This window comes from Carcharodon carcharias, chromosome 25, assembly GCF_017639515.1.
Source record: "Carcharodon carcharias isolate sCarCar2 chromosome 25, sCarCar2.pri, whole genome shotgun sequence".
NCBI lineage: Eukaryota > Metazoa > Chordata > Chondrichthyes > Lamniformes > Lamnidae > Carcharodon > Carcharodon carcharias.
Genome location: NC_054491.1, coordinates 18,514,638 through 18,586,726, shown reverse-complemented (window position 1 = coordinate 18,586,726; position 72,089 = coordinate 18,514,638). Strand labels below are relative to the sequence as shown.

The following is a 72,089-nucleotide window of genomic DNA, read 5'->3' as shown; positions in this document are numbered from 1 at the left end:
CCCCATCCACAACAATAAATATTCACTCATCACTGACGCACAGTGGCAGCAGTGTGTACCATCTACAAGACGTTTTGCAGCAACTCAGCAAGGCTTCTTTGACAGCACCTTCCAAACCTGTAACCTCCACCTAGAAAGACAAGGGCAGCAGATGCATGGGAACACCACAGATGCAAGTTCACTTCCAAGTCATACTCCATCCCGACTTGGAACTATATTGCTGTTCCTCCACTGTCACTGGGTTAAAATCCTGAAACTCCCTCCCTAACAGCACTGTGGGTGTATCTATAACCACATGGACTGCAGCGGTTCAAGAGGGTGGCTCACTACCACCTTCTCAAAGGCAACTAGAGATAGGCAACAAATGTTGGCCTGGCCACATCCCATGAACAATTTAAAAAAATTAAGTGATCTATACACTATCTTTATTAATGTGATTGATCCTTCATTCTTAATCTCTTATCTTTATCCATATGGATTCTATTTCTGTCTTACTTATGGTTGCATTAGTTTTTTGTAATGCCATTGTTATCCCGAATAAGTACAGATATTCCACCTCCATTTTTCCCACTCTATCATTGCCAGATATGTTAAACCCTGCAATGATTAATTCACTGTCTTGATTCTTCTGTACCCATTTCTCAGTAATCCTGATTCTTTGATGTATTATCACCTCCAGTTGCTCTGTTTAACGACAGACACTGTGTGCGTTGCTGTACAGACACTTTAACTCATTCTTAATAGCATTTCCTCTCACTTTTTTTTTGCAATCTTATTACACTTCTGTTCTATAATTGGATAAATAACTCAAATTATGGCACCCAAACTGCAAGTGGGTTCAAACCATTGTCCATTCCCTGCTTAGCCGCTTGATGTGCTTCTGAAACTTTACCCCAACTTTGGTGTGCAGCTCAACTCTTCAATTCCACCCTCATCACAATCTCCAAAGGTTGCTCTGCACCTTTCCTCCCATTGTCTGGCTGGCTTCTCTTGTTCTTGTAATGTCAGAGAGTAATATGGGAAATATGCCTGCCTTAACAAACTAAGCTGAAGTATGTCTCAAACCTTCTTCGGCATCTTCGCTTCTCTAGCACTCTCTCCTCCTTTAAAATACTGCTTAAAAGGTATCTCTTTAATCAAGCATTTGGTTACCTGTTTTAGCATCTCCTTTGGTTCACGTCAATTTTGGCCTGGATATGGTGCTGTGAAGTGCCTTGGAACATTTTATTGCCTTAAAGAAACCATACAAATGTGAATGGAGTGCTGTGATAGAGCCGTTAACACAACTCAACACTTACAATCTTCATTCTTTAGCTTTCCAAGCTTGGCATCACTTGATGTTGCCTCTTTTTTCCTGCTATCTTCTCTCCCACTCTTTTTTTGACCTTGGTATCTTTCACCATTGGCCTTACTTAACCTTTCACTGAGGTTTCCCAATTTAAAAAAAAAGATCGGCACAGAAAGCTTTGTATCTTATTTGGGTGGTAAACAACACATCTGACATTGACAGTTCTTTCATTATGCACAGCAACCTCTTGAAAATGATCAAAGCAATCAGTGAAAAACAATGTAAGCATTAACATGTAATAATGTATGATGATTAGACAACTAAATGATGTTTGTAAATGTGATTAATGAGGTTGTTGCTTGCCTGTTTAATAAATGTTCAAATTAATCACTGTTCCTCATTACTGAGTCAGACCTTTGTTTTAGTTCTCGGTACAGTTTAATTGATAGCATGTGGTTCACAGTGTAGGTTATGATCAGAAAATACATTGAAAGGAGATAGACAAATTGCACCTATGTTTCTGTGCATTCACTCTCCATCACCACTCTTCCTTCCCATCGGCTTTAAAGGAGCAAGGATGAGATACAGCACACCTACCTCTGTATTCAGCGCTCAGCATTTCTCTGAGTTAAGGTGTAGTTTGAGAATGCCCGGCAGTGACCTTCAAATATACTTCACTTAACATTAATCTCAACTATTCAGTTAAATATCAGTATGACACTTACAGATGTTATTTTAGGTTACGCAGGAGGAAAAATGTATCATTTTGGGCTCCCCAAGGGAGATTGGCCAATTATGTAAAATTGTAGTTGGTCTTGTTACCACTTGAAATAAGATTGAGATCTTTTAAATTCTTTGCAATCAAGTAGATGGAAGGAGGCGTGGAGCATATCAAAAGGACAATTGCTAATGCAATTCCAAAATATAGGTTTCTTTCATGTTCGGTCATATCAATCGAACCTTTATTGTGTTTGCTGTGGCCCTTTATCTTAACTTGTGGAAAAAGTGAGTTAGGGAAATGAGCTCAAAAACACTGCTCAGTTAGTGATGGTGCATTTTTCATCAGTTAACCATTTAATTTCTCCATTTATGCCTCCAATTAATGTTCCAGTGATCCCTTTGGAAATGTAAAATAAGAAACCAGAAAGTTTGAGGTTGTTTGCATTAAAACCTCTCCAAAACAATGTTTTCCAATTGTTTACAGCAGTGTTTGTGCAGAAATAGTGGAGAGGAAAAATCATATTGCGTGCTAGAATTTGGCACTTGAAAGTACAGATACTTGTGTGCACTTAAATACCAAGCAAAAAGTGTTGTAGTTAAGGTGAGTGGAGTAGAAATGGGAAACTAATATATATATTTTATAGTAAAGGCAGTTTTGGAAATTTCAAAGACTGGAGAGTTAGTGAGGACATTTCTAAAATTGTCAAATGAAATTATCTTTGGTATGTACATCAGATATATGGCGGAGAGAATCCACAGCAGTCATTTCTTTCCAAAGCGCATAGCCAAATATACAGTCGCTTGTGAATCTTGTAATGTCATTACTTTGATTCATGGGGATTGTTATATTTGTTCAAAAAGATCACAGTGCCAATGTATCCTGCTACAATTAATATTTCTCTCACAGAACTTAGGAGAGTATGCAGTAATTCTGTTTTTTCCCCCACAGTAGCTATCCCTCATGCTGCGACACAGTAGACAGAGTAAGCAATCATTTGATGTTTTTCTGTTAGATATTAAATGTCAAGAAGTAATTGTGAGGAAGATCACAGTTGGGCATAGCCCTCTCCTTATCCCAATGCATGCTGGTTTTTCACTAGATAAAAATCAAGAGTGAGAATACGAATCTAGTAGCAATGATAATCAATATCACTGCTTCTATTACCACCTAACCAGAGAGCAGTGCCCACACGAGCATTTTAAAATGTTATTCGCCCCACCTCCAAAACACTCAAAAAGGAAACATGACACCCAAACAATGCAGCTTTAAAGCTGCTCACTCAGGTTGCAAGAAATTCACTTCTCTCTTCAATTGTTCCCTCCTTTTTTATAGGAAAGTACCTGGCCTTTGGTTAGCAATTTCCCATATCAGCTCGACTGAGATCATATACTCAATTATATGGGGGATTGTAGGTATGGAGTATTATAGAGGGACAAACAGGTCATTTTCAGTATAGCAGGGTCTAATTAGTGAAATACCATAAGGATCAGTGCCTAGGTCTCAGCTATTTACAATCTTTGTCAATGACTGATGAAGTATCTGAGTGTAATAAATCCAAGTTTGTTGGTAATACAAAGCTTGGGCAAAAGTAAGCTGTGAGGAAGACATAGGATGGGATTTTCCAGCCTGCACACCACTGGGATTGTCCGGTTCCACTGTGAGAACGGATGTTTTTAAAAAATATATTTTGGGAATATTGTATTATTCTGTGAAAAAGGCTGTGTATGAGTGTGTGTCTCTGTGTGTAAATGAGTTAATTAATCTGGGGAAAAGTTATTAAGGACAGGCTGTCCTTCCATCTTCTCAATTGCAAAGAGTTTAAAAGATCTCAATCTTATTAAGACATGAAAGGATTGAGGAGTTAGGTGCGCATTGTAATAAGATATTATCGTGGGTTTGATGTACAAGTAAACAGGTTGGATATAAGATTTGCATTTTTAGATAAGATTTAATTTTTAAAATCCCAGAAGTGTTACTGGACTCCTTGCTGCTAAGATCAGTATGCTTTCTTCTCATTTTCAGAATACAAAAAAAAATTGTATAGCCCATAAGCCAAGTTTCCCTCTGGGGTTTGGTTTACTCAGCAATTAAGATATGCTATGGTCATAACACCGCTGAAAGTCAATGGACTTTTGGTTGGCCCGTTAATCTCCTGCAGCAGATCTCACCACGGAAAACCCTGGCTAAAGAGGCTGCAAAGGTACCAAAATTGGTTAAGTGATTGAGTGAGAAGTTGTCAGTTGGAGTATAATGTGGGGAAATATGAAATTTGCCACTTTGGTAGGAAGAATGAAAAGGCTTTTTTTTTTATAAATGGTGAGAGTAGTAAATAATGTTATTCCGAGTGAATGGGGGCCCTTGTACACAAAATAAAGGCTGGAATTTTCCAGCCCCTCCTGCTGGTGGGACCTTCCGGCCTGCCGAAACCAATGGCTTTTTGGCTGGCTCACCGTGTCTGCCATGGAGGAACCTATTGCAGCAAGGCCAGAAAATCCTGGCCAAAGAAAGTTATCATAAAAGTTCAAGCGATTAGGAAGGTAAATGGTATGCTAGCCTTTATTGCAAGAGGGTTAGAGTATTTAAGTAAGGTAGCCTTTCTGAAATTATAAAGGGCTTTAAAACTATGTCCGAATTACTGTTTCCAGTTTTGGTCTCCTTATTGAAAGGTTGTGGTTGCCTTAGAAGGGGTGCCACAAATGTTCACTAGCTTGATTCCTGGACTGAGAGGGAAGTCCAATGGGGAGAGATTAAGTTGCAAAGGAATTGTCTGGAATTTATAAGAATGAGAGATGATCTCATTGGAACTGCCTGGTTGAGTGCAGCTCCAACAACACACAAGGGGCTTGACTCCATCCAGGGCAAAGCAGCCCACTTGATCGGCACCACTTCCACAAACATTTACTCCCACCACCACCAACGAACAGTAGCAGCGATATGTACCATCTACAAGATGCACTGCAAGAACTCAACAAGGCTCCTTAGGCAGCACCGTCCAAACCCACGACCACTGCCATCTAGAAGGACAAGGGCAGCAGATACATGAGAACACCACCACCTGGAAGTTCCCCTCCAGGTCACTCACCATCCTGACTTGGAAATATATCACCGTTCCTTCACTGTCGCTGGGTCAAATTCTAGAACTCCCTTCCTAACAGCACTGTGGGACTGCACCACAGAGACTGCAACTGTTCAATAAGGCAGCTCACCACCACCTTCTCAGGGTAATTATGGACAGGCAATAAATGCTGGCCTAGCCAGTGACACTCACGCCCCATAAAATAAATTGTTAAAATTAAAATAAAATGCTGAGAAGGCCCAGCAAGGTAGATGCTGAGAAACCAGAGAATCTAGATTTAGGCGACAGTGTTATCTTCAAGATATCCAGTTAAAGGATAATACTGGAGCCAATCTTTACTTGCTTATAGTTATTTAAGCAGTGAACTATTCCAAGTAACGCACTGCTTGAGGGTGTGGTGGAAGCAAATTCAATCAAGGCATTCAAGAGGGAATTAGAAAATCATTTGAAAAGAAACAAATCTGCAGGGTTACTTGGAGAAGGCAGGAGACTGGCACTAGGTCAAATGCTCAGAAAGCCTGTGCAGACAAAATGGGCTGAATGGCCTCCTTCTGCACTGTAATAATTCTATGTATACACCTCCTAACTCAACCACCCCCAGTTTTCAATAAGTATCTTTTTATACTCTTTCTGAACAAAAATAAACTAGTGAACTAATTAAATTGATAGCCCCTCAAAGGGGAACTGTAATAGAAGACAAAACTTTAAAGGTGACTTAACTAATCAAACTAAAATTTCATTTTTGGGGCTGATGTTCCACTCCAGCCCCCACCAGTTGCAGAAGGCTTAAGGCATATAAAGCAAACTTCCTTTTACTGCAAGTAACCATTTAAAAAACGTTTCCCTGTTCTCCATCAGGGAATTGAACCTGAGTCTACCACATTATAGACAGTAATACTAACCACTATACTAATAAGGAGCTACCCAGGTGCCTCTTTATAAAAGGTTTCTCAAATAACTAAAAAGGGAGTGCAGCCTACCACACCCTACGTAAGCATGGTCCACGAACAATTTATGCCTCCCACCTGGTTATAATTGAATACTATTAATATACAATTAACAATAGTCCCCAGATAAAGGTTTGGCCACTTACAACTGGGATATCGTGAAATTTACTCACTTTAAGGATTGAGAGTCTTTGGAATTCTCTAACACAAAGGCTGTGAATGCTCAGTAGTTGAGTATATTCCACAGTTAGATCAATTGATTTTTGGGCACTAAGGGTATAGAGATGAGGTGGGAAATTAAAGTTGATGTAAAAGTTCAGCTAAGAACTTATTGAATGGTGGAGCAGGCTCGAGGCACCAAATGGCCCACTCCCACTCCTATTCCTTTTGTTCTTCTGTCAATTCAGATTTTACTATTCTATGGTAGATTTTTTAATTTTCTATACTATATTGAATTTACTATATTGTGGTAATCAACCAGTGATGGCACCAGAAAAACCCATATGAAAGCTGTCAGCATATTGTTAAAACCCAACTGGCTCATTCAAGCCTTTCTAGGAAGGGAACCAGCCACTCCAACTTGGCCCACAGGGGACTCCAGTCTGTGGTTGCCTGTTAACATCCCGGACAACTAGGGATGGGTGAATATCACCCATATTCCAAAATAAATTTCAAAAAGCACATAAAATAACATAATATATTTAAGGAGAAGCTAGATTAGTGGCTGAGTGAGAAGGAAATGGAAGGTTAGCATTAGAGAAAGAGGATTTGGAGAGGTTCATGTGGAACATAAACAATGGCATAGACCAGTGGGGGAAATTGGCCTGTTTTGGTGTTTTGGTTTTATGTTATTCTCTGTAATTTCCTTTTCCCTTGTTCCGTCAGAGGTTAATTATTCAGTGGTTGTAGCTCTGCCCTCTGAAGTTGTCTTACCATTCTAACAGCACAATTGTGATGAAACATTTTGACCTGGAACACTGGGGGATCTTAACCTAAAAAAGATGAATGAGTGAACAATCCATAGCATGCTCCTCTGTGATTTCTGATCAACCCACTCGCTCTCTGTGCTACACCTTTATAATTATACCACAGCGCTGGAAGATAAGAGAATGGTTCTTTTGTGAGGTGCTCATACATCTACTTCCAATGGTAAATACACAAATTATTTCTGAGCAATGGAGCAGTAAACACAATTTACTAACAAACTTAGAAAAGAATTCTTGAAACGAAGTTTGCTTACCAAATATCAGTTTGGGAGATCCTCACACATCTCACCTGTGATTTGCTCCTGACATAGTCCCCACCTCCCTGTCTGTCTTTAAGACCTTTCTTAAAATCAAGCTCTTTGACCATTTCTTTTTTTGCTGGCCCCTCCTATTATCTCTGGCTTGGTGTCCATTTTGAGCTTGCTGTTCTCTACAAAATGTTTTTCTATGTTAAAGGCCCTATATAAACCCAGTCGTTAGGGTGCATGCTTGATAATTATTACAGCACTACACTGCACTAAGAAAGTAAGAAATAAGAACAGGAGTAGGCCATGTGACCCCTCAAACCTGTTCTGCCTTCCAATAAGATCATGGCTGATCTTCTACCTAAACTCTATCTTCTTGCCTCATACATATATCATGATCTCAAAATACAGCTGAAAGAATGTACTATAAATTAAGCTTTAGCACCAACTGCTTTGTGTTTCAACCAGACTTTAATACCATTTGCACTTCATGGTACTATGGTAGTGAAGTATCCTCAACATTTCACAACCAGAAACTATTCACATTGCTATCAATCTATTTACAGCTAAAGCAACTTGACAGGATTTTATAATCATGAAAACTTAAATTGTACCTTGGAAATGCTATCGAGGCTCATAAAAGTGGTGTATGTGAGCTGTGTAAGTGATTGTGCAACGTTGTTTAACCCAATTATGCTTTGTTGGTCTCTTGCTTATTTCCAGGAGATTTAGTGATGTTCAAACCAAAATTGATCTTCACTGAATTTACTCGAGTTTTTTGGGTTCCAATTTTCCCCCAAGATTCTCCTGGTTTATGATGCTAAAAATAGAAAATGGAAAACACATGAAAAAAAAGCCATCCAGGCTCTTAAAATCAGTGAGAAGGCACTGGTTTTAAAATCATGAAATAGGAATCTCAGTCTGCAATTCACTGCACTGTGAAATCTTGGCTGTAAGAAGGGTATGAAGTACGTTCTGCACAACAAATAGAGAAAGACATAGAAAAATCAGTCCTAACGTTGATTCTGTGATTATTTTCATAAACCTTCTAGGATCAAGTTATAGAATGAATGAGAATGGGGTGGAGGAATGGTTAATTCTGCAGTGCTGGAAGTGATAAACCAAAGATTTGTTGCGATAAAAACCTGCATGCTATTAATAAGTAAATGATTGGACTTCCTGCATTAATGTTCTGAGACACAACTCCCTGTGCAGAGTATTACTCAATGGGGAGTAGGCATTAGAAAGTCATGCACAGGTGCCAGGGTGCCAGAATGCGTCATTTCCAATTTTCTGGTCATCAAAATTAACAAATGGAAATTCAGTGAGCTGACCTGGACACATAATCAATCCACTTCCCCATTGTGAGGCTCTGGACTGGTAGCAGAGTCACAAACAATTTGCCCTGCAATTCAGTGGGATATTGCACACCAAAGGAACTGAGATACAGATAGATTTACAAACACACACACACACATACAGCAACAGCATTGTTTCCATTTAGCAATATCATGCCAACAAGAATACATCCTCTTTAATGACCTCAGCTGGCATCCCAAAGCTCTTTACACCCAACTAACACCGAACTAAGTGCTTTTTAAAGTGATGTAGAGAAAGGCGGCAGCCAATTTGTGCATAGGGTCCCACAAACAGCAACTTAATAATGACCAGATATTCTATTTTACTGTTGTTTAGTGAGGACTACATGGGATAAGTATTGATTAGGACATCAGGTGGAGGTCTCCTGCCCATCCTTGAATGGTGTCAGATTTTGCATCCACCTGAAAAGGCCTCAGTTTTACATCTCATCCAAAAAATAGCACTTCAGGGAGTGCAGCACTTCCTCAATGCAGCAGTGGGAGTGTCTGCCTTGATTATGTGCTCCATGTGGTGCGTAACAATGCCTTCTTTGGATCTATGCACACACAGCTTTCCAGGTTTTTGCACTGTTACCATGTTACTAATCCAATCTGTATGAGTTGTCACTTTCTTGATTACTCCCATCCTTTGAAGCTCCTCCACCCTATTTTTCAGGCTGGACTTGAGGGCAGCTGGAACTCTTCTCAGAAGATGTTGAGTTGGTCTCACACTCTCATTTACTTCAATATGATATTCACCAGGAAGACATCCAAGACCTCTGAAAACATCTTTGTAATGTGTCAGGATCTTTTCAGCAGTCAATGGCTTGGTGCCATGCAAAACACTGCAATTCTCTTCTGGTCTAGGAGGTTTCAGCTGAGATGAGGGGATTTTGCTTTGTGCCTACTATATGGAACTGTAGATCTTTTTTCTTCCCAATTGCATCGAGCTCTCTGGTGGTGAGCATTTTTCCATCCTTTAGCCCCATCTTTACCTTTGTCGAATTCATTTTGGGTCATCACCTTGAGCAACTTCACACAAGTCTGAGGAGCTTATGATGTTGCACATAACTCCAAGTGTCTTTCTGACATTTCGCATTAACTTAACGCTCTCCTTCTCTAGTCATCATTCCAATAGTCACAAGCCATTTTTACCTTGAGACTTGACAGTGCCAACCTGAACTACTATAGAGTGGTTCATCAGAATTATCATCTGACATCTCTCCAGCAACCATCTTTATTCGGCTTGCTTTTCTTCTTTCCGGCAAAACACTTGCGTGAAGAGTGATTCCGTTTCTTGTAGTTAGAGCACTGCTTTCCCCACACTGGACATGCTTCCTTTTCTTTTATGTGGTGTCCTCCACAATGTTCACTTCCAGTACTCTGGCCTTGAACTTTCTGCTGGCCCTTTTATAAATAGTTCTTCCTTTTTGCCATTGTCTTATGTTTGGAAGGCCTGGACTACCTCTCAGCACGGTTCAAAGCCTTGTCAGTTCTCCCATTAATACTCTTCAGCTGATGGTTAACAAGCTCAGAGCTTCTGCACATGTTAATAGCTTTCTTGAGAGTAAGTTTCTCTTCCCTCAGCGGATGTGCTCTCATGGGGGAATCTCTTGTTACAAAGACAATCCTATCACTGATGAGATCATCATTCGGGCACCCCAACTCACAAGATTCAGCTAGCCGTCTCAGTGAAGTCACATACTGATCAGCCTTCTCCCTCTCTTCCCGAGCTCTGGTATTGAACATGCAGCATTCATAAATAACATTAGTAGAGGGTTCAAAGTGGGTCTTCAAGGCCTCAAAACTTTCACAAGATTGGCTTTTCTGCTCCTCAGTGAGGTCTAGGGTGCAATGAAGCTTGTAGCACTCTTTCGCCAGCACTGATAACAGAGTTGTTACTCTTAGTTGTTCAGGTTTCTTGTTTAATTCTATGGCAATTTCATAATTCTGCCATTGAGACTGGAAGGATTTCCAATTCATTTTCAAAATTCCCTTCATCTCCATAGGAGCAGGTACTGGAATATTCAAAACCATACTGACTAACCCAGCAGTCAATGTCCTGAACAAAGTTACAGACTGAAGTTGAAATTACTCTCTGCTGTTTCTCTGTCAAAATCCACTCAAGTTCAGCTGCACACTCCTGACACCATGTTCTATGTGGTGTGTAAAAATGGCTTCTTTGGATTAATCACATCATGTGCTCAAGTCTCTAGAACCGCAATTTGAAAACACAACCTTCTGATTAAGAGGTTCTATCACTGAATTACAGTTATCGCTAAATGAAGTTATGTGGATAATGTCTCACGGTATATCTTTCTTTAAAAGTGATTGACAGAGAGCTGGGGCCAAGTATTAGTTTGATAGAAATACAGCATTGCATAAGGCACCTAATAAAAGAAATTCTAAATGCCCCCAATTTTCTGTGTTATATATATCAGGCTCTTATACCCTAATTAATGCACATCAGTCTCTGGTATACTTTGTAACTGCTTCATAGAGCTAAGGAGCAGACATTGTGAGTAGAGCTTCTCATGTTGTGACCCCTTGATGTTTTGCTCCAACAGCGTTACATATTGATTGTTCCAAATGCTACGGGAGCAGAACTTCATGATCCCACATCCGGAAAAATTTGACACTAAAGTTCTGCTTCCATGTCCCTAACCAACAATTAATAACTAAAGGGAAACAACAGGGGGTGATGAAGAAACATTAGTAAATGAGTCAGCATCTTCTCCTCATGACGTTTAGAATTATGTGGCAGCTCAGAAGATGAAACTTCCTGTCAAGGCATAATGCTTTGAAGAGGCAGTGTTCTGTCATGTGTATTTATAGTTGGAGTCATTTTCCTGGAGCATATGGCAACTAGACATGAAGATCATTGCCTGGCAGTCTGAATATTGTGTTATTCAAATCACTTTTGAATATATGAACTGAAATTACTTCTCAATACAATCCCTTCATTATGAACTTAGTTGGGTAGCCTTAGCTGACCAGGTTTGTAGAAAATAATTGCATTTAACTGAAGGAATTAGACATATAAGGCAGAGTTTTCTGCCTGTCGGGCGGGCGGCCCGAACCAATCTCTGGCGGGCGGGGAGACGATCCCCGCCGGAGAAGCGGGCCCCGCCGCCATTTTATGTGGGCGAGCCAATTAAGGCCCACCCGGCGTGACATCTGGTGGGAAGCGCCATGCGCTCCCTGTGCGGGCGGGGAGGGGGGATTCCCCAAAAGCGAGAGTGCGCTCTTCCGTGCATGCGCACGAAAGAACGCACATCTCCCTGAGGCTAAGTGCAGCCTCAGGGAGATCGCTTCCACATTGAAAAATATTAAAAATAGAAAAAAAAAATTCCCTATCATGTCCCCCTCATGTGTCAAGCCACATGAGCTGGGACATGTTCATAATTTACCTAATAACTTTATTATAATTTTTAAAACCCTGCATGAAACCTCACCCAGCTGATGGATGAGGTTTCATGTTTTCTCTATTTGCCGCCGGAGCTCCTGGCCGACCCGCCAACCTTAAGGTTGGACGGGCAGGTCCTTTAATTATAATGATCCTGACAGTGGCCTCAATTGGCCATTGACAGGTCGGCGGGCGCACAGCTTATTTTAAATGGGGCGGGATGACTTCGGGGGTTCCACCCGTGGTCATCCCCAGTCATTTTATGCGTCGGCGAGCGGGGTCCACCCCCTGCTCACCGATGGCAAAATTCTGCCCATAGAGTTGAGTTTCCTTCGCGTTTAGTGAGTCAAAGCCACACCAGTTTCGAAACCTCAAAGAGAGTTCCCTAAGTCATCAATGATTCACTCATATTATAATAATTGATTTAAAATGGATTTGTAGGTTTCTTGGCTGCAGAGATAGTAGATGCCTTGGTTTTAATATTTCAAAATTCCCTAAGTTCTGAAGGTTCCCAGTGGATTGGAAAATAGCTAAAGTAACACCTTTATTCAAGAAAGGACATAAATGTAACGCAGGAAACTATAGGCCAGTTAGCCTAAAATCTGTCTTAGGGAAATTGCTAGAATCCATTATTAAGGAAATTATAGCAGGATACTTAGAAAAACATATGTGATCAGGCAGAGTCAACATGGCTTTGTGAAAAGGAAATTGTGTTTAACTCATTTTTTAGAGTTTTCTGAGGAAGTAACAAGAAAAGTAGATAAAGGGGAAGATGTGGTGTACTTGAATTTCCAAAAGGCATTTGATAAGGAGCCACATCAAAGATTACTAAGCAAGATGAGAGAACATGCTTTGGGAGTAACATATTAGCATGCATAGAGAATTGGTTAGCTAACAGGAAGCAGAGAGTAGCGATAAATGGGTCTTTTTTGAGTTAGCGAGCTGTAAATAGTGGAGTGCCATAGAGATCAGTGCTGAGGCCTCAGCTGTTTACAATCTACATCAATGATTTGGATGAAAGGACCAAATGCATGGTAGCTAAATTTGCCGATGACACCATGATAGGTAGGAAAGTAAGTTGTCAAGGGAATCTAGCCAGTAATATAAAAGAAGATTGCAAGAGTTTAAACTAGCCAGTAATATCAAAGAAGATTGCAAAAGTTTTTTTAGACATATAAAGGGTAAGAGAGAGGCTAAAGTGGACATTGGGCTGCTGGAAAATGAAGCTGGAGAAGTAGTAGTGGGGAACAAAGAAATGGCAGAGGACCTGAATAGGTACTTTGCATCAGTCTTCATGGTGGAAGACACGAGTAACATCCCTAAAGTTCAAGAGAGTCGGGGAGCAGAGGTGAGTATGGTGGCCATTATCAAGGAGAAGGTGCTGTGAATACTGAAAGGTCTGAAGGTGGATAAATCATCTGGACCAGATGGATTACACCCCAGAGTTCTGAAGGCGATAGCTGAAGAGATAGTGGAGGCATTAGTGGTGATCTTTCAGGAAACACTGGAGTCAGGGAGGGTCCCAGAAGACTGGAAAATCGCTGATGTAACCCCCCTGTTTAAGAAGGGAGTGAGGCAAAAGACGGGAAGTTACAGGCCGATTAGCATGACCTCGGTCGTTGGTAAGATTTTAGAGTCATTATTAAGGATGAGATTTCAGAATACCTGGAAGTACATGGTAAATCGGGCAAAGTCAGCATGGTTTCATCAAGGGGAGGTCATGCCTGACAAATCTGTTAGAATTCTTTGAGGAGGTAACAAGTAGGTTAAACAAGGAGAGCCAATGGATGTTATCTACTTGGACTTCCAGAAGGCCTTTGACAAAGTGCCGCACAGGAGGCTGCTCAGTAAGATAAGAGACAATGGTGTTAGAGGCAAGGTACAAGCATGGGTAGAAGATTAGCTGTCTGGCAGGAGGCAGAGAGTAGGGATAAGGGGGTCCTTCTCAGGATGGAGGCCGGCGACTTGTGGAGTTCCGCAGGGGTCAGCGTTGGGACCACAACTTTTCACTTTATACATTAATGGTCTAGATGAAGGAACAGAGGACATCCTGGCTAAGTTTGCAGATGATACAAAGATAGGTGGAGGGACAGGTAGTATGGAGGAGGTGGGGAGGCTGCAGAAGGATTTGGACAGGTTAGGAGAATGGGAAAAGAAGTGGCAGATGGAATACAATGTGGGGAAGCGTGAGGTCATGCACTTTGGTAGGAAGAATAGAGGCATAGACTATTTTCTAAATGGGGAGAGAATTCAGAAATCTGGAGTGCAAAGGGACTTGGGAGTCCTAGTCCAGGATTCTCTTAAGGTTAACAGGTTGAGTTGGTAGTTAGGAAGGCAAATGCAATGTTGACATTTATTTTGAGAGGACTAGAATATAAAAGCAGGGATGTGCTGCTGAGGCTTTATAAGGCTCTGGTCAGACCACATTTAGAATATTGTGAGCAATTTTGGGTCCCATATCTCAGGAAGGATGTTCTGGCCCTGGAGAGGGTCCAAAGGAGGTTCACGAGAACGATCCTAGGAATGAAAGGTTAACATATGAGGAACTTTTGAGGACTCTGGGTCTATACTCGATGGAGTTTAGAAGGATGAGGTGGGATCTGATTGAAACTTATAGAATACTGAAAGGCCTGGATAGAGTGGATGTAGGGAAGATGTTTCCATTAGTAGGAGAGACTAGGATCCGAGGGCACAGCCTCAGAGTAAAGGGGAGACTTTTAGAACAGATATGAGGAGAAACTTCTTTAGCCAGAGAGTGGCAAACCTATGGAATTCATTTTCAGAAGGCCGTGGAGGCGAGGTCATTAAGTGTATTTAAGACCGAGATAGATACGTTCTTGATTGGTAAGGGGATCAAAGGTTATGGGGAGAAGGCGGGAGAACGGGGTTGAGAAACTTATCAGCCATGATTGAATGGCGGAGCAGACTCGATGGGCCGAATGGCCTAATTTCTGCTCTTATGTCTTATGGTCTTATGAAATAGAGAGTCTGCAAAGGGATATAGACAGGTTAAGTGAGTGGGCAAAAGTTTGGCAGATGGAGTATAACATGGGTAAATGTGAACTTGTCCACTTATCAGGAAGAATTGAAAAGCAGTATACTATTTAAATGGAGAAACATTGCGGAACTTGGTGGTACAGAGGGGTCTGGATGTCCTGGTACATGAATCACAAGAAGTTAGTGTGTAGGTACAGCAAGGAAGGCAAATGGTTTTTTTTATTCTTTCACATGGTGTGGGCATCGCTGGCTAGGCCAGCATTCATTGCCCTTCCCTAATGGTAATGTTGGCGTTTATTGCAAGGAGAATGGAATATAAAAGTAGGAAAGTTTTACTGCCGATATTCACAGCCTTGGTGAGATCACATCTGGATCAGTGTGTAGTTTTGGTTTCTTTATTTGAAGAAGGATATAATTGTGTTAGAAGCAGTTCAGAGGAAGCTCACTCAACTCATTCCTGGTATGAAGGGCTTTACCTAAGAAGGAAAGGTGAATAGATTGGGCCTATACCCATTGGAGTTTAGAAGCTTGAGAGGTGACCTTATTGAATCATATAAGTTCCTGAGGGGACTTGATAGGATGGATATCCGGAAAATTCCACTTTTGGGGGAGACTAGGACTAAGGGACACCGTTTAAGAATAAGAGGTATCCCTTTTAAGATTGAGTTGAGGAGGAATATTTTCTCCAAAAGGGCCATGAGTATATGGAATTCTCTCCCCAGAAAGCAGTGGAAGCTGGGCCATTGAATTTATTCAAGGCAGAGTTAGACAGATTTTTGATAGACAAGGGAGTCAAGGGTTATGGGGGGCAGACAGAAAAGTGGAGTTGAGGCCACAATCAGATCAACCATGATCTTGTCGAAAGGCAGAGCATGCTCGAAGGACTGAACAGCCTGCTCCTAAGTCCTGTGTTCCTTTGTTACTGTTCTGATGCTCACTTTACCTTTTCATGCCAGTTGCAGTTGTTTCCTCAAATCATTTTGCTTTAATGATCTTAATTTCAATGTTTGGAAATCAAAGATCAGATGCTGGACCCAGACAGACAGGTGCTTTTCTCAATCAGGGCTTGGGCAGAGATGATTGTGTATAAGTCCCCTGCTGCCTCATAAGCAATACATAGCACAGGGCCAAGCAGACCAGAAAGCCCAGGTTCAGTTCCAGATCTGTGAAGAATTAGCTGATATTGGCCAAGGCATTAGTTAATTAGCTCCTGAGCTGGCTAGGAGAGATGTTAGCCAGGATTTTCACTTTCAAAGCTTCTGAAGAACAGCTTATGGGTTGAATGCCAGGAAAGAGTGTGGTCAAACTGCCCTCCATTGTCAAACAGCCAACACTTGTTATCAAGGTCTGTATATGAAGAATGGTTACCTACACAAGGTGTCAAAAGGTTGATTATCAGCATCTTCGTGGGAGAAAAATGGAAAATATAGCAAAAAAATAAAAAAAACAAAACTAGGCTAGGCCCTGTTACAAATATCCATTGGTTATTAGTTGCACTGCCATCAGATTTCATTTTAGAGGGAAAAGTGAATACTTGGTCCCCATAGGAACGTGAAAGTAGAAGTCCATTTAGAAAGTGAAATTAGAAAGGGAAAGTAGAAGTCCATTTAGAATCTAATGGCCATCTTCAGGAGGCACAGAACATGTATCCAATCACTGAATGTGCAGCGGCACAGATGGTGCTCCAGATTTCATAAATTTAGGCATTATATGCTTCTGTATGAAGGACCATAGGCTGCAGGCAGAAGAAATAATTCAACATTGTCACATCAGAGGGAGATGTCACTTCTTTTTTTTAAAGATTTCAGTGTGTTCCCTGTTTCACGTATTTCTTGCATTGTAGATAACCAAAGGTGCAGAAAGTTCCTTTATGCAGACAACCCTGCTCACCATCACTTCAGCTGGAGAGGTAGCAAGGCCACACATCACCCTTACAAGAGGCATGAGGTATTTGGTAACAATTGGATGTTGTGAATCTGGATAAAAATGAAATCTGAACAAAAGCATATGCTATAATCCATCCTGCGATTGGATTTGAGTTGAATTTATTTCTGTTTTGCAATTTCTTAATAGAAGTTAATGTGGAGGAATTGCCAATAGTGTTGCTGATGTTTCCTTTCATCTATTCACGAACGTTTGCAACGCTGGCAAGGCCAGCATTTATTGGCTATCCCTAATTGCACTTGAGAAGGTGGTAATGAACTGCCTTCTTGAATACAACTGAGTTCTTTGCTCGGTCATTTCAAGAGCAGTTATGAGTCAACCACAATGCTGTGGGACTGGAGTCACGTATGGGTAAGGACAATTTCCTTCTGGAAAGGGGATCAATGGACCAAATGGATTTTTGATAATCTGGTGGTTTCATAGCCAGCATTTTAATCGTTATTTAATTAATTGAATTTAAATTCCCCATCTGTTATGTTGGTATTTGACTTCATGTCTCCAGATCATTAATCTGGATTACTGGTCCAGTAATATGACCACAGTGCTGCTATATTCCTGAAACCCTTATAGATGTGACCTTCATCCTGAGGTTTGGGTAAGTTTGGATTAATGTCTTAATACAAATTTGAAGGTTTTACAGGAACAGGAGAACGAAAGAAAGTGCAATATACATTTATATATCCATATATGTGCCATGAATATCTTCCCACCCACGTTTTCACCTCCCTCCAACAGATGGATCACCTACTGCAGTGATATTACCCAAGGAAAGCATTAGAAAAATAACCAACAGGGAATACTGTGCAGAACACACAAAGCTGAATTTTGAATTTCATGCTTTGGGCGCAATACATGAGATCTACACATCTTTGTGTGTCAACTGTGGCTCAGTTGGTAGCACACTCACGTCTTGAGGCAGAGGGTTGTCGGTCCAAGTCTCAATCCAGGAAATCAAGGCCAAGATTACGGTGCAGTACTGAGGAGTGCTGCACTGTCAGGGTTGCCATTTCTCAAATGAAATGTTAAACCCGTCTGCCACACCATGTGGATGTAAAAGATCCCATAGCATTATTTTAAAAAAGAGCAGGGGAGTTCACCCTGTGTTCTGGCCGATGTTTAACTCTCATTTAACATCACAAAAAAAGATTATTTCATCATCATCATCACATTGCTGTTTATGGGAGTCTGTTGTCTGCAAATTAGCTGTTGCATTTCCCATATTACAACAGTGACTACTTCATTGGCTGTAAAGTGCTTTGGAATATCTGGTGGTCATGAAAGCTGCTATATAAATGCAATTTTTTTTTTGTACTGAAGGAATTCATTTTTTGTGCAAGAAATATGTGAGACTTATATGTGATACCAAACAAATCAATACCATCTCTTTCTTTCACCAATATTATTTGCCCACAGATAAGAGCTTCATAAACAATATGGCCATTTTTTGCATTGATGAGTCAAACACAAGCTACAAACTACTAACAATGAGTTATAACTGTCAACATTGTCCTCTCTGAATTCTATATTATACTCATGCATTCAGTGATTGATCGGTCCATTTGGTTTATATTTCAATTCAACTTGTGCACAACTCTTAATGTCAGCTGTAGCTCGATTGGTAGCACTCTCGCCTCTGAATCAAAAGGTTGTAGCTCACGTCTTATGCCAGAGACTTGAGCACAAAAATCAAAGCCAACACTCCTGTGCAGTATGGGGAGAGTGCTGCACTGTCAGAGGTGCTGTCTTTTGGGTGAGATATTAAACTGAGGCCCTGTCTACCCTCTCAGGTGGATGTAAAAGATCCCATGGCATTATTTGAAAGAAGAGCAGGGGAGTGATCCCTGGTGTGCTGGCATCACAGAAACAAGTTATCTAGTTATTATCACATGCTATTCGCAAGAGCTTGCTGTGTGAAAATTGACAGCTTTTTTTTCTACATTACAATAGGGATTACACTTTAAAAGTATGCAATTGGCTGTAAACATTTTGGGACATTCCATAGTCATGAAAGACAACATATAAATGCAAGTTTTTCTTTTTTATCTGTATTTTATTTGTGAACAATGTATTCATAAAGGTGAAAAATGCCTGTGCTGGAGAATGAAAGCGGTCTCCACTTCCTGTTTCCAGGGCCAAATTATTCTCAGGCCAAATTCACACCTGATCCAGAATAAAAATTTACCTATTGTGCTCCATTAGAGTCACTTATCCTTAACCAAGCACCAACTGCTGTGTGACAAGTATGGCCTCTGAGGAAGATTGATCAAATGGTACCAGATTTGTTTCCTATGAAGATGTTGTTAATTAACTATTATGCCATGATGCTCACTCTTCTCATCTTTGTGACTGTCTTTGGCAATTTGCTGGTGTCACTAAAAGAGACTATTGGACTGGTCAATAATAATGATGTCTCATGACCCTATAGGCACAAAGTTGTGAGAGAGAAAGCTGTGACCACTGCACGTAAACTAATTGTTATTCACCACAGGTTCCAAGAACAGCTCCTTTGTGGCTTTATCATTTCAGTAGCATTGAAGGAAAAGAGAGGGGGGGGGGGAAATCAATTGTCTTTTTGAGAGAACCAGCCATTTTTCAGCTGCTGTGATTAAACATAATCACATCACATTTTGAAAATGGACCTATTCTCTTCCAAAAGTAAAATCAGAATACTGGAGTGTTACGTTTCTGACTTTGCTTCACCTTCAGCTGGTTGCTTTGCCTTCCTGGTCCACACTGTACTGAATTGACTCTCCCATTTCCATTCCAGGCCACAGGGTGAATCTACTCATCATCTATGGATCCTTTTAGCATGATTATGTTCAATGAGACCTACGAAGGAAACTGGACTGGACTGATCAATGGCACAGAGGCAGAGCAGAAATATCATTACAACTATTATGCCATGCTCCTGACTCTCCTCATCTTTGTGATTGTGTTTGGCAATGTGCTGGTGTGCATAGCAGTATCCAGAGAAAAGGCCCTCCAGACCACCACCAACTATCTCATTGTCAGCTTAGCAGTGGCAGACCTTCTTGTGGCCACATTGGTAATGCCATGGGTTGTCTATGTAGAGGTAAGGTTCTTGCCTTTATCCAAAATTGTTTATTTTTGTGTAGAGATGCAAAAGAAAGGTTTTTCGCAGAAGTCCAAGAGGGTGGATGTCCAACGTCATGGTGCCAGTGGGCAGGAATGCCCAATGATAAATCTCAGAAGTTACTAACCATGCTGCTTCATCTATCACCATTAAGGGATAAGAGAGCATGACTGCATGTACTGTTTCACAAATTCCCAATTTGCCGATGGGTGAGTGTTATGGACTTGATTTTCCAGACAGGTTTCTCATTAAAAACATCAGACTTTATTTACAGGCTACAGTAGCAGTTACATGCTTCCATCAAGCTCCACAACCAGAAGAAGAACTCCCACTCTAAGGTTCCCTGCAATTAGAGCTGATTTGTTCAAACTGTCACGTGATACCATACAACACAAGAAGTCTTAAAACTACAGTCACTATATTCCTCCCCCTTTAAATTTTTTGTACAGTTTGTATTTACAAGAACATCTACCATCATGACATTACAAATATATACACAGGTCATGGAATTATAAGTTCAGTCTCTCAGGTGGTTTCCTGATCCAGGTGGAATGTCATAGCTCTACGACTTTCGAATCTCTTACAGGATCCACAATATCTGGAACCACAGCAACATCAGGGACCACTTTAGGCACAGGCAGTACAGTGATACCTACTCCGACAGAGATATCTGGTATGCCTATCCTTGGTTGAACAATTTCAACAGGGACCATGGGCCCTTCAATGGTTACAGGTGGAACATCATTTTGTTGGGGTATCTCCCTTCTTCTCAAATGATCCATGTGTTTGCAGATGATCCGTCCTCCACTTCTAAGTGATACGACAAGGGTCTGGTCACAAAAGCTATTACGCCAGGTAACCAACTCGATCCACCACCAAAGTTGCATACGTATAATGCTTCACCAACAGTAAATTCTCGCTCACGATTATGCAAATCATGAGTCGCATTTGATTCCCTTGACTTTTTTTCACTTTCCCCTCCAAATTGGGAAGTGTCAGGCTTAACCTTGTTTGGAGGCATTGCTTCAAAAGTAACTCTTGAAGGCGTTGAACCTGTAGTAGTGTGGGGGGTTGTCCATCGTCTTTTCTGAACAATCTCCCATCTTGTCTTCTTCTGTCTACCAGAGAGTTTAGTGTCATCCTTTGCTTTGACTTCACAGTCGGCCAGACTTCTCTCAGGCAAAATCTCAACTTGGTTCTGTTCAGGAATTGAGCTACCCAGGGCCTCATCACCTACTTGCATTTTGGAAAGTTCCACGATTTTTCCTTCTGATGCCTGTTTTGTTTCACTCATCTGATTCTTCAGCTCTTATGCCTCCTCCTTGTATCCGTTGGCTTCCTCCTGGAGCCCTGAACATTGCTGCTTCTTCTCTGCCAACTGGTTCTTCAGTTTCCATTAAAAACAGAAAATGCTGGAAAAACTCAGCAGGTCTAAAAGCATCTGTGGAGAGAAAAACCGAATTAATATTTTGAGTCCGTCCATATGACTCTCCTTCAGAGCTCTCCACAGGTACTATTAGACCTGCTGAGTTTTTCCAGCATTTTCTGTTTTTGTTTCAGATTTCCAAGATCCGCAGTATTTTGCTTTTATCTTTGGTTCTTCAGTTTGTTCAGAGTGATGTTAGATTCAATCTGCTTCTCTTCATAATTTTCCAGAGGTACAAACTTTGACCTGAGGGATCCTTGTCGTGTGTGTGAAGGTCTTTCAACAGGTTTTCCTTTCCTTTGTGAAGCTCACTTGCTTCATCTTGAATCCTATAATTCAGCAAAGTCTCCTTTAGTCTTTTCTGCTGTTCTTCCATGCTGCTGTTTAAGACAATCTTCATTTCTTCAGGTTGCTGAATGGCTACACACTCTTTCGCATCCTCTTAGGGCCCTTTGACTCTTCAGGCTCATTCTGAAGTACCCTGCTTTGTTCCTTTATCAACTCAGGAACTCTTCCTGCCTTATTTTGAAATTACACTGGGCAATCAAGGTTAATTTCCCTTAACCAATTGTGACCTAGAAGGCTTGGTCCTTGGCTTTCTCTGCATATTACCTTACCTTGACTTGAGTTTCTTTATCAGTATTCAAAACACCTGAAGCAATATCTGTAATATAGGCCAGTTCTCTAACGGATATTACTACAGATGGAAGCAAAATGCTGCAGATGCTGGAAATCTGAAATTAAAACAAAAAATGCTGGAAAAACTCAGCAGGTCTAGCAGCATCTGTGGAGAGAGAAACAGAGTTAATGTTTCCAGTCCATATGACTCCTCTTCAGAGCTAAAGAGAAGTAGAAATGCGATCAATTTTATACTGTTTAAGAGGAGGTGGAACAGGTGGAGCAAGGTCAGGGATAGATGGAAGCTAAAGGGAGATTGACAAAGATGTCATAGAAACAAGGCAAAGGGAGCATTAATGGTAGTAGTAAAGACTAAAGAAGTTGCTGATAGTTGCATAAAGATAAGGGCAGAATATGTTAATGGCAGAACAAGGGTCAGTGCTCTGTGAAAGCACAAAATCCCTTCAGATGCCTCCTACTTCTGACCATGAACTCTCTCCTCCATCTTTACCCCTTTTTAAAATCCATTTTTTGCTTTTTTATTTTAATTTAATATTTATTTATTCTTTATTTATCCTTTTTCCCCAAACCCCACCTCCACATGGCCATCTGTCACTGGTTTCTATATTATGCTTTCACAAAGTGCTGACTCTTGTTCTGCTATTAACACATTCTGCTATCTTATGCTATTATTAGCACCTCCTTTAGTCTTTACCACAGCCGGTAACACTCACTTTATCTTGTGTCTATGACACCTTTGTCAATTTCTCCTGAGCACCCACCCATCCCTGACCTTCTATTTTGCTCCACCTGCTCCACCCCCTCTTAAACAGTGTAAAATCCATCACATTTCAACTTCTCTTTAGCCCTGAAGAAGTGTCATCTGGACTTGAAACTTTAACTCCGTTTCTGTCTCCACGCATGCTGCCAGACCTAAGCCTCTTTTCTATTTTTCCTTAGTTCTGTTGAAGAGTCATACGGACTCGAAACGTTAACTGTGTTCCTCTCCGCAGATGCTGTCAGACCTGCTGAGTTTTCCAGGTATTTTTATTTTTGTTTTGGATTTCCAGCATCCGCAGTTTTTTGCTTTTATGCTGCCAGACCTGCTGGGTCTCTCCAGCACTTTTTGTTTTTATTTGTGTTATTACGAGACTGGCACCCGTATTCTTTACATTAAATAATGCTAGTTGATATATGTTCACTCTATGTGTTTTGGACACAAAAGCATTTGTAGGAGTTGATTGCCAATAAATAAAAGTTTGTAAAGTGATAGGTTGCATATGCATCCCCTGGGATCAAGAGCAAAAATCGCCTAGTTTGAAAGTGCCAAGAAAAGTGACTTTGTGTCAAATAAAACTCTACTTGGCTTCTTGGAACTGCATTAGATCTCTCAATTCCCCCAGTTGCCACAGGATTCCCGTTTATAGAATCTGTAGCCGAGGAGGCCATTTGGCCGTGCTGCCTCTTTTGCAAGAGGTGCAAATGACACCCACTCCCCTCCTCCTTCCCAATAGCCCTGCAAATCTTTCCTTTCAAAGTATAAAACCAATTCCCTTTTGAAAGTCACAACTGAACCTACCTTCCACCACGCCAGTTCGCGACCCATTGCATAAAAGAAATTCTCCTCATCTGCCACCAGATTTTTTTTTGCCAATTGCGTTAAATTTGTGCCAGTTTTATAAAAATCAGTTTCCATTCCCTGTCATATAAATTCCCGGTGTTACGTTCAAATTGTAAGTTTAGGGTAATCTTTTGGAAGGCTACACTGATAAAATGAGATGAAGAGGGGTAGCTGGAGGTTCGTGTGGAGCATTTCCAGGACCTGGTGGTTCATGTGGAGCATAAACACCAGCATGGACTAATCTTTGTGCTGGACATTCTGATGGTAATACATTTTTGGGTACAACTGAAGGGAACGCCATGCAGTAAAAGAGCTGGAAAAATGTCTTTTTTGATATTTTCTGTCAAATTGATCTGAACAACATTTAGAAAGAAAGAAAGACTTGCATTTATGTAGCACCTTTCATGACCTCAGGATGGTCCAAAGCACTTTCTTAGCTAATGAAGTACTTTTGATGTTTTGGCACCATTGTAATGTAGGAAACCATTAAGAACAGCATCTAAGAGATAAGTTCATTGAAAAAATTGGAAACTCAAAGCTTCACTGATTCACAGTAGCTGTGTCTATGGCTCATATAGAAACAGAATGCAATGATTTTTTTTACAGTTTAATAAATATTTTGAGTAGGATTTGACTGGCAATATTTGTAAAATATATAGCAAACAAGAGAACATATTTGTCTTAATGATGCTGGTTCAATTCAGCAAAGTCATTAGCGGGTGCCTGCAGTGATAAATCTTCATATACTGCTTTCAATATACATGGGTAGTTGGCTAGATGCATCCCATTACATTCAAGAATGAAATTATGTCTCAGGATTACAAACATTGTTAACTTACTCAACAGTAAATGAGTCATAACACCATCCAGGACACAGTTGCAACTTCTCAGGATTACAAATTACAAGGACATGAGGTCACTTTACTTCCCTCACAGCACAGAGTAGGGTGACTAATGATTGTGTTGAAAACAATTGTAAGTCATCAATGATGAAATTGTATGCATCCATGCTTTGTTGGTGTCTATTCCAGGTATACCCAGGCTGAATCCCTTCGCAAAAGAGTTAAATATCTTAACAAAAGCACAACCAGCAACAACAAACCGCATTTATATAGCACCTTCAACATAGTGAAACATCCCCGGATGTGTACAGGAATGATTATCAAAGAAAATCTGACACCGAGCCACATGAGGTGAAATTTAGATAGGTGAGGCAGGTTTTAAGGAGCATTTTAGAAGAGGTGAGGGAGGCTGCGATTGAAGTTTAGAGAGGGAATTCCAGAACTTAAGTCAGCTGAAAGCTATAGTCAATGGTGGGGTGCAGGAAATCAGGGATGTGCAAGTGGCCATGATTGGAGGAGTCTAGAGATCTCTGGCAGATAGGGGATTTGGAAACGAGGGTGCAAATTCTAAAATCAAATTAAAAGCTCTAATAAAGAGGGAATTATAAAGTCTTGCACTAACGGGGGAATAGAGAGCATGAGGGTGATAGAAATTCACCTTGAATGGCAGTATAAAATGGGCGAGAATTCCGCAGCAGCAGAGTTACACTCTGCCTGCTTTTATTCTTTATTAAAATTCTCAGGATGGGGATTTCAACTTAAATTCTCCTGAAGAATAGTCGTGAATCTGGATTATAGTCCAGAAACAAAACCACCAGACCATCAAATTGTGCCTATAAAGGAGGATTTGTTCTGATGCACCTCCTGATAACTGATGTATGCCAGAACTTGAAAAAATATAACTACCAAGGTCCTGCCACAAACCAAATCCGCCCATTAGTTTAATGGTCAGTTTTCATGATTTACTATCACCTCTTAAATGCAAACAACCATTTTATGTCAGTAAACTTGATTTATCGAGCGTAATGCTTAGAACGTTGCCAGGTTCAGGAAAGGCCCTGCTCACTGGGTTAAGTGGGTTCATAAACTTTCAGCTCACGCAGCCTGATGCAGTTTTTCAATATCAAGTAGGCTCCAGCCTCCCAGCAAACACATCAGCCAGAGAGAAAGGAGCATAGCTGGATGAGGAAGCTCATTGTTTGGGCGTTGAGTGTAATTTGTTCGATGTGTCCTGGGCTGACGTTAGGTGAGCTTGCCTTGAGTGCCCAACTGGCCTCATAAGAACAAGATCACAATCCAGCAACTGACCTCTCAAAAGATGAGGCGAAAGATATAATCGTGCTCACTTTTACTTGCATCTCCTGTTCCTCATAGAACCCATGGGATTTTCATCCCACAACGAGGTGAGAATTAGGCAAGATCAATTGCAACAAAAACTTATATTTGTATGCCGCATGCCATTTTGTTTCAAGGAAGTGCAACAATTTGAATAATTGAAATGGAAACCAAAAGAAACTTATAAAACAAAATCATTATGTTGCTGTATGTGTCTGTCAGATGCTTTATATTTTGTGGGGTCCACACAGGTCGTAGAAGGCCTCAAGCCTCTCCAGGGTCACATGGGCACAGACTAGGTCACAGGGGAGAAGATGTCCTCAGCCTGGACCTGTGAATTGTCATCCTAGCCAGATCTTGAAAAAGAGGCACAGGAACGTTCTCCGACTTACTCAACCCTTTCCACACTGTCCTGCCTTTAAAGGACACGTGTGCATTGACCGTACTAATTAATACTTGTTATTAGTACATTCATCCAACACGGAGCAGAAAGCAGGATAAATAGGTTGAGATTAAACCCAACAAATGATTGTGAAAGTGTTTTTTTATCATTCCAAATGACTTCAACCAGGCAATTTATCTTTAGCTCTGCTTATTTTAATTTCTGTAACAGTGTGCTTCTGAGGGAGAGCTGGCATCTTCAAGATAACCAAACCAGTTGCTCCTGAATTGATAAAACGGCTGAATAGATCATTCTGATAGCAGGAGATGGTGGCTGAGTGTCAGAAAAAAAGCCTGTTACAATAATCACATATCAGGGCCTCTGAATTATTACTTAAATTGTACAGCACTAGACGTGCAGAAAACATTTGACAAAAGAAAAAGGCTCAAAATCTACACTTGAATCACGTTTTTCACAGCATGATGTGGGTAGTGAGCTTACTGTTTCCTGAGTGATGGATCTTTGATCTTTCTACATTCTCACTGGGAAAAATGAGCAGATTTACATCTGACAGTTTCATCAACCACTAATGGATTCAACTGTGTTTCAAAAGACAAGAGTTTCAAACAAGGTTACCTTGGTTTTAACAGATTATGGTGCTTCATCTTGCCGCTTGAATACTTCCTGTCATAAAATGCTATCCCAATTAATAGGTGCAGAGATTGTGTATAAAATTGTTTGATTATTGACTTCACAGATAGATTTTCTCTCTCTCCCTTTCATTCCAATATTTGTTTATAATCTTGTCTGAACATTTATTTCCTATTATAAAGCATAGGAACAGAATGATCCAGGCGGTACCTCACTCTAAGCATTAACCCTTTGTGCGCTGAAAAATTGGCAGCTGGCAAAATAGTTCCTTCTTTTGTACCTTTCCAAAGACAATCAAAATGTGGATGGAAAACAAATGAGAGGTCAAATTTGAAGCAGTCTAAAGTAAAGGGAAACAAAGGACACATGTTTGGTCCAGTTCAGCACCAGTAGGTTTCAATGTGGATGTGCCTGTAACAAAATGGCAGCATAGGTGCTTGATATATTACAGTTCACTCATGGAGGCTGAGCTGCTGTGACAACATGCACGTATTCATGCATGTTGTAGTCTGCAACTATTGACAGTGATGGTAGAGGCTCCAACTTTCTTTCTATCATATGGCTGACCAGGAATCTCTCCCACTCTTATCACATTGGCGTGTTGGAAGGATTTGCAATGTGATACTCAACCTGTTTTGCCATGTTATAAATGCAGCTTCCTTGCTTATCAAGTCCTAGGGTGGAACTTGAACCTGCCTCTGGTTAGAGGCAGGGACACTACCCACTGCACCACCAGGGCCTCCTTCATAAATGCTTTTAGAGAAATAAAATGGCTCTCATGTGCATCATGCAAAATGTTTTCCACCATCATGATCCACAGCGGTCAAAGTCTAAAGCAGGATAAAGCAAAGATTTAAGCAAGAATATATGAGAAAGCTCACACAACTAGGTAAGTGGTGGACTAAGATCTATTGCAATGAGGTCCAGAGATTAGAAGTTCAATGCGAAGTCTGTTCTGAATTAGTTGATCCTCAAAGGGCTTTCTACAATTAACCCTGAAGGACCAGCAAACTCAAAAGAGTCTATTTCCAACTCTGTAATATCACCTGACTCCATCATTGCCTCAGCTCATCCTAGCTTTTGTTTCCTTTAGACTTAACTATTCCAATGCACTCCTGTCCAGCCTCCTGCATTCTACCCTCTGTAAACCTGAGATCATCCAAAACTCTGCTGCCTGTACCCTAACCCTCACCTAGTCCCAGTCACCCATCACCTCTGTGCTCATTGACCTACACTGGCTCCCAATTAAGCAATGTCCTGATATTAAAAAAAATCATCCTTGGTTTTTAAATCCCTTCATGGCCTCACCCATCCCTATCTCTGTAATCTCTGTCAGCTACACAACCATAATATGATGGGATTTTTACATTCAGTTTGAGGGAGAGAGGAGAGGGTCTGAGACTAAGTTTTTAAACTTGAATAAGGATAATCATGAGGGCATGAAAGCTGAGCTGGTGAAAGTGAATTGGCAAATTAGGTTAAGGGATAGGTCAATAGAGATGCAGTGGCTAATATTTAAGGGGATGTTTCAGAATGCACAGAATAGATACACTCCAACAAGTAAGAAAAAGTCCAAGGGAGGGACACACCATCTGTGGTTAACTAGAAAGGTTAAAGATAGTATCAAACTTAAAGAAAAAGCATATAATCATGCAAAGACAGGTGGAAGGCCAGAAGATTGGACAGAATATAAGGAACAGCAAAGAATGACTAAAAAAAAGTAAATTAGAGTGTGAGAGAAAGCTAGCCAAAAATATAAAAACAGATAGTAAGGGTTTTTATAAATACTTAAACAAGAAAACAGTTAACATAGTGAGTGTCTGTCCTATAGAAAGTGAGTCTGGAGAATTGATAATAGAAAACCAGGAGATGGCAGGTGAATTGAACAGTTATTTTGCATCAGTTTTCACTATAGAAGACACAGGTAACAACCTAGAAGCAGCTATACACCAGGAAATGGTAGTGGAGAAGGAAGTCAGGAAAGCAGAGAAGTGGTACTGAGTAAATTGTTGGAGCTATAGGCTGACAAGAGCCCAGGTCCTGATGGACTTCATCCTAGGGTCTTAAAAGTAGTGTCTAGTGAGATCATGGATGCATTGGTTTAAATTGTCCAAAAGTCCCTAGATCCGGGGAAGGTCCCATTAGATTGGAAGATAGCAAAAGTAACTCCATTATTCAAAAAGGAAGGGAGACAGAAAGCAAGAAACTACAGGCCAGTTAGCTTAGCATTTGTCATAGGGAAAATGTTAGAAGCTGCTATTAAAGAAGTTATAGCAGGGTATTTAGATTAGCTCAAGGTCATCAGGCAGAGTCAACATGGTTTTGTGAAAGGGAAATTGTGTCTAATCAACATTTTGCAGTTCTTTGAGGAAGTAACATATACTGTGGATAAAGGGGAGCCAGAAGATGTACTGTACTTAGATTTCCAGAAGGCATTTGGTGAAGTGCCACATCAAAGGTTATTGTGGAAAATAAAAGCTCATGGTATAGGTGGTAACATATTGGCATGGATAGAAGATTGCTTGGCTAATAGGAAGCAAAGAGTAAGCATAAATGGGTCTTTTTCAGGTTGGCAAGATGTAACGAGTGGCGTGCCACAGGGATCAGTGTTGGGACTTCAACTGTTTACAATTTATATAAATGACTTGGATGAAGGGACTGAAGGGATGGTTGCCAAATTTGCTGATGACACAAAGATAGGTAGGAAAGTAAGTTGTGAAGAGGATATAAGGAGGCTACAAACAGATGTAGGTAGGTTAAGTGAGTGGAGAAAGATCTGGCAGATGCAGTTTAATGTGGGAAAATGTGAAATTGTCTATTTTGGCAGGAATAATAAAAGGAAAGCATATTATCTAAATGGTGAGAGATTGTAGAGCTCTGAGCTGCAGAAGGAGCTGGTTGTCCTAGTGCATGAACCACATGTACAGCAAGTAATTAGGAAAGCTAATAGGATGTTATAATTTATTGTGCGGGAAATTGAATGTAAAAGTAGGAAGGTTATGCTTCAGTTGTACAGGGTATTGGTGAGACCAAATTTGTAGTACTGTGTACAGAAGGGCATTCGTGAATCAGATGGGTTTTTATAACAAACCACAATAGTTGCCATGGTCACCATTGCTGTGACCTTATTTAAGGAAGGATGTAAATGCGTTGGAAGCAGTTCATAGAAGGTTTACTAAACTAATACCTGGAATTGGTGGATTGTCTTATGAGGAAATGTTGGGCAGACTAGGTTGGTATCTGCTGGAGTTTAGAAGAGTGAGAGATGACTTGATTGAAACATATAAGATCCTGAGGAGTCTTGACAGGGTAGATGTGGAGAGGATGTTTCCTGTTATGGGAGAATCTAGAACTAGGGATCACTGTTTAAGAATAAGGGGTCGCCCATCAAAACAGAGATGAGGCAATGTTTTTGACTTAGAGGGTCGTGAGTCTTTGGAACTCTCTTCCTGAAAAAATGGTGGAAGCAGAGCCTTTGAATATTTTTAAGGCAGAGGTGGATAGATTCTTGATAAGCAAGGGGGTGATAGCTTATCAGCGGTAGGTGGGATGCAGATTTTAGATTACTATCAGATCAGCCATGATCTTATTAAATGGCAGAGCAGGCTCGAAGGACTGAATGACCTTCTCCTGCTCCTTGTTCATATGTAACCCTCTAGGATATCTGCATTCCTCTAATTCTGGCTCTTGAGCATCCCCAATTTTAATCACACCATCATTGACGCACATGCTTTCAGTTGCCAAGGTCCTAATCTCTGGAATTGTCTCTCTAAACCTCTCCACCTTTTTTTCCTCCTTTAGGATGCTCCTTAAAACCTACCTCTTTAACCAAACTTATGGCCATCTGTCCTAACATTTCCTTATGTGGCTCATGTCAAATTTTGTTCATGTGAAGCATCTTTAAGAAGTTTTATTATGTTAAAGGTGCTATATAAATTGAAGTTATTGTTGTTATTTAGGAAGGTTGCAACACTCATAGGGAAGGTTATCAAGGAATGGATTTGAACAGCAGAGAAGTTGTGTTACATTTATTCACAATGTAGGTTAGACCAGTCTTGGAGCAGTGTGCACAGTACTGCTCTCCATATTACAACAAAGGATATTGAGGCATTGGAGAAGATGCAAAAAAGATTTATTAAGTGGTGCCAGAACTATGGTGATATCTGTAAGAAAAGATTGAAGATTGAGGATCTTTTCTTGAGGAAAGGGGTGACCTGATAAATTAAAATTATGAAAGGGTTCGGTAGGGTAAATGTAGAGAAGATCTTTTTTGCATCTTCTCCAGTGCCTCAATATCCTTTGTTGTAATGTGGAGAGCAGTACTGTGCGCACTGCTCCAAGACTGGTCTAACCTACATTGTGAATTTTTAAAATTCTTTCATGGGATGTGGCTGTCACTGGCAAGTCCAGCATTTGTCGTCCATCCCTAATTGCCCTTGAACTGAGTGGCTTGCTCGGCCATTTCAGAGTGTAGTTAAGAGTCAACCCCATTGCTGTGAGTCTGGAGTCACATGTAAGGATAGCAGATTTCCTTCCCTAAAGGGCATTAGTGAATCAGATGGGTTTTTACAACAATCCACGATAGTTGCCATGGTCACCATTGCTGTGACTAGCTTGGTATTCCAGATTTATTAACAGAATTTGAATTCCACCAGCTGGCGTAGTCGGGGAACTTGTGGGGAGGTCCAAAACTAGGGACCATAAATATAAGGTGGTCACTAATAAATCTATTAAGACGTTCAGGAGAAACTTTCTTAGAGAAGTGATGTGAATATGGAACTTGTAACCACAAGGAATGGTTGAGGTGAATAGCAAAAATGCATATAAAGGGAACACATGAGGAAGAAAAGAATACAAGGATATGCTGATCAGGTGAGATGATGTAAGTGGGAGGAGGCTCGTGTGGAATATAAACATGGACATAGACCAACTGGCCCAGCTTACATGTTTCTGATTTGTAAATTCCATGTCATTCTGTACCGTTGTATGCACGCATGTCAGGAAATAATATGCAACCAGCTGTCGTATACTGAGGCAAAGTCAGGAAATTATTCCAAGGGGTTAAAATACGAGTGTTATCTACTAGGTCAAAGATTCCTTTACTTTTTTTTCTTGATCCTTCTTAGCTCTAGGACACACATTCTGTACGTTATAAGTACTTCCTGGCCTTCCCTCCCTCACCGTCTTCCTTGATAAATCCATATTAAAGTGAAGTCTCATGGAAATGACATGGTGTAATTAAAGTCCAGAGTTGCAGCCCCAAATGCTCAGAGGCCTGAAGCTCCTGTCATAGAGAGTCACTAATTGCAGAAGGCGTGTTGTAATGCAGACCGAGGCTTTAGATTAGTTAGTTGGACAGGGTCAGTCGCAATTTGTAATAACAACTCAACAAAGAATGGTATCAGAAGGCAAAACTAAAATCTGGTGTGAGATTCAAAGGATTTCACTTGCTTTTTAAACGTTGAGCTCTGAAGAGCAACTTATAATTTCTAACAACCTTTCCAGCTTTGCTGTATGTTCAGTGAAGTGTACTGAGAATAAGAAAGTCATTAAATGTCTCTGAGTTCCAGATAATTACCACTGTCTTTGACATGACCTCTGGGACACCAGTGTGCTGAAGGTCATATCAAGGAACTGCTCAGTAAATAGCTCTGTTAAAGAAGAAATGTCCTTGCTAGATTGCCTTGCAAAACAATTTACTGAATTGGTAACTACTAGGAGAGAACATAATGGCATAGCTGGTGATGTGATGACCCATTTAAAATTGCCTTTCTGTATCTCTTCAACGCTTTAGTTGGCAGAGTTGATGATCGAGTTGCTAATTTGCTTTTCTTTGCAATATTCCAACTGCTCACACACGCTTGGATTGCAATTTCAACATTCCTGTGTTTGTGCAGATTTTCCTTTCAACATTGGGGTACAGTAGCTGGAGGAGGGAATGCAGTGGGGTGGATGGAGGAGGGTGTGAGGGGGCAGGGCCGAGGTCCATGGCACAATTCTTTTTTAAAAATGTGCGATTCTTAACAGTGCCTGTGCTAGAAGGCACCTTTCTCAACTGTCACCATGTAAATGCAGATTTCCATAGTTTCAGAAGCCTCAGTATGTTACAGAACTGCTTCATGGAGAGGTAGTTCTGGAATTTAAAATGGTAAATAAGATTGCACAGTAAACATACAGAGCCATCTGCATAAGGGAACCATCAGAACCTGAAGATTTTGTAATATAATCAGTGGAAATGTTCCAATCAGAACAAATTAATTTTATTCTTTTCAGGCCTTCTGTTACATAAAAACAGTTTCAATTAGTGCACAGTAAGTCACTCTTGCTTTATCCAATCTATCAAAATGCTGTGAAAATTGTTAATTCAAATTCAACTAATTCAACATCAGATAATCCAACCCATGTCAAAACACTCACTGAGAACCTCTCTTGCATAACCACATTTCCCAAACAAATATTTTCCTTTAGCTTCACACTTAATTGTTCCAGAAAGAAGAAACATTATACTTGAAAGCAGGCGAAATCTGATCATCCTGAACTTTAACAAATTAAGCCCTGCAAAGTTCAATGAAGGGTGAGAAATAGGGTTTTGTTTTTGTTGTTCAAAGCACACCTTCAATGCCTGTCAAAGGAAAGAAATTTACATAACTGTGATAAAATGGGCCGGAGTTGGGTCGACTCCAGAGGCTTTTAAAAATGGCGGGCCGGATCCGATTCCCAGATTCCCAACTCCCATTTTTGGTGCCAGCAATCTTTGCATCCAATACCACTCCCCTGCAATTTTCTTGAACTCAGGCCTGCTTCTCAATGGCACTCGGTTCATGGCTCCTCAGAGGCATTGTGAACCATAGCCTGGATTTGGAAACCTTTTGAAAGGTATGCTTAAATTCACCCTATTCCCCCCACCCCCAACATGCCTTCTCCATACAATGTTTGTGTTGATACAGTTCACAGGTGGCCTCATTGTGAACGCTTGGCTAAGTTCCAAGAGTCACTATTGGAATAGCGCAAAAAGGGTCGGTTTTCCTAGGTAGACATGGAGTGTTTGCTTTGGTTGGCATTTTTATGAGGTTATAATGTTATTCTTTCTTTAAACTGTTTTTTTCCAATGTCTGTACATTTATAGGGCTGTAAGGGCAACAGATGTTTTGAAAACAAACTTTTGAATGGCTGGCTTGCCATTGTTAATATATGCCTCAATGATTCTACACTGCATACTGCATGAGTGGGCATGGAGGATGCAGGGGGCCATGGAAGGGGTTTGTGGGCCTGAAGGGGGTATGAGGTTTGTTGGGAGGTGGGGGTGAGGGGGAGAGCATGAAGGGTGAGGGCCACAGGGCTTAACAGCCTTTGATAGAACTGAGACCAAGTCCCAGAGAATCAAGGAGGGCATTTTAACCAGCCTGCCTCAATGCCAGTGCTACATCCGAACTGCTTCTGGGGTCAGCGGGCCCAAATTGATCCCGTCCCCACCTCAGGGAACCGAAACTAGTGGGGGCAAGGACATTCATATGCAGCTCGGTCTGCTGAGTCAGGAAATTTCCCTACCCACCTTCACATTTGGATACTGAAAATCCGGTCCAGTGTGTTTGCTTTGTCATGAATCCTCAATCTGTGATGTTAATGAAGGGGTGAAATCCCATCTGGACATCCTGAGGTTCAATGATTTTACACCAGCTCTGAACTCGTCATAGCCTCGTTTGCTACTCTGACATGCAACCTTGCCATTGATGTCACTATGGTGACAGTATGAAAAATAAGAAAGAAAAGAATGCCTGCATTTAGATAACACCTTATCATGTCACTGAAACAGCTCAAAGCATATCAAAAGGTGGATTGTTTCTAGAATTCAATGGTTTTTTATGAAGACAAATGTGTCAACCAATCTAAGCCAATTACATCTCAAACAATAAGTGACAACTGCTAATTTGAAGGTGTTGATTGAAAGAAGAATATTGGTGAAAACACTAGGCAAACTTTCATTCAATTATTTACTTGAACAATCTGGTAGGATATAATTTTAACATCCAATCTGATGTTACTGATCTATGTTTAGCAAGTTGCAGTCAGAGAACTATAAAAACGTTTTAAAATTAAAACATCAACAATTGTTTTTAAATCAACTAGATGGTACCTCCATGATGTTGCTTTCACTAGGTCAGATGATAGGCTGTTCGTAGAGATAGGGGATTATACCATACAACAAACAATATATTATTCTGCATGTAAATAGTCCAAGGTCAGCAAGGCCTAATTGTTACGGCTGAAGCAAATTTGGCTGTAAATTAGCAGTTTCAAGTAAATCTCTGCCTTCTCCCATTGAAGAATGTGAAAATCACCACATCCAAATTCCTCTCTAAGTCTCAAGCAATCATGTGAAACTATAAAATATACCACAGTTCCTTCATCATCAAAAATCCTGGAACTCCCTTCCTAACAGTGCTGTGGGTGTACCTACACCACATGGATTGTAGTTGTTCATGAAGGCGGCTTACCATCACCTTCTCAAGGGCAACTAGGGATGGGTAACAAATGCTGGGCCCAGCAAGACGGTTTGTGGCCATTAGTTTTTTTTAAGAAGCTCCTTCACTTTGCGAATTGTCTCTTTTCCCTGTCTGTTGCTGTTTTGTGAATGTATTTACCTCACTCAAAGGTGCATACGTGACACTTTTAAGTGTGGCAGATGTGTTAAACGAGACATTTCTATATCCAATGGAATCACCTATAGTGTTGAGGCAAATGTAAGGATCATTACTAAATCTATTTAAGCTTAATCTTGCATTATTGTACTAATCAGTTGGTGCTGTGAAGGAGAAAGAAATATTTGTCTTTTGTTCTCAAATAGTGTCGAAAGAATATTCTCAGTGCGGCTCATGAGTTTCTTTAACAGCTGAGCAGGATTGGCGAGACATCGTGGTTAAATGTGAACTTAACTTTAGAGAACTATTTTAACAATAACTTTGTAACTATAACATTCATTCAGTGGTCTGCCTTGAAATGCAGTAGATCTTTGTCGAAAAATATTTTAGCATGGTGTACTGACAGGACGACACTTGTTTATCAATCAATAGTTTAACTTCTCACTCCATGCACAACTCAAATCGGTGATTCAAGGAACAACTGCTTTCAAATAAAGCCCATGGAAACAATGTTCATAGTTACATTTCAAATAAGCCTGGAATTTAAAAAAGCACGAAAGAACCTACATTTATATGGCACTTTTCAATATTTGCGGATATCCCAAAGTGTTTTACTTTTGAAGCGAGTCACTGGTGTAACGTAGGGAATGCAGCAGCCAATTTGTGAACTATAAGTTCCCATGAACACCAATGAAATAAGTGATCAGATAGTTTGTTTTAGTGATGTTGACTGAAAGATAATTATTGGCCAGAGCACCAAGGAGAACACTCCTCCGCTCATCCTCGAAACAATGGAATCTTTCATGCAGGCTGACAAAATCAGTTTAACATCTCATTTGAAACATAGCACCCATGACCATGCAGCACTCCCTCAATACTACATTGGAAGTGTCAGACAACATTATGTGATCAAGTCTCTGGAGTGGGACTTGAACTCACAACCTCCTGACTAAATTCCAATTTGACAGGAATGTCTGTTACCAGCACTGCTCAGTGCCATCATCAGACATAGTCACATTCTTGGAGTCTGTCCAAATTAATCAATCAATTGGACTCCAATGTATGGTTACTTTCCATAGAGAAATCGAGGAGCACTTTGAAAAAAAACTGTACCCTCTTTTACACTTTCCTTCTTCTTCAGGAATTGTGTCTTGCTCATTGTACCACACTAATTTTCTCTCTTGTATCTCACTATCTGAGTCTCTGTTGAAGATGCTTGGCCCTTCTTTGCTCTCTCAGGAGTTGGGCCAATATCCTGAACTTGTCATGTACACGAGCACTACACACTAGTAGGCCAACTCCTAGCCTAGCTTCCGTCTTTGCAAGATGAATCCCACCTCTTTAAGAAAACCTTTTCTTAGGCTTTGTGGCTTGCTTTCATATTGTTTGGGAACATTTGAGAATATTTCAACAATCCTTCCTGTATACACACCATAGTGACGTACCCCCACCCCAGTTCTTTCGCCACAGTGACACATCCCACCCCAGCTCTTTTGCCACAGTGACACATCCCACCCCAGCTCTTTGACACACACTGCACAGAGAAGTGAACATACTGTTTTGAGGCTGCTGGAACGAGTTCAGATTTGTGCAGATCATTTCTAGCTGGTTTTACATTTCCAAAATGTGGTGAATCAAATGATTCTCAGAACTTTGCTGGTTTTACAAAGTATTGAGAATGACCTACATTTTACTGGAGAAAAGCAATTTAAATGTCTGTCCTTGACTTCTCACAAATGGAGAAATATTGACACAATCATACAAGTATGTGAATTGTGTGCTATTACTATGATTTGCTGCTTGCATGCGAGGTAGCATTTGACTTTATCGTATCTCATTTTTTGTTGGTGTGAATTTTGGGTTCACAGAGCAGGGGAATGGTAGTTTTGCCTATTGGAGCAGTCCCATTTTGGCATCTAATATCACCATTGAGCAACCTGAGACTACAGTAAGCAACGAGGAGGAAGAAGGCACTTGAGAGTTTAAAAGGACACTGAGGATTAACAAATCCACTGAGCTGGATGATGAACATTCTTGGGTAATGAAGGAAATTAGGGGAGAAATTATCGAGGTATTGGATGTAGCAATGACCCAATCAGGAAACCAGCTATCTGGTTATCAACTTACATAAAAAGTTGCATCTTCATGCACTTCCTGTCACAGTCACACTGCTGTTCCCTAAATTAGTTACACTTCTCTGTCATTTTCTTCTATTAATTTAATTTTTCTTTGTTAACCATGTACACTTGGTCTCCTTGGCTGGCTCAGCTTCAGTTCAGTTCAGTTTTCTATTTTTGTATACTTTTGAATTTTTACAACAGGATTGTTTAAAATACTTTTTCATCCGCTTGTTCCCACCATCCCCTCAAATCCTCACCACCCCCTACCCAACCCCCAACCCCCCCTCCCTCCCACCCCAACCACCATCGCCATTTTCTGGCCATTTTTAGACCTCCCCCTTTGGGCCTCAGTTGCACCCAAGCTCACCCCCTTACCCCCGATGGGGCTTCTTCTCCTGGACCTTGGCCAATTGTCTGCTTCCTCTCGCTGTTTTCCACCTGACTCCTTATCTGAGAAGTGGAAAGGGAAAGAGAGAGAAGAGAAAAAGAGCAAAGCTAAGACAACAGTGACAGGTAAGAGAGATAATGCACCAACTGACTTTGAGATCCTACACATAAGCACGATATCTTAACACAAGATAAAGCAACTATACAGCAAGTTGATCCACAGGATTCCTTCATTTAGGTGGAAGGAGAAACTGACTTAAATATCATTGTTACATTTACAAATGACACTGTGAGTAGGAGGGAAAAAATCTGTGACAGGAATATCAACTCCAACAGAATTTATGGAACCTCCTAAGACCCCATATGCTGCCAGCAGAGAGCCAAGCTCACTGGGAGCATGGATGGACTAATGAGGCTTATCCACTGGGTGTGGTGGGTTTTACAATCGATCCTATAATTCTAAGTTGCTCACAGTCACATTCTTCATGCAATTGACTGAATTCAGCTCTCATAAAAGAGCCTTGACTTTGGGCAACCATTTGCAACAAGTGATATCAGATTAGCTGCCTGTTTTACATCTCTCCCAGTAACTTCAATTCAAATGAGAAGCAGAAGAGATGTTTAATGAAAGTCTGATACCACATTGACCATTTCAGAAGTCAAAATGACTCCCTAGTGTGGAAGCTGAAAACCGATTTTACCTCTCTCTCTTCTCCATAAACATGAAGGGCATAAAACATAAAGGAAGGAATGATTTATACATTAGATTTTATGGCAGGTCCCTCAGCAACCACAGAGTCTCGCAGCTGAAAGGGCCACGTTCCAATGCAATTTGTCACCCAGTGCTTGTCACTAAAATGTTTAGGCTGAGTGCTGAGGATTCTAGTCTTACACCTTTCTTTCAAGACAAAGAATTTTCAATTTAATGATGCCTTTTCTCGCTCACCTCATGCCACTTTGTGTCTGCCCTGGATCAGCAGATTGTAGGTTCCAAGTCACCTCTGCCTAATACCATGGTTTGACTTCATAAACCAGACAGACACTCCAGTGCTATAATAAGACCATAAGACGTAGGAGCAGCTGTAGGCCATTCGGTCCATCAATGTCATTACAGTGTCAGCTGAAGGCCAGTGGAGGCACTCTCACCTCTGAGTCAGAAGGTTGTGGGTTCATAGGCCCATTGCAGAAACTTGAGCACAAAATCCAGGTTGATGCTCCATGCAGTTTGCTGAAGGAGTGCTGCACTGTCGGAGGCACAGTTTTTCGGATTAGATGTTAAACCAAGGTTCTGTTTGCCCTCCTAGCTCAATGTAAAAATCCCATGGCACTATTTTGAAATAGAGGAAGGAAATTCACTCCAGTATCCTGGCCATAATTTATCCCTCAAACAACACCATAAAAACAGAGTATCTAATCAATATTTTATTTGTTTTGTGGGATCTTGCTGTGCACCTATTAGCTGCTATGTTTCCTACGTTTCAGCAATGACAGCTCTACAAAACCACTTAATTGGCTGTAAAGTGGTCAGGACATCCTGATGTCATAAAGGATGCTATAGAAATGCAAGTCTTTCTTTTTATGGAGGGTGTTCTTCGCTGCTGGATGTTTTCTCAAAAGGCATTAAACCGAGATCCCTGTCGATTAATTCAAGTGCTTAAAGATCCTAAGGTGTTATTTGAAGAGCAACAGCACTACCTAAACAGATTTGACTCATGGCTGTATGAAGGGCATTATCGGGGCAGAGATGGCTGCTGTGTTCGCCAACATAGCGACAAGAGTTACACTTTTATCATGTTATGAGATGTGATATAAATTGAAATATTTTTAATTTATGTAACTGTTCCATTTACGTTGAGATCTGAATTTATTTTTATGTTCCAAGGTGGTGGGAGAGTGGAGATTCAGCAGGATCCATTGTGATATTTTTGTGACTCTTGATGTCATGATGTGCACAGCAAGTATCCTCAACCTTTGTGCCATTAGCATTGACAGGTAAAGTATGCATTTACAATGTAACTTAGCAATTGCAGGTTTAGGATTGGGATCTGTAGCTTCCAACAACACATCCCAGCCCAACCTGTTGGCTGATGTGGGCAGCTACAGGTATGACTGTGCGGGTGGCTTGCAAATAGGGGTTCGTATCTTCCCATCATTTTCAAGGTGCTGGTGTCACTGGCAAAGCCAGAATTTATCACCTGTCTCTAGTTGCCCTGAGAAGGTGATACTCTTAACCTGCTGGTAATGGTTTGATACAACTGAAAAGTTTGATAGGACACTTCATAGGGCACTTTGAGGGAGATGGTGGTGTAGTGGTAACCCAGAAGCCCAGGCTAATGCTCTGGAGGCATGGGTTCAAATCCCACTATGGCTGCTGGCGGGATTTAAGCTCAATGAATAAATCTAGAATATAAAGCTGTAACGGTGGCCATGACAACAGCTATCATTGATAGTTGTAAAAACCCATCTGGCTCACTAATGTCCGTTAGGGAAGAAAATCTGCCGTCCTCACCTGGTCTGGCCTACATGCGACTCCAGCAATGTGGTTGACTCTTAATTGCCCTCTGAAAGGGCCTAACAAGCCACTCAGTTCAAGGGGAAATTAGGGACAGGCAACAAATGCTGGCCTTGCCAGTGACACCCACATCCTATGAAAGAATAAATGATATAAAGGTCAACTACACTGGTGTGGAACTGGTGTCATGTTTTGTGTTGATCAGGTACAGATGGCAAGTTTCCTTCCCTAAAGGACGTTGGTGAAATTGTGATAATCCAACAGTTTCTTGGTCACTATTGTTCACGCCGGTTTTCCTTTTTATTTACAGATTTTAGAAATTCAATTCAAATTCTCAAACTGCCACAATATAGTTAGCAAATTTAATGTATTACAGATTTACTCATTTTATCTGTTTAAAATAAAATGCAGGTGGTGGAGCTTGGGAGATAAAACAGCGAGAGTTCCGGAGATAAAACAGTGAGGGTTCAGGAGATAAAACAGCGAGAGTTCAGGAGATAAAACAGCGAGGGTTCCGGAGATAAAACAGCGAGAGTTCAGGAGATAAAACAGCGAGAGTTCAGGAGATAAAACAGCGACAGTTCAGGAGATAAAACAGCGACAGTTCAGGAGATAAAACAGCGAGAGTTCACAAGATAAAACAGTGAGGGTTCAGGAGATAAAACAGTGAGAGTTTGGGAGATAAAACAGCGAGAGTTCAGGAGATAAAACAGTGAGAGTTCAGGAGATAAAACAGTGAGAGTTCAGGAGATAAAACAGTGAGAGCTTGGGAGATAAAATAGCGAGAGTGGAGAGACAGCCGGGAGATTGAATACAGCGCGACTACAGAAACGTAAATTTCTAAACAAGCACAGGGACAATAAGAAATTATAAGCACAGGAGAGGGAACTGATTTGTGAGTATGGGCGAAGAATTTCTACTTTCTACTAATCTTCAGTTTGTAGCTAATTGTACAAGAGTAAGGTTAAAGTAGGTTAAAGTAAGTAAAAGTAACGAAAGTTGAAGAAAGAAATTGCTTTAAAAGTTTAAGGTTAAGGCATGGCAGGACAGCTCAGCCAAGCAGAAGGCCCACCCTGTGGCATGTGAGGAATCGTGGACGCTTCTCATGACCCAGACGAGCCCCATGTGCAGGAAGTGTCACCGGCTGCACAAGCTTCAGCTCCACATTTCAGAGCTTGAGCAGCGGCTGGAGTCACTGAGGTGCATCCATGAGGTAGAGAAGTATGTGGATAGCAGGACAGATAGAGAGAGCTGTTTCTAAAGCATATTCTAGGCTGTATTTAATAGGGGCATATAGTACAAGAGCGGGGAGGTCATGATGAAGTTATATAAGACACTGGTTAGAACTCAGCTGGAGTATTGTGTACAGTTCTGGGTGCCACACTATAGGAAGGATGTGAATGCACTGGAGAGAGTGCAGAAGAGGCTTACGAGAATAGTTCCAGGGATGAGACACTTCAGTTATGAGGAATGATTGGAGAATTTAGGACTGTTTTCCTTGGAGAGGAGAAAGCTAAAAGGAGACTTGATAGAAGTTTTCAATATCATGAGGGGTCTGGACAGAGTAGATAGGGAGAAACTTTTCCACTCATAAATAGATTGAGAACCAGAGGGCACAGTTTTAAAGCAAAAGAAGCAAATTCAAGGTGAGAGAAAACTTTTTCACACAGCAAGTGGTTAGGGTTTAGAATGCACTGCCTGGAAATGTGGCGGAGGCTGGTTCAATTGAGGCACTCAAGAGGGCATTAGATGACTATCTAAATGGAAACAATGTGCAGGGTTATGGGGAAAAGGCAAAAGATTGGCACAAAGTTAAAATGCTCAGAGAGCCGGTGCAGACACGATAGACAGAATGACATCTTCCTACACCTTAGCAATTCTGTGATTTTGTTTACTAAATCTGGCAGATTCTTCAACAAATGGGTGATCTATTCAAACAGACTAATGCCCAGGAGGTGAAAGTGGAAATCCAGCCCTGGATTTGTCAAGATGTACATTTTTCGATATGTCTGTCTGTCTTGTTCTGCTTCTCTCTCAATCTGTATGCATATGTCTGTGACTGTCTTGCTGTGTCAGTTAGTTCACTTGGCTGGGTGACGAGAGTATGATGCTGTATGATGCCAATGGCATGGGTTCAATCCCTATATTGACTGTGGCAGTACATGGAGGTCTCTTTCCTTACTTCGCCCCACGCTTGATGCGGAATGCTGCCCCTCAAGCTATATGTAACCAATTCTGTCTCTCCAATGGAGAGAGATGTCTGTGGTCCTTTGTAGGTTATGGCAAATCACCCCTGCTTGTGTGCCTCAACTTCTGTCTTCATGTGTGTCTACCTTTTGCTTTCTCTATATGCCTCTCTTTCTTTGTAAGTCGAGAATGACTTTGCTTTTATCTGATTACTACGTTATAATTGGAATGTAGTGTAAAGCTTAAATTCCAAGTATTAAATATTTAGACGTGAAAAGCTTTTGATGTAAAAGTGCACAAACAAAATGGAGCAGGGAGTAGGATACAAAGATTTATTGTACATGAAGCTTTAGCCGTTTCCTTAACAATCCCCTTGTCCTGTCTCATTGTGCAGGTATACTGCTGTTGCCATGCCGATGCTTTATAATACACGGTACAGCTCCAAACGAAGGGTCACCGTGATGATTTCCATTGTCTGGGCCTTGTCCTTTGCCATATCCTGCCCATTATTATTTGGACTGAATGACTCAGGTAGCAACATGATTTTAATTGGAAAACAAATGTCCTTATTTTCCTATTTTGATGTGTCAGTCTGTTCCTGCTGGGAGTACAGTTAGATGTTCATCTTCTAAAGTGCAGCTAGGAGTGATTTGAAGAATCTTTAAGTATTTGAACAGGAAGAAGATAAACTGAAGAAGAGTAAGGGAGAGAAATGAGAGTGGATTATAGAGCACCAGTTGAAGAGCCAACATTGGCACTGGTGCAATGGGCTGAAAGGCCTCCTTCTATACTATGATTTCTATGAGGCTATAAAATCCCCACACACAAAAAACACGCATGCATCCACACACACACACCCACACACATGCACCCACATACACACGTACTTTTCACATATGCTCTCAAACCATGGCTAAAGTGTGTACCATCTACAAAATGCACTGCAGCAACTCACCAAGGCTCTTTCAACAGCATCTTCCAGGCCCACGACCTTCACCACTCCAAATTCGCTACCAAGTCGTGCCTAATCCCAACTTGAAAATATATCACCATTCTTCATTGGCACTGAGTCAAAATCCCAAAATAGCAGCACTATGGGAATACCTTCGCCACATGGTCTGCAGCGGTTCAGGAACACCACTCACCGCCACCCTCTCAAGGGCCTTTAGGGATGGGCAATAAATGCTACCTTGTTGGTGAAGCCCTTATACTAAGAATGAATTTTAAAAATCTTTTGATCTAGTAATTGGGGGCAGTTGCTAAATGGGAGGTGAAGCGCTTCTTAGAAGGAAACAAAAAAAATCTATAACTCCAAGAAAGAATTGATTTTAGTCAGATAATTTCACTTGTTCCATTTATGATGATGTTGGAATATTATGTGCTACTTAAGGCTCCCTCAGTTGAATTTCTTTTCTTTTTGAGGGTTTAAATCTCCCTGATAGCAAACTGGCCAACACGTTTGCATTAAAGCCCTTATGAGGATATTTTTACACAGTTATTAGCCCATATAAAATAAACTACTAATGTTGTGCAAAATACTTCTCTATGAATGAAAATTAAACCCCAAGGAGCAGTCCAGTGACACAAGATGCCAATGTATCAGTTCACCATGCTACAAGATGGTATGATGCCAGTTTCAATTCTCCAGTCCCTACTGTAGTGTCAGCCATAGCTCAGTCAGAAGCACACTATCACTGCTGAGTCAGAAGTTGTGGGTTCAATTCTCACTCCAGAAATTCAAACACAAGATCCAAGCTGACACCCCAGTGAGGGAGTGCTGCACTGTCAACAGTGGCATCTTTCAGATGAGACTTTCAACCAAGTCCCTATCTACCCTTATAAATACCCCATGGCAACATTTTAAAGAAGAGCAGGGGAGTTCTCCCCAGTATTCTGGCCAATATTTACCCCTCAACCAACACCAAAAAAAGTCAATTATTTAATCATTATCACATCGCTGTCACGTATCCTACACTCTAACAGTGTCTACAAAAATACTTCATTGACGACAAAGTAATCTGGGCATGCTGAGGTTGCAAAAGATGCTATATAAATGCAAGTCTTCCACGAGGGGAATGGAGGGGAATTGTTGATCATTTTAAAACAAAAGACAAGAGCCGGGAGTTTCCGTGCCCCCTGGTGTCGGGTGTGTTCAGTGGCGTGAGCGGACACTATGGTGCTATCGGTTTTCCGACAGCGTGAAACCAATTTGCGATCGTACGCTCACGTTTCCCACCATCGGACGTTAGGAATACATCATTGTAATACATCTGCATATCATTATTAGGCCTGCCTGCCAGAATCGTTTCCCCCCCCCTCCCCCCACACCCCCTCCCCCACGCCCCCCCCCTCCCCACCCGCCTTGCAGGATCATCCGCCTTCCCACCAACGTGTTTCAGAACAGCAGATAAAAGGCATGCACTTCGCAGGCTGCATTTTGAGGGGAACTCAGAGGTGAGTGCCCAGTAATGTTGCACAGCACTCACCAGGATCGCCTGTTGGACTTCAAGCTTGAGGCGCGTTGGTGGGGAGGAGCCAGGGCAGCCCCATAGTTGAGGGGCGTTGGGGGTTGGGTGGGTGCCCTTGGTGGGGCAAGGGCAGCCCTGCAGTTGAGGTGCATTTGGGGAGGAGGGGTGGGCTAGGGCTACCCTGTGGTTGAATGTAGCGCATAAGCATCTGGGGGGTGGGGTGGGGGTGGGAGGCGGGGGTGGGGTGGGGTGGGTGTGTGGGGAGGTAGGGTGGGTGAGGGAAGTGGCCATTCACCTGATATAAAGTGACCATTCCTCTGCAACTGATACAGTTCAGTCGCAGCCACATTGATATGATTTGAGTCGGGTTTCTAGTTTATCTACCCAGTCAAGCAACGCAGAGACATGAAAGTGCTACCAAGTGCTCCAGAGCTTCTCACCCCTCAGGCACAGACTGCAAAATAATGAGTGTTTCAGTGGGCTGCAGAACAGTTGGATGACTGCACACATTGTACAACCTCCTTGCTAAAGCTGGCCATGGAGCAGTCACTGGTGGAGGCGCTCACAGCCCCTTACAAGGTTATCATCCCGGTTTGGACCAGTCTCCCCAGTGGTTCAAGCTAACAGTGCAGCCTTGCAGCATGGGTTAGGAGAAGGAGTGCACCTGAGGTGAGAGCACAGCATACAGTCCAAAGGGAAAAGCTGCCACCAATTGGTCAGGTGGAATGGGGCGGAGTTGGTGGGGTTTCCGGCAGCCATGCAGCGCACTAATCTCTGGCCATCCAAGTGGTGGTCAGCACTCTCTGGGAAGCGTTAAGGGGCCGTCACACTGAACCAGGACAGGTTCTTAGTACAGCCATGCTAACCACGTGTCTCTCCCTTTCATCCCGCAGGAGGAGTACTTCAGGATCATGGATCCTGGTGAACTAGCTACATCTCTTGTGGTGTACAGAGAGTGAAGACAACAGAGGAGGGAGTGACTGAGGTGCCTGTCTGTGCAGAGAGAGGGGCACCACTCTCAGGAAGAAGGGGGCGGCAGCACACATCACAGAACAGCTAAAAAAGCGAGTTGTCGCTGGTCAGCGCTTAGTGACACCCAGGGCCTATAGATGCCACCTTTCATTCCTGCACTGCCACTAAGCCTTGGTGCTCCCCGGACATCCACACTGGAGGTGGAGGCAGCCTGCTGACCACCACGCCCTGTCTGTGATGCCCTTGGCGGGCATCCTCTGAAGGGCCGAGACCTGAAGGGCCCCGGCCTGCTTTCGGGCTCCTGCTGTGTGGCAGAGGCTACCGCCTTGGCCTGTGGAGCTGGAGCTGCTGAGGTCACAGGAAGAGGGGATTTGGATGGGCTGGACACTGCTAGAGTCACCTGAATGGATGACTCTGGGGGAGGGGAGGGCAGCGGGGGGGAACCACCTGCTGATCCACCTCTCTATGGGTGTCCAAGGTCCCCAGGCTGACTCCTTGAGGAGAAGGGGTAGTGCGATCGAACTGCCGTGCACCCCTCTCATGTACACACTGTTGGAGGCCAACTATGGCATCGGTGATGGAGTTGAGCCCATGCAGCAGCGCAGGAGCGAAGTCCTGGACCAAGGTCTCCATGGCAGCTGCCATCCTACCAGTGTTGACCTTGGCATGCCGGCGCTGTCACCTCAGACTGAAGGTGGATGGTCTCCTCCATTACGCCTTGCAATTGGAGGAGTGCAGAGAACAGCCCCTCCTGGTGTTCCTGAGCTTACCTTTGCAGCTCCAGCAACTGAGACATGACCAAGGCCAGAGGCTCACCATCTGACTCAGACTCAGCAAATTTCTGGCCTCTAGCAGTCCTCCGGGTGCTGGACACCTAGGAAGTCACTGCTGCCGCCTCCTGTGGGTGAGACAGTGTGATGTGCTCACCAGATTGTGATCCTGAATCTATTCTAAAGCTAGGTCCCACCGAGGTGTGTGCCTTTGCGCTGATGGAGGGTATGGGTGTGCATTGCGATGGGACTTCAAGGAGGGTGCCTTCAGATTCCTCTTCAGAGGTTTCTTCAGGGTTTGATTGGAGGCCCTTGGTCAAGGACTCTGTCAGCTGTTTCCCAGATGTGCCTGCAGAAGCAAGGAGGGATAATTAGTGCATGACAGTGGCCTGTGAAATAAGGTTCATGACTCACAGCATGGTTGTCTAATGGATGTTGCACTGCTGGACTCTCACTTGGTGGAGCAGCACCAACCTCACCGTCAGCACAGGAATGGTCCAGATCCTCGCCAGCCAGCTGGATGGCTCTGTTTTCAAAGTCCGTGGGCACCTTGATTTCAGGCATTCCTCCACCGGCCTGTGACCTCTCCCTGTTGTTGTGTGCCAGCTTAACCTGCATGAATAGAGATGGCGAGAATGTAAGCAGGACATCTGCCAGGCCAGATGTTAAGTATGCCTGGCCTGTTGTGGGTGTCAAATGGTCCCATGGACGGGATGAGGACAATGACGGTGTGTGTGAGAGAGTGAATGGTGATGTCCCTTGAACTGGCAATGAGTGAGATCCCTGTGGATGTGTGATGGGTTTGTGAGTGTGTGAGTTGAGAGTGTGAGAAGAGTGACTTACCCTGGCAGAACAGAGATCATTCATCCTCTTGTGGCACTGGGTGGCTGTCCTCTTCCATTGGCACTGGCCACAGCACCTTACAAGCCTAGTTGGTCATACTGCTGCCCATCTGTGGCCAAGGTTGGGGTAGAGGACATCCTGGCGGGCATCCATGGCATCCAAATGGCATTCCAGTGACACGTTGCTAAACCTGGGGGGCTGCAGTCTTTTTGCCTTTCATGGACATCTTCCCTGCAGCAGTCCTGGGCTGGAAGCACTGAGATGTGTGCATGCGGCTGGACTTCAAATACGGTGCCCAGTGCATTGAAGCGGTGATGTGATGGCGTGGCGGGCAGAATGAGAGCCTGCCATGGAGACGGCATGTTTCCTGGGAATGCATGAGTAATGCGGTGGGTTTGGGACGATACAGCGTGAAAACCCCCCCATCGCGGCCAGCGGGTAAAATGTCATTTGACCCGCCCACTACCACACTTGGTGCAAATCTACAGTGATTCCACCCAAGAGATATGTTGACCAGCCAATTTTGCCTCTGAAATTATTGAAAGGAGAAGTACTGAGCAGATGCGACTGTTGGTCAAAGCCAACATAGAATATAATGGAAGCCTAACAACAGTGGTCTCTGATGTTACATTTGTCACAAATGAGCCAAACTTAGAGCAATATTATGCAACAGTTCTATTCAGTGACAGTAGGAGTAATCTTTCAATCATTTCTAAATTACAGACACCAGGGACGATGCCATCTGCACCATTATCAATCCCGACTTTGTCGTCTACTCGTCCATTTTCTCATTTTACATCCCCTTCATCGTCACACTGCTGGTGTATGTCCAAATTTACGTAGTGCTGCGGAAAAGGAGGAAGCGGGTGAACACGAAGAGAAGTAGCAGGTTTGAGTCGGAAATCCGGGCGCCGTTAAAGGTAAAATTGTTATGTCATGGTGACCATTGCACATTTGTCAAATTTCCTTGTACATCAAATGGACATTTCTGGGCTCATGCTAAAGAATTAGGCACATCATCAGGGCTAAGGCTCCACTACGTTAGTGAGGGAGCGCTATGATGCTGGAAGTAACATAATTTAGACAGGATATTAAGCCGCAGTGCTGCGTCCATGCTCCCATAGATCTATTGTCTGTTAAAAGGACCTCGTGGCAATATTTGATGGTCAGAGATTTGTCCTAGTTGCTTAGGCAAAGTTCCTCCCCCAACCAGCTTTACCAGAAACAGATAACCTGATCATTCATCTAATTTCTCTTTCTGGGCTATTACTTTTCAAAAACTTGCTGTCCAGTTTGCCTAGGCAACAGTGATGCACTCCCATGAACCACTTTGAGGACCTATTACCCATTTTAGTAAATATAACCAATTTCCCATCACTTTAAGGAGGATTTTGTATTTTAATGTTTTTATGATGTTGAAGGAACTTACTAATTAGCCGGCGGAATGTGCAGGAAATAGTTCAAAATGGGAAAAAAATACTCAAATTCTTTCATTGCTGGAATAAACGTTCTATTTGTACGTTTAGGATAAATGTACCCACCCGGAGGATGTGAAGCTGTGCACAGTAATCGTGAAATCAAACGGTAGCTTCCCAGTTAATAAGAAGAAAGTGGTGAGTGTCAATAATTCTATTACCTTGGTGACTTGTTGCAGTTATATCCCAAATACCAATAGCAGAGCAGTGCAAACCATAATGGGAAACCCAAGCTACACCCTTAAGTGGGCATTGACTATGGGTCACCTAAATATCACCTATAAAGGAGTTCAGTGTGCATTTATTTGGACCCAAGTTTGAAGGTTATTAGGTAAGCACAGGCTGGATAACCTTTCTTCTCCTCATCAACAAAAGTTTATTTTGGTCTCCCAGGATTTCCTGCGACCGTAGTGTTGTTGGATCCAGTGCTTTTCATTTGTTGGCGCTAAAGGATCTGGGTTAAACGCTTGTTTCAGAGTGACCAAGTTAGTACAGAGACAGAGAACATCAGGAGATCATTGTTAGAATAAATACATGCTGTTTATTTATAAACCAAACTTGGTAGCTACACTTGTGTTCTCATGACATAAAACTCTGTCTTCACTCATCAGTGACTAACTCAAAACTCTTTCACATAGAGGTAGCCCGCACTACTCTGTTATTGGGCATTAAGATCATGTGACCTTACAGTACAATACTTTCTTAAAGGTATATTACATATCAGATTATTACAAGTGTCATTGTACATCTAGTATTATTGTAAAAATGGAACTGTACCTGAACTCTTTGTTAAGCATAATGCTCTAAAAGTGGATGATAGAATCATACAGCACAGAAGGAGGCCATTCAGCCCATCATGCCTGTGCCAGCTTTCAGAAATAACTATCCAATTAGTCCCTCTCCACTGATTTTTCCCTATAGCCCTGCAAGTTTTTTTTTCCCTTCCAAGTATATATCCAATTCTCTTTTGAAAATCACTATTGACTTGGCTTTCACTGCCCTCTCAGGCAGCACATGCCAGACCACAAAAACTCTCTGCCGAAGCACATTTCTCCTCATCTCCCTTCTGGTTCTTTTGCCAATTATTTTAAAATCTGTATTCTCTAGCTGCCACCCCTCCTGCCGGTGGAAACAATTTCTCCCCATCTACTCTATCAAAAGCACTGCTGACTTTTGATCATCTCTATTAAATCACCCGCTAGCAGCTTCCCTGCTCAGAGGAGAACATCCCCAGCTTCTTCAGTCTCTCTGGTAACTGAAACCCCTCAGCCCTCTGAAAGCAATTTTCTTTTTCAGATTCTGGACATGAATATTTTATGCACAAGTCATTGCTGGGCAGATTACATTCTGCCCTTGTTTAGGGGGTAGCAGGTCTGAAGAAAGTTCTGGGAGAATTGGATTTGAAGAGTGGCTCAAAGAATTTATTTTTTTTAAACACTGCTCAATGTCAGTACATTAAAGTCCTGTCATAGGACTGCATGAAGAAATACTGATAAGATAATCCTGCTCCCCTAGCTAATCCATCCATCCAAACTAACACACAGCATCCCCATCAAAGCGTCCCCTTAGCTAGTGAGATGTTTTGCCTCCAATATTTTACCCAAATCTCCCTTCCAAGTGTTGATCACAGTTTGTTTGGTTAAGGTTCCTGAGCTCAGCCTAAAACTTGCCATTAACCAGTTTGAATCTCTGCCCATTGTCATGCTATTTGAGGATTTCCTTTGCTCTCCCGTTTAGCGCCCTACTAGCTAATCTCCTTGTGGTTGCTCACACGTGGTCAGACCTCTGCAGCCTGCTTCTGATGCTTTAGCTGCAAACAACGCTGTTCAATGTGGCATTTCCCTTCAGTTCTGCTGTTCGTGTACACCCTGTGGTGACGTGGTCTGTTTAGTTACATCTCAAGGTCATTTGTGGATGGAGTTTCTGTAGGCTGGCAGCTGCTTGTAAAACCCTGCCCTTTGTCCTGAGGTCAGAAAACTGTCAGGAAAGATAAAGTTCAATCGAATCGTTACTACTTCTTCTTAAAAGAAAACAATGTTTTCTGAGGGGTGTAGGAATGCTGTTTCAGAATAGTTCAGCCGCTGCTGAAAGAAAATATTTTATGTCCTCTATACCTCAATCTTTATCCAGCAACTGGGAAGTGGCTGTGGATAGCACGGGCTTTGACTGCAAAGGCCTCCACAGTCGAATAGCTCGCAAACATTTACTGACCAGGATCATACATGAAAATTACCATTTGGGTGAGATACTGGAGAGGTATAGGGACCTGAGCCAATGCAACCCAGTTACTGGATACAGGAGAGGAGATAAAAAGTATATAGATCATCAAGAAACTGAAGAAATGAAGAAGTTGTTTTTATTTGATAATTTAGTAATACAGAGCTTTGATCAGACCACATCTGGAATGTCGCCTTGAGTTTTGGGCATTGTATCCCAGGAAGGGTTGCCAACTCTAGTTGAAGCTGTTCCTGGAGGTTTTAGTCATGTGGTGTTTAATCATGTGACATCTGATGATGTGACATTTGCAAAGGCTACTGTGTTGACCTGCAGTTTAGTTAATTTCCTTATAGTCTAGCAGATATCCTGTGGGAGGTTCCTAGAACTCGGAGCCAGCACATGAGTGGGTGAAGAAAGAACACAGGCACCAACCTATGCTCTACTTAACTGCCCCAGGTTACTAGCAGCAGTTCTTGTGAAAGTCATCTTCTAGTCCAGGGGCCCCCAGGCAAACTTAACGAGTTGACAATCCTGCCCTCCAGAAAGATGTGTCAGTCGTGGAGAGAGTGCAGTGCAGATTCACCAGATTGATACCAGGTCTTAGGGGATCAGGTTATGAGAAAACATTGCATAGACTAAGTTTGTATTTCCTTGAATATAGAAGATTGAGGAGTGATCTAACTAACACATTCAAAACATTAAAACAATGCAATAGGATACACAAGGAGAAAATATTTCCCCTGAAGGGCGGATCAAGAATAAGGGGATATTCATTTAAAATTAGAACTGGGCCATTTAGGAGGGAATTTAGAAAGTATTTTTTCACCAAAGTAGAAATCTGAAACACTACCCCCCACCCCCTCCAGTTAGTGCTTTCTGGACTGAGGTTAATAGATTTTTGTTAGGTGGGGTTTTAAGGGAATTGCAGCTGAGGTATAGGTCAGCCATTATCTAACTGAATGGTGATATAACCTCAAAGGCTTTAATAGCCTACTGCTGTTACTAATTTTAAAACAACTGATGTCTTAACTTTGTGTAAGTTTACTATTCAATGTCCTCACAGGGTCCATTCTTACTGGCATTGATTTTCAGCGGCCTAACATGCACATTGCATATTTATTTGGTTTTGTTTTGGGATATTTGATCCTGGTCCAGGAAGCGGTCAACCACCAAGAGGATCTGGAGATGGAGATGATGTCATCTGCTAGCCCCCCGCTGGAGAAGCCCAAGCACAAAATGGTCAACCGCCAGCTGACTGTGCCACCTCCCTCCAAACACGGTGCCAGCTCTTGCATGCCATCACCTGGCGGCAGCCCGGTAAAAGGTGAGAAGAACGGACACCCCAAAGACATAACCAAAGCACCCAAAGCTTTCGAAATCCAGTCGTTGCCAAACGGCAAAACAAGAACTTCACTCAAGAGCTTGAGCAAAAGGAAGCTGTCCCAGCAAAAGGAGAAAAAGGCAACTCAGATGTTGGCCATTGTCCTCGGTTAGTACTGCCCTTGCTTCACTCATTTCTGTAACTGAGGGCTGCCGCCAGTGTGTTCTATCATTTCCCTTACTGACCATTTGCCCCACTGGTAACTTGTTGCACTTCTAAATTGGAATGGCGAGATGCTTCACCTCTGGTCAATGCCACTCTTGGCTGACTATGGAGAGGAAAGGATCCATAACATTTACTAAAGGCGAATTCCTACCATCAATATCCAGGTTACAGTGACCTGTCCCTCCTCGCTGTAAGGGTCTAATGCAAAATGAGTTTGGAAAGCCTAAACCAAGCACCCATCTCATAGAAGGTGCTCGTAATTTCAGACCAAGTTGACAATCTCAATCAGAAGTGGCACAATGTGGCAAATGTATAAAATTAAACAGTTGAGGGATTTTTGTTGGAGTTTGGCCTAAAGAACAATGTTGAAGTTGACTTTGTATCCAGCTAATGTTGCAACTTATATGGACAAGTTTAAAACTAACAGCTTTAAAAAAAAAGTCCCATTACCTCTCAACCAAACTATCTTATTACAAAATGTGGCATAGGTCCAGCAATACTGCTTCAATGATAGATCTCAGCTCTAATCACTCGCTAGGGATGAGGAGGCTAAAGGATCATTTGATCGAGGTGTTAAGATAATGAAGAAAGTTGATAGGGAAATTAGGAAATAGCTTTTACAATTAATAGAGGAATCGAAATTGAGGGATCACAGCCTAAGGGGAGAATTTTTTCCCTGTTGGAGGGGGTTGGGCGGGAGTGGGCACAGGCGGGCGTGCAGCTGATCACCACCCACTATCATCCGTGCGCCGCCATTTTGCATGCGCGGGGCCAATTAAGGCCCGCCCAGCGTGACGCGCACCCGGAAGTGGTGAGCTGTGCGGGCGAGGGGAGGAGGCTGAGTCGGGGCCTGCGTTCTTTCACACATGTGCGTGAAAGAGAACAGAAATCTCCCTGTGGCACAGAGCTGCCTCAGGGAGGTCAGTTTGATTTTTTAAAATCTTAATAAAGGCAAAAAAAAAATTTTAAGACATGTCCCCTCATGCGACAGTGTCACGGGAGCTGAGACATGTCAATAAATTTTATTTAAAAAAGTTTACTTTAAAAACCTTCATGAAACTTCATCCGCGGATGAGGTTTCACGATAAATGCAAAGGCCGCCTGGGCTCTTCGCCTGCCCGACAACCTTAAGGTTGGACTGGCAGCTCAGTTAAGTATTTTAATTGATATTTAAATGGCCTTAATAGGCCTTTGGCAGTTCGGCGGGCGCGCAGCCAACTCCGGTGTGCTGAAGATCTGAATGATGTACGGTGGCATCACAGCGCGTTATTTTATGCATCGGCAAGCGTGGCCTGCCCCCACTCGCTGACCCGAAGGTTCTGCTCTAAAAGTTCAAGCTAAGTCAGTTCTAGAAAGAAGGTGTATTTGCATACAATGACATTGAAATGGCACTACAGAGATAGGCTATTTAGCCCAACAAGTCTATACAGGTGTTAATGCTCCCTGCTGAACAAGCCTTCTCCCAACCAACTTCAGCTAGCCCAATCAGAACATTCTTCTATTTCCCTTCGCCTTCATGTGCTAATCTAGTTCCCCTTTAGCAACATCCGCACTATTCACCTTAATATTTTTGGTGGTAGCAAGTTATACATTCTAATCTCTGTCTGGGCAAAGAAATTTATCCTGAATTCCTTATTGGTGACTAATTTACATTTATGACCCTCAGTTTTGAACACCTCAAACAGTGGAAACCTTAGAACCTTAGAACCATAGAAAAGTTACAGCACAGAAAGAGGCCAGTCAACCCGTCATGTCTGCACCGACCGATAAAGAAAAGAATTTTAAAAACCAACTGTCCATTTTAATCTTGCTTTACAGCATCTGGTCCGTAGTCTTGCAGGTTACAGCACTTCAGGTGCAGATCCAGGTATCTTTTAAATGAGTTGAGGGTTTCTGCCTCCACCACTAAACCAGACGGTGACTTCCAGACACCCACTACCAAAGAAATTTTTCCTCATGTCCCCTCTAACACTTCGACCAATCACCTTAAATCTGTGATCCCTGGTAATTGCCCTCTCTGCGAGGGAAACAGGGCATCTCTGTCTACTCTATCTAAACCCCTCATAATCTTGTACACCTCAATCAGATCACACCTCAGCCTCCTCAATTCCAAGGAAAACAACCCTAGCCTACCCAATCTTTCCCCATAGCTGCAATTTTCAAGCCCTGGCAACATTCTTGTAAATCTCCTCTGTACTCCCTCCAGAGCAATTATGTCCACATTTGTGTCAACCCTGTCAAATCCTTTCATAATATTAGAGACCTCTATTAGGTCACTCCTCAGACCTCTCTATACATATGAGCTTAGCTCAACATACTCAGGCTTGCCTCATGAGAGTTCTCCATGGTGTCCTGGCCAATATTTATCCCTCAGCCATTGTCACTAAAACAGATTAACCAGTCATATACCTCACTGTTTGTGGCACCTTACTGTGAGTCAAATGGGTTGCTGTCTCTTTCAACAGTGCCTACATTTCAAAAGTAATTCAATGGTCAAGAAGTATTTTGTAACATCCTGGGGATGTCTAAGGTCTCTATTAAAGCAGAGGTCTTTCTTCAAGTAGCTAAGACTAAAGAATAGGATCAATGGGCTAACTGACACACTAAAGATTTGGCACTGTAACATTCCATTATGTGCCAATGATTCTAATGTATACAGTGCGCTGTGTTTATGCCCTTACTTCCTCTGCACAGTCTCCCTACTTCAACTGGACTCAGGTGTCAGCCAGACATGATCAAATATTAAATGACATTTATTCATGACTATAAAGAGATTCCATTCATTCAGCCACATAATAAAAATTGAATGAGCAGATTCATATTGTCTCACCAAGCAAAAAGCTGCAGATATTAATCTGTATTACAATTTGTTCCATACTTATGACATATTTAGAGATAAAAATCAATACAATTATAATATTTTTCAGAGAGAGAAAAAACTCTAAACCTTGTCGACAAAAAGATCAAATCAGCATTCTGATTCATTGGACAAAAACACAAAATGAGTTTTTATATTGAAAATCAGAAACCTGAGTTTAAGAAAGCATTTGCTTCTTGTCCTACCCAAAGCTCTCACCAAAGTTCTCCAGCTTAGAGATCATGGCTAAATTCAGGATGTGCTATATAGTCAGGTGTGTAGTGAGGGTATATTAAGGCACATAGACTATACTCACTATTTACCTTTCAAGGAACCATGTAATTGAGTGTATACTGAGTATCCTTAGTAGTTGCCTAAGGCAGCTACTGGGTCTATTCTATCTTCTCCAAACCTTTCTGGTATGTGCTTCTCTTTTTAACTGTGCATACAATCTCCAATTCTTCGGATGGTCTTTTCCTCCCCTTTTATTTTTTTCCTTCTATCCATTCTTCTAACTTCTCTTCCAATAACCTGTCCCTGTATGTGCTCAATCTGATTCAATTAAATATATAACAGGGTGTTTAGAAAATCCTTGTCCAACATTAAAATTTAATAACTTTGGGTGTAAGAGACATCATATGAGGAAGACACCTTCTAAACCCACGATCACTACCATCTAGAAAGGCAAGGACAGTAGACACATAGGAACACCATCACTTGGAAGTTCCCTTCCAAGCCACTCACCATCCTGACTTGGAAATATATCGCCATTCCTTCACTGTTGCTGAGTCAAAATCCTGGAACTCCCTTCCTAACAGCACTGTGGGTGTACCTACACCACATGGACTACAGCCATTCAAGGAGGCAGCTCTCAAGGGCAACTAGGGATGGGCAATAAATGCTGGCCCAGCCAGCGAAGCCCATATTCTGTGAATGAATAAAAAAGTGCCTTTTGAAGAACAAGTGGAGAGGTTCAAGGATAAAATTCCAGAGCTTAAATCATAGATGCTAAAGGCATTGCTGCCAGTGACTGGGTGAAGGAAACTGGGAATGCACAAGAGGCCAGAATCGGTGCAACAGAGCTCTCGAGGGTTGTAGAGCTGGAATTGGTTACAGAGATAGGGAGAGGTGAGGCAATGGATGAATTTGAACACAAGAATGAAAATTATGGCTGAGATTTTCCAGTCCTGCTGTAATTCTTGCCCAAAGCCAACGGACTTTTGGCTGCCCCTTCAGATTTTCCGCCCTGCCCACAGCAATTCCTGTCACGGGCAGGACCAGAAAATCCTGGCCACTAAATCTGAGGCATCAATAGACCAGGAAGTCAAGCAATTCAGGGAAACACAGGGCTGATGGCTAAACAGAACTTGGTGCATGCCAGAAATGGGCATTAGAGTTTTGGCTGAGCTCAAGAGTGGAAGATGGGAGACCAACCAGGAGAGCATTAGAATTGTTGAATCTGAAAAGTTTCCTCAAAAGATGTAATCAGATTTCAAATGTATTTTGCCATCGATGTTGAATACTAATCTCTGCTCCTCTTGTTTCTAGGTGTCTTTGTTATATGTTGGTTGCCATTTTTCATTACCCATATCCTCAATATGCACTGCACAAAATGCTTGATCTCTCCAGCAATGTACAGTGCTGTCACCTGGCTGGGATATGTCAATAGTGCTGTGAACCCAATCATTTACACGACCTTCAATGTAGAATTCAGAAAAGCTTTCATCAAAATCCTCCACTGCTGAAGAATTTGCCCAAAGGATGTAATTGTGCCACATTTCTTCTAAGCTCCAACCTGAAAGTGTACAGGGATAGCTTCTCTCATCAATGACACACTTTGTGTATGTTCTCCTTCATAAAAGAACTGCATCTAACTCATGTGTCATTATGGATTGGAAAAGGAATGGAGCAAACCGAAATTCAATCATTGAGGACACTAAGGGGCTTTGTGCCTCTTTACCGCTGATGTCACCTGTCCTTTCAGCACTGAGAGTCAAAAGCGTGATGTAAAATAAGTCCATCCACATGGCTAGAAATTTCCATGTAACTACTACTCCATGACTGCCAAAAATTGGTTTAGGGTCAGTGAACTTGGCTATCTGGTGGATCAATGGATCGATGAGCTTTGGATTGGTAACTGGACAACTGATTCTCCCTAGTGAAAACCAGACTTGGTCACCTTTCTCTCATCCACTTCAGGACATTAACTTGGAGAATTAAGAACCTCCACCCAGCAACAGGTCAACAAGAGATAGCAATCCAATATAACAGAATGTAAAGAGTTTATGTTATACTTTGAATGTAATTACTGAAATTAGTATTGGATCAAGGAAAATTTTGTTATTTGAAATATTATGGACTGGTTGTCAAAACCCTGAATTACTGTTCACTTAGGCCAACCACAACTAAGACTGTTCAGTGTTTGTTTATATCTCACTTAGAGATGATGTATTGAAGATAGGAATGGCTCTCCTAGATGGCAGCCAAACTAAATTGTCAAGTTAAAAATGTAAATTTCAACATGCCCCTTTTCACATGTGTAGAATAAAGAGAAGCCAGGGGGCGTCATAAGCTGTGATAGTTTGATATCAGCAGTTGGTCTATTACTATTTGTCTCAATATTCCTCCTCTAGCGAGGGAAAATATCATTTAGGATTCCAGCTGCTGATCCAAGGATTTTTCCTGGAAACAGGAATAGTGTGAGTGTCAGGTGAGGTTATGAAGCCCCCCAAGGTTAGAAAACCCATTGGCCCTTATGTCCAGCTGCCCATTTTAATAATGGTTGATTGAACTCCTTCAGCGCAGATTGCAGCAGTTCAAGAAGGTGGCCCTCAACACCCACTCTTCAAGAAAAAAGGTAGTAAATGCTGGCCTTGCCAGTGATGCCCATATCCTGAGAGTTAATCTCTTTTAAAAAATTTGAGTGGGGTACTAAAGGGGGTCAGTACCTATAAAGCGTCCCCCTAGCAAGATTCAACAGAATGGAGGAAAGGATATTCAAAAAGAAACAAAAATACCAACAGCACAGCTTGAGCAAGTCAGAGGCAACATTGACAGATTAAGATAGGATGATGCTATGAATTAATTCTCCGGAATCATATTTCAATTAATCTATACCATTTCATTGGGTTGCGGGGTATTGTACAGTATTCAGACATTTTTTGACAGTGTGTGAAATTTCCTTAATGCTTGGTGCAGTTTCAGAAAAGGGTAATGGTATTTTGTGATTTTAGTAAAAGGATAGCTTGCAAGGATTTTGTAGCCATTTCATGTCATCAGGGCTACCAATTGGAACTATATCAGAAGCACCACTTTAGATCTCGAACACCTCTGCTTGCATAAATATTGGGAAATAGAAAATATTGATGATTTTTAATGTTCATATCAGGATTTAAAGTTGAGTGTCTGATTGCCAAGATCAATACTGAGATAAGAGTTAAGGGGGTGATTTTCAGTCATCAGTTATTAAGATATTTTAGACCAAAAGTATTCAAACTGTAAACCTGGAAATCTGGCCCTCAAAGCCTAGGAAATTCAGTCTTATTTGTGCCAATATTTCTTACTTTCTGGCTTGTCCTGACTGATTTTTTTGGGGCCTGCATGCTTGATCCTGCTGCCTGCATCTGACCACTGAGGGCTGTATGGCATCCACAACTCAAGATACATGTAAGTTAATGGGAACATTGATTTAAACATTATTGGTGTGAAACTGACCTACATTAGGAGTGCAAAATGGGCTCAGAGTGAAGTGGCAGTTAATTTTTCACCCTGCCAGTTTTTATTTCCCATTGACTTGGAAAATATTGTGAAGGTTTTTAATCTCAAACCCAGTGAGGCTAGGAAACAAGCCTCCAAAAAGAGTGAACTATTATTCTGTGAGTTTCATGGAAAGAGGATCACATGTAATGAAAAATCAGCTGTTGATTCACTACGGGCCTATTTCATGTTTCTGGCGTAGACCAATTTCACTCCCCTCTCTGGAGCCCACAGTTCTTCAGAAATCACACCTATTCTACGAACAAAGACAAACAAAACTTGGATACAATAGTCAAGCATCCCATAGCACTACACAGTCAAAAATGATGCCCATTTCCCCAAATTCTAATATCTTTGTTCACAGTCGGTTGTTAGTTGAAATTATCCAAATTAGCTGCCTCAACAAATGAAAGCGAAGTGATTGAGCCACATGAAGGTGGGAAACAGGGAAAAAAGCCAGACTGCAAAGATGACTACAGTTTTTAAAAAGTCAAGTTGTTTGTCCTGGTCAAATAATTTCTCAAAGGAGCCCTCCCTGTGCAGAATGTATTCCCCCTCCCAACCACAGGGAGGCGAAGGCTTGGATCATGAAGCCACACCAAGCCAACAAGACTTTGAAGATTCCATGAAATGCCTGGGATTGATTTAAACATATCAAATACCTCCCAAGAGTGGCAAGGAGATAATTCAATTACAATGAAGCCAAATCTCAAAGGGGCAAAACAAAAAACATAGACTTGGTTGGTCAAACTACATTGTTACCAAACATTTCAAACTTTTAGATAAGAAAGACAGTATTTTCCACAGATTTTGTTGCTTGGTAAACCTTATTAAGTAATTTCCACAATTTACTTATAGAGTAAACGTATAACAAAAACATTGTTCACAATGTTATGTTTTTGCAGAGTCATGAAAGCACATGAAAATATTCTTCTGCTCTACTTGAACTATATAAATTATTCTCTATCACTGGCATTTGCATGAGTCCTTTTCAATGCAAGTGTCAGCCAAAGGAATTAATTGATTATTGCAGGTGTCTTCATAGAGAAGCGAATTTTGTATAGATCAGCTAAAACCAACTTTAAGGCAATTACAAACATGGAGGTCTGTTGCATACATTGCAACATGCAGTATTAATGTATGATGCCTCCTCACGCAATGTTAAATTCTGTACATGTTAACAAAGATGACTTGAATAACAATGATTTTAGTTTACTGGCATTCTGAAGGCTTGGTCCAAGCATGGTGCAGTGGTATGACGTTACTCCAGGCAGCATGATTGAAGTTAATTGGATCCACCACCATAGAATTGATCTATTTAGTACTTCCACTAGTATAGGCTATTTATCAAGTTAAATCTATTTTGGAGGTTGTGAGCCAGCATTAATTACACCCGAAGAATTCTCAATGCCTGCACCGCCATTTTATGCATAGTCACAAGCGGTAAAAAAATACTAACTGACAATCCTAATATTGCCCTATACACATTTTTTTAAACTTTTTTTTAAAGACCTGATATCATAAAGCTTTATTCTCTATGCTTTTTCTCATTAAAAAGGGTAAAGTGATACTGACATTCAATACTGGAAATTATCCTTGAACCTATACATTGGCACCATCCAACAAGATGGCCAGTGGCATAAAGGAGCTAAACATGAATGGGGAGGTGCAGTGTAATATCACTGCTGAGACCCAGGCTAAAGGGTCTCTTGGGGGCACGGGTTCAAATCCCACCATGGTAGCTGGTAGAAATTGAATTTGATTTTTTAAAATCTGGTATTCTCAGTAATGGCGAACACTAATTATTGTGAAAACCCATCTGGTTCACTAATGCCCTCTAGGGAAGCAAATCTGTGGCCTTTACCTGGTCTGGCCTACATATGACTCCAGACCCACAGCAATGTGGTTGACTCTTAACTGCCCTCTGAATTGGCCTAGCAAGCCATTCAGTAACTGCCCTCTGAAGCAAATCATTCAGTAAAGGGAAATTATGGATGGGCAACAAATGCTAGCCTTGCCAGTGACACCCACATCCCAAAAAAGAATTTTTAAAAAGCTGGAAATCACAGAGCTAAGAATAAATAAGAGGGCAGTTTTGTTTAGCATCCAATTTTTTTTAATGATGAAGCATAATCCAGGTGATCAGGTGTTTTTATTGACAGAACACTGGTAACAGTATGACTTCATGTATATATTGATGAGATTTTGTCTGGTAACAGCATATCTCAGTTGGTTGATCCAAGACCAAAGTCTACTCTCACTTGGAATTCACACTCGAGTTTCCCGAAAATGTGTTTCCAGATTTGTCCAGAATTTTGGGTGCAGTAGAGGAAAAACTGGTCCTTAAGTGTGTTCCCACACTAAGTCATGGAGTTTGGCTGTTCCACCTTTCTAATCAATGTCATTTAGGAAGGTGAGAGCTAAGTTAGTTAGAAAAGGTTGAGCTCTTTCCCAAACTAAATATTCTCTCAGCATATCTTTGAAATAAGTAATTTTAAAATTCTCCACAGAATCCTATTTGCGTCTGACATCTAAAGACCAATTTTAATTTCCAGTGGCAGTGGATACAGATTTTAACATCAGGTCTTGTTGGAATGCTGATCAGCTGCCTGCTCATTTTGGATTGAAGGAGGCAGTTGGTTGGTGAGGGGTGTTGGGAGGGAATAAGAAGAACACTGCCAGCAGCAAGATAAGCCTTAGACTTCATTTTCCGCAGTTCTGGTGTGGTCAAACATAACCCAATATCTATAGTAATGAAGCATGTCTTTCTCAAGACCATCCATGTACAGAAACACAGTAGGAGACCTGTGAAGGTTCAATACATGGGTCTTTGAAAATGTTGACTGAAGAGCCTAAAATGCTGACATATCAGCTGGGATGCCAATATTAACTGTTATTTGTGCTCCTGTTTTCAGGAGCTCCAACGCACATGTATTTGCCAAAATCCACTTATTAACTCCATTGATCCAGCCCACGAACCTTACTCACTGGATTGCCCAGTTTCTCTCTGAATATTTTAAGCCTTAGAGATTTGCAAAGGGTTGTCTTTCGTACTGTTGCCTTACTAGGAGATAACCGCGAAATTGGACACAGCAAAAATAGCAACTTTTTTTTTATATAGTACCTTTAGGGTAATAAAACTGCCCAAGGCACTTCACAGCGTTATTATCACAAAATCTGACACCAAGCCACATATAAGGAGATACAGTATTAGGACAGTGACCAAAAGCTTGGTCAAAGAAGTAGGTTTGATAGAGTAAAGGAGGAGCGCAAGATGGAGAGGTTTAGAGAGGGAATTCCAGAGTCTAGGACTTAAGCAGCTGAAGGCATGGCCACCAATAGTGGAGTGAAGGAAATCGGGATTGTGCAAGAGGCCAGAATTAGAGAAGCACAGAGATCTTGGAGGATTCTAGGGCTGATAAAAGTTTGAGAGAGCTATCTGCATGTGCAACTCAAGAGGCATTTGTTTTAAACTTTCCATGGGCTCTCTGAAGCTCCATGGTGTTTCATAAGCAGCCCATGAAATCAAAAAGCTTGGATAATCTAGCTCTTGGGGCAGGATTTGCAAGCCTCAGTTAAGAGAAGCATGCATGGTCAGAAAAGAAACTTAATTGGACAAGGTATCTTCTCCCACCTGACAATATCACTTCCTGTTGGTCAACCAAGCAACAAGTTTCATGATGTTGAAGGAAAAACCCCAAGAGTTGAATTATGAATGTCTCACTTATGGAGGCACTAACATAGATAGCTAATGAGATCAAATTAACCCAAGATTAATAGAGTAGAGAATTGTAAAGCAGTTCTGAACACGTTTACCAAAATAGTACTCTTCTGATCATCTAGGGTTGCATAAATATAATTTACAAAATATTGAAAGAGGAAGAGACTTACATTCATATAGGACATTTTCCAACTATGGGACACTCATTGCCTTTACAGCCAATGAAGTACTTTTGAATTATAGTCACTGTTGTAATGTAGTAAACACAGCTGCCAATTTGCACACAGCAAGCTCATATAAACAACAATGTGACAATGACCAGATATCTGTTTTTGTGACATTGATTGAGGAGTATATATAGACCAGGACACCAGGGATAACTCCCCTGACTATTGCTTGAAGCAATGCCATCGGGTATTTTACTTGAGAGGACTGTAAGGGCCTCTGTTTAATATCTAATCAAAGGAAAGCACCTCTAACAGTGCAGCACTCCCTCTGTACTGTATCGGGAGTATCAGCCTTGATTTTTGTGCTCAAATCTTGGATTGGAATTTGAACCCACAACCTTTCAATTCGGAGGCTTCCAAACTATGACCTCTACCAACTAGGAGGACAAGGGCAGCAGACACATAGGAACACCGCCACCTGCAAGTTCCCCTCCAAGCCATACACGATCCTGATTTGTAAATATATCACTGTTCCTTCACTATCGCTGGGCCAAAATCCTGGAACTCCCTCCCTAACAGCACTGTGGGTGCACCTACACCACATGGACTGCAGCGGGTCAAGAAGGGGGCTCACCACCACCATTTCAAGGGCAATTAGGGATGGGCAATAAATGCTGGCCTAGCCAGTGGCACCCACATCCCGTGAAAGAATAAAACAAAAGTTACCAACTGAGCCACACCTAACACGGCTGATTGGGGGAGCAAAACTTTGTGTAGTAGGAATAGGCTTCCTGTTCACAGATACATCATGTCTTCACCTGGATGGTCATGCGCAGTTCCCAACTCCAACTGCAATACTCCATTAGACTCATAAACAAAACCACCCATATAATGATCACTGGTGCCCATTGTAGGTAGACACTTTAGTTAATAGAACGCAGCAATTAAAAACTGCTCATGCATCTATTTTAAAGTGCTGGTCCTCACAAATAAAATACTTAATTTTGTGGTACAATATTGTACTTTACTCTGAAAATTCAACGCTGAGATATAAATAACTGCATAATTTATACACCTGGCTGCTTTTTTTTAACATGGATTCCATCTCTGATCATCTAGCTAAGAAGACATTCATCAGATTCTCCAGTCTGCAGTGTAATTAAAATGTATTTAGCCCACTGTATATATTTTGTAATAACATTCACATGAATAAATTAGTTGGAAGTGCCACAGAAGTTTTGACTTGAAATATAACTCAAAAAGAAAAGGGTTTTGATTGTATTATTCCTAACGAGACTGAAAGGATTTTAAAAATAATGTTTAAAATGTTTTGCCTTAATTAAAGTCAGATGTTTGCTGCTGTTTATTTCTCCAGAAATAAATTGTCTGCAGAAAAAAATGTTTGCTCAATATTCTGACACAAAATAATGCCTCTCTACATTACAGGAGTGCTGCTATAACAGGAGGAGGCCATTCAACCCCTTGAGCCAGCTCTGCATTCAACTAAGTGATGGCTGATCTATATCTTAACTCCATTTACCTGCCTTATCCCTTAATACCCTTACTCAATGAAAATCTATCAATCTCAGTTTTGAATGACCCCCCCCCCAGCTTTAATAGTTTTTTTGGGGAACAGAGTTTCAGATTCCTGCTACCCTTTGTGTCAGGAAGTGCTTCCTGACATCACTCCTGAATTACCCAATTCTAATTTTAAGGCTAGGTCTCTTGACTGTCCTCCTCCCACCAGAGAAATTTGTTTTTCCTTATCAACATTATCAAATCTTTTAATCGTCTTAAACACCTCAGTTACGTCGCCTTTAATTTCCTTTCCCCAAGAGAATATGAATCCATTCTAGTCCTCACAATTTAACCCTTCTGGCCCCAGTATCATTCCGGAGAATCTGCACTGCAACCCCTCCACGGCCAATTTATCTGTTCTGAGGTACAGTGCCCAGAACTGAATGAAGTCCTGTACATAACGTATAAACAGAGCTTTGTATAATTGTAACATAACTTCCATAATATGCTGGGACTCATAGTGTGATGGAATCTTTTGGATTTACTTTGCCACTTACCAGATTCTACAGCAAGAGCACCAATGCAACAACAACCATGCATGCACAGGTTAACACACATCTTCACTTGATTGGGAATAACAGTACCAAGTCTGGACTTTGCCCATTGGCAGTTCATTGCATGTGCCCATCAGGCAAGAATGGCCAGGCCTGTCTGGTCACTTGAATCTGCCCCACAGCTAGGAAGAAGAGTGCCACACATTCCTAGCAGCAACCATTGCAATTTGGTACCCGTTGACATTGCTGTCTCTGGATGAACAGCTGAGCATGGCCTCTGCTCCTCCAATGGCAGGAGCAGTGCCCTGTTTACCAAAGTCAGCTTGGTACATGAAAGATAAAGTAGGAGGATTAAGCCAGGTATGAAACACCTGGGGACAAGGATAGCGTGATCGTGTAGCCCATCACCACAGAAATCTGTGCGGTGGTGGGACATCAGCCGGCCTCGATGATTCCACTTGTTACTGATCGTCAGTCCTGCAATTAAGACGAGGAACTGAACACATATCCTGCCCCATTGGAGGGACGAAAATTTGAAAGAAAAGAATTTCAAGCCATAATAATGTCCTCATCAGTGACCACTAAAGCAAGGAAATTCTTAGGGTTTCCTTGTTCTTTCAGGCAGAAGTGCTCGAGACCAAGATATTGTGATACATTTAGAAGAACAAATTGTCTGTATATGAAATCTGGGCAAATGACTGCATTTAGTTAGTATTTAAAAATAGATTTCATGTAAAAAGATCATGGTCACACACAGCTATTTTGAAAAAAATACTTTTCTAGATTTATAATGGAATAATTTCAGATTGTTCAAAATGTGTGGGAATAGAAATTAGTAAGACTTTAAAGGAATACTGTTTACATTTTAAAGTACCAAACATAACTTGCTGTTAAAAACACTCATTGAACAAATCACATCAAATATATCACAATATCACTTGTATGCATTGCAATAGTGAAAACACTTTGTGGTGCCTCTCCATCCCCATAACTCATCAAACATTTTTCTGTGAGGCTGCTTTAACCATCCCCAAATAACAAGCTGTTAAAATGAGCAACTGAGATGAATTATTAAACAGCTTCCTTCTTCGCTGAAAAGTGTTTGACAAATATTTCTGTCTGATGAACACTCCGGCACAATGAGAACTCACAAGCAACCGCGGGTCACGAGAATTACATTGAGGTAGATTTCGACTGTGTGCAATAAGTTAAAATAAATGGTTGTGAGTTGGCAGCTGCTTTACATCTTTCCTGATTATTATTCCCATTTGGGAGAACGGAAAACAGGCTATTGACTCGCCATCACCCACTTTGCAACTGTGGCACAAATCCAAAATCTGCCTTACTGCATTGCTGGTACATAACCTAATTATGGCAGCCACCCTATTTATTTGACAGTGTCTCTTTAAAAGTTAATATTTGCGATGATGCAGGTGGGACTATTCATTAAAACCTAGATGTACATTTTCAGAAACAATTTGAGGTTCCCAGCTTCCCTTCTCTTTAGCAAATTTTATGTCTGTCATGCTATACCTTAACCAATACATCAGCATGTTTAAAATAAACAAGCTGAGGACTGCATTAAGATACCAGAGAGACCAATGGAACTGCAAGAGAGGATGGACCAAAACTATCATGCAGAGGAAAATCGGTCTTTTACCTTCTGTCTCCTTTTTAATGACATCCTCTACCCACAATCAAGAAAGCTCCCTCGAGGTCTAAACAAAAGGGGTACCATGACCATACACCCGGGGCAGGAATTTCAGCTCGACATGCAGGCGCGCGCTCAACACACACGAGCGTGGAAACAAGCATCCCGACGTCATCGTGCACTCGTGTGATATTCCGGTCGGCGGGCACGAGCAAGAGGCGGCTGCACGCCTGCTGACAATTAAAAGGGCCGTTAAGCTCATTAATCAGTTAATCAAAGTGAAATTTTCCCTGCCCGAGAAACAATAAGATTTTTTAAACTCATTTTGAACAGGTCCCTGCTTATGTGACAGAATCACACGAGGGGGGTCATGTTTTCGTTATTTTTGAAATCTTTATTTTTAATGTTAAAAATCTTCAGCTCCCCGAAACCGATCGGTGCCCTCGGGGAGCTTTCACTGAGCGCAAACGCGCATGCTTGCACGCACTTCAGCGCTCACACTCCACCTGCTCCCACCCAAGCAGCGCTGAGGTTATCGGAATCACAATAAGGGCCCATTCGTGGGCAGCTATCGGTTTTGAGGCCAGTCCCAGGCCCTCTCACTGCGCCCACCGGACAAGGTAAAAATTCTGCCCCTGGGCTTGGATAGATTCGGCTGACATTTTCTTTTCTATCCCAAGAGATTAAAAAAGCACAGCTGGGCTCTCCATTTTTCTAGAAATCTGCCAGCAGCCAAATGGTTAAAAAAAATAAAGGCTAACTTGGATTGCTGTACCAATGATATTTAACGACACATGAATTCGTTGTTTGACATGCACCCCTTCAAATAGCAGAGTACAAAATTCTCATGGTGCCAGTAGACTGAGGCTGGGATGAGGAAGGTTTGCAACATGACACACGGAGGGACACCAACAGAATGTGAAATTTTAATTGGTGGTGCCTATTGTGGGGTGTTAGTTACATCTCGGTAGGTTTGATGAAATATTCCTAGGGCAGAATTTTCACGTCGGCGATTTGGGGGCGGGGCCCACTCGCCGATGGGAAAATGGCGCGGAATGATGTCAGGAGGAACCCCAACGTCATCTCAGTCCCTTTAAATTTTTAGGAAGGCGAAATCAGTTGTCCGTCCGCCAACCTGTCAATGGCCAAATAAGCCCATAGACAGGCTAATTGAGATCATTAAAGACCTGCCCGTCCAACCTTAAGGCTGGCGGGCAGGCCAGGAACCCCAGCGGAATTCGGATAATACATGAAACCTCATCCACTGGCGGGATGAGGTTTCATGTCCGTTTTTAAAAAGTGTAATAAAGTTTATGTCATTTTTATTAACATGTCCCATCTCATGTGACATTGTCACATGAGGGAGACATGTTAATAATATTTTTATTTTTCTATTTTTTAACTTTTGTGCACCGTCACTAATCTCCCTGAGACAGCACTTGGTCTCAGGGAGCAGTGCGCACTTTGACACCACCCCACTCACCCTCCCCCCACCAACCGCACAGGAAGCTTATAGCACTTCCCGTCAGGAAGGCCGCTGGGTAGGCCTTAATTGGCCTGCCCACTCAAAATGGCAGCGGCCCCCTTTTCGGTGGAGGGGGTTGACAGTCTGCCCACCGCCGAGCTGGTGGGGCCCACACACCCACCAAGGGCAAAATTCTGCCCATAGTCTTTAGTGGGTTAACTATAAGTCTTTATTAACTAATAGAACAATTTACAAAGATATAAAGGGTACAAGCTCAAAGCTGTCTCTATGCTTGGATCTGCACCCAGCTCTATCTGACACCGCACTGACACTTATGGGGGGATCACGTGCTCTTTATATCAATGTGTGGGCAGTACTGTACTCAGTCTCACATTAACCAAATATGTGCCAGTCCCCTGTACTATACCAGGTTCCCACAGACTGTCTGGTGTTCAATCTCCAATCTTTTCAAAATCTGTGCTATTATACTTCAGCAGCGTAGGTAGATTGGAGAAGCTGGGACTTTTCTTGGAGAAGAGAAGGTTGAGAGAAGATTTGATAGAGGTATTCAAGATCATGAGGAGTCTGGACACAGTAAACAGGGAGAAATTGTTCCTACTTGTGAAAGGATTGAGAATGAGAGGGCAGATTTAAGGTAATTAGTAAAAGAAGCAATAGAGACATGAGGAGAAACATTTTCACGCAGCGAATGCTTACAATCTGGATGCCATGATCGAGAGGGGCAGGTTCAATCAAGGCATGCAATTCAAAGAATTGGATTATTATCTGAAAAGGAAGAATGTGCAGGGTTATGGGGAGAAGGTGGAGGAATGGCACCAGGTGCATTGCTCATTCGGAGGGCTGGCACAGACAAGATGGGCCGAATGGCATCCTAACATGCTGTAACAGTTCTGCGATTTACCCAATGTTCTTAGTGGCTGTTTGGTAGTGCAATAGGCCCTGAGATGCACCTCACCATGCAGCATATTCAAATAAAGTTTTAAAGTCTTATCCATTTGGCATTTAACATCATTATCTAAAACCAATTCCAATGCTCGGTAGTGGAGTGCTGTAGTTACTTCATGTTATTGCCTTTGAGAAGATACAGATGGTCACAAGGATTGAGAAGTTATGAGAAAAAGATAAATGAGTATCATCTCATTAATATTTTCAAACTCGATTCGGAGAAATTGCTTAATTAGTTTCTATAGTTAAGGGTTCAACAGCAGGAGGCATAAATTAAAAGTGAGGGAGTTAGGAATAAGAATGGAAGTCAAGCAGCATGCCCAAGTGTAATACAGATGCCTGCACACTTCAAAACAGCAATGACTGTGGGTAATTTGTGGGTGTTTTTGGTAGAACGGTGAGACATGTGCTAAATTACCCAGAATGGAAAAGAAAGAGAATTAGCAGACTCAGTGTTAGTCACAGGATGTAAGAGAGAGTTTTATATTTAGTGGTGTGAACAATTATACATAGAGAGAGAAAACAAGGAGTTTGTAATCTGTAATTTTAGATGAAAGATTGTGCCATTATTGAGAAATGCTTGGCTCTGTAAATTAGTAGCATTTAAGCATTTAAAAATGAATCCCCTCTGATCGCTAATTTAATACTGGTTGAAAAATATGATGTTTGGCTGTGGGTCCATTTACAGATGGGGATTAGATCTCACAGAGAAGGAGTGTTATTAATAAATACTGTCTTCCTGTTGGCCTTTTTGTTTCTTTGAATCATTTCTCAGAAGGGCACTGATGATATTTAGTCATGTCCCTGAGGACATCTCTGTGTTGAACTATGCTGCTGTTTTCAGACTCAAAGGTTCAAAAGATCTAACTTTGGCAACTGAAAGCAATAGAAACAAGAAAGCATAGATGAGGAGAAAGGCTATTTGGCCCATCAAGCCCTCTCCCACTCAGACCAATGAGCTCAATCTGACACAGAGTCCCAAGGAGAAATTCCATATAATTACTCCTTGATTCATAAAAATTGTCAAATAATTCTGCCATATGCAACCAATATTGTACAATATCCTTTCACTTAAGCATTGCCTATGGACACAGAAACGGGAACCATTTTCTAATTGGTTAAATTCATGTATGAACTATTTTTATTATTGTTCATGAGCAAAGTTGCCTAGAAGGTGATGGGCCCTCTTCTTCAACTGCTGTGTGCAAACCTTACAGCTCAGTGACTTGCTTGAGAGGAAAGTTACGAGTCAACCACATTGGGATGCAACTGGAGTCACATATAGACTAGACTGAGTAAGGGCTTATTCACTACAGGGACCAGTTGTTTCTTTTAAATGGAAATGTAACAGTTCCACAGTCACTCTTACTGCCAGCTATCAGGTTTTCATTTCCAGGTTTTTCTTAATAAGCAGAGTGAATTCAAATTCTCAATTTGCCATTCTGTGACTTAAACTCAATCTCTGGTTTAATCAACCCAGCAAGTAATAGTCCAGCAACCTAACCGCTATGATACAATCTATATGCACACGCAATGTACGGCGCTGACCTGGGCATTATTTTAAAATAAATCTGCTTTGCTCAGTGTAAGTCCTCTCACCTCTGAGTCAGAAGGTCATGGATTCAAGACCCAGTCAAATATTTGAGGACATAATCTGGACTGACACATTAGGGCGGTAATGAAGGTGTCAGAGGGGATGTCTTTTGAATGGAACATTAAACTGAGGCTGAATCTGCTTGTTTAAATGCACATTAATGATCTTGAGCTATTATTTGATGAAGGTGGGGGACTCACCTAATACCCTGGCCATCACTCAAGCAACACCATCAAGTCAGGTGATTTACCCCTTTTGATGTTTATGGACACTTGCTCTGCAAAAACTGGTAGTTGCATTTCTTTAGCAGAGACTATACTTCAAAAAAGTAATTCATTGCATATGAAACACTTGGTGGTATTTTCAGGATATGATAAGATCTTATGTAAATACCAGAGGTTTTTTTTTAGTTCATAAAGATTCAGGGTTCACATATAAATTTCAATAAACAATTAAACATATATTTTTGAAAAGTCTAGAATTTTCGAACTTTGATCTTTTGAGGGAAACCTAATTTGATGGGCGGAAGGCCAGTTTTATACCATATTCAATATTAGTCTTTAAGTTGCTGTAATGACTTGATGGAGCAGACAGATTCCAGCAAGAAAAGGATGAACTTTATTACAGAGAAACAAAAACAAAAACAGAATTACCTGGAAAAACTCAGCCAATCTGGCAGCATCGGCGGAGAAGAAACGAGTTGACGTTTCGAGTCCTCATGACCCTTCGACAGAACTTGAGTTCGAGTCCAAGAAAGAGTTGAAATA

At 41.7% G+C, this 72,089-nt stretch overlaps 1 protein-coding gene across 2 annotated transcripts; it reads left to right on the top strand.

Annotated features, from left to right (window-relative positions):
- Positions 1-19,762: 19,762 nt before the first annotated feature.
- On the top strand, positions 19,763-57,675 carry LOC121269623 (D(2) dopamine receptor A-like). 2 transcript variants are annotated; one of them, XM_041174344.1, is made up of 7 exons: positions 19,763-20,041; positions 39,966-40,075; positions 43,177-43,313; positions 48,559-48,755; positions 49,362-49,448; positions 52,683-53,016; positions 57,479-57,675. In XM_041174344.1, the coding sequence occupies exons 1-7, from the start codon at positions 19,763-19,765 to the stop codon at positions 57,673-57,675; spliced, it is 1,341 nt and encodes a 446-aa protein (XP_041030278.1). The 2 variants fall into 2 exon arrangements, with proteins under 2 accessions (XP_041030278.1, XP_041030279.1); XM_041174345.1 differs by lacking the exon at positions 49,362-49,448.
- Positions 57,676-72,089: the final 14,414 nt, after the last annotated feature.

Excerpts from the sequence above, each read along its gene's own strand:
- LOC121269623 (XM_041174344.1), top strand. The coding sequence starts at position 19,763 with ATGGATCCTTTTAGCATGATTATGTTCAATGAGACCTACGAAGGAAAC. Across the intron at positions 40,076-43,176 it reads TGTGCCATTAGCATTGACAG|GTATACTGCTGTTGCCATGC; the intron begins GTAAAGTATGCA and ends CTCATTGTGCAG. Across the intron at positions 49,449-52,682 it reads CAGTTAATAAGAAGAAAGTG|GAAGCGGTCAACCACCAAGA; the intron begins GTGAGTGTCAAT and ends ATCCTGGTCCAG.